Source organism: Gambusia affinis, linkage group LG10 (assembly GCF_019740435.1).
Source record: "Gambusia affinis linkage group LG10, SWU_Gaff_1.0, whole genome shotgun sequence".
NCBI lineage: Eukaryota > Metazoa > Chordata > Actinopteri > Cyprinodontiformes > Poeciliidae > Gambusia > Gambusia affinis.
This window is the reverse complement of record NC_057877.1, coordinates 5,013,984-5,086,072: the sequence shown is the minus strand read 5'-3', so window position 1 is coordinate 5,086,072 and position 72,089 is coordinate 5,013,984. Positions and strand designations below refer to the sequence as shown.

Genomic DNA, 72,089 nt, shown 5'->3' with positions numbered 1-72,089 from the left:
TGTGTGTGAGTCTCTGTGTGTGTATATGATTTTGTGTTGCATGAGTTACAATTGGTATGCAAGAAAAACACAATGTGAGGAGGTTTCCTTTAGTAAAAAATAAATACTTCCAGTAGAAAGTGGGTCTAAGTCACAAGTGTGTTTTTGTACTTCTTGGTCACATTTGATGAGTGGAACTGAGTGATATCAAACCATTTTCAGACTAAACATTTATGTATATTTGTTTTAAGGCAAGTTATCTGTTTGCACCAAATACAAATCTGAAACGAACTAAACTAAATAAACGATCTCTATAAGAAAACAAGCAAGAAAGAAACTGACGTTACAAACCTAAATACACCGAAAACCTACATCAACACCTCACAGAATGAAATATGGAGTCGACACTAGCATGGCGTCCATCCATCTGCCTTAAATTAACATGTTTAAAACCAATACGCTTTAAAAATCCTAATCATTTTAACCTTTAAGAAACAAACCAACAAACAGAGCCACTAACATGGATTATAACCGAGAGTAAAAATGGTAGAAAGTGTCATTCATCGTTGTAGTAATGTGAAAAAAAAATTTATAAAATGTCAAACTTGACATAACTGTGTAAATGGAAAAGCAACAACTATTTATACTTCTGTTGAAGCAGCATACTTATAATTACGATTATTGTTTATAGAATAAACACCCAATAAATATGTCAAGTCTAACAGTTGATGTGCTATAATTGGACCATCTGAGTTAAATTAATGGGACGCTGAGCGGATCATATGGTGTTGGGTGTTTCTCAAGTCCAGAAATATTTCTAAACGGTTGAGTTTGTCTTGTAGGCAAAAGCAAAATGGTAGCAGCCTCCATTCAACCTGCTGCATCGTGCAGTAACAGGTGGGGGAGGGGACAGGTTGCATTTTTCTATGATCCACACCGTCAGAATAAACACACATTACTCCGGAGCTTTCTCTGGCATCGAGCGCCAGTGATCCTGCCAAACATGCAGTACCGTAATTCCACCACACGTAGCGCTATCTGAAAAATTCCAACGAGGAGATATTGCGCTTTCCAGCCAATATCGGGTTATTACGGTAATTTATTTTAGTCACAGGACATTTAGAGAACTGTGTAGAATTAAAGTAAGTAAAAATATCCAGGTGGACATTTTTAAATTTGGGACACAAAGGGTTTTAAAAGGACTGTAAAACCAAATATAACTACAAAAATGTAAAACCTTGATACGGGTAACACCTCATAGCTAGTCCCATCAAATAGCTGAAAGTAACGGTGAAGATATTCCAATAATAAGTGTGTTTATTGTACCACGTGACTACTTCATAAACGTATTGATAATCAGTCAAAGCCAGGCTCTTCTGATCTACTCTATAAATGATAACTCCCTGATTATTGTTACGGATAGTATCTACCCCTCCAAAGGAAGGCACTAGGAACGGTTTGTGTGTCCTTGGATTTGATAATCAGCTGGACTCGACCGACGGCAGGCGAACAGTATTCCTACAACACAGAGCCGTCTACCTGCCTGAGCAGACTGGAGTCCCGGTGTGCAGCTTGCTGCCCGTTTGTCCTAACAGTCCTTTCTGAGTCAACACAGCACACAAAGGGAAACTCTGCTGTGTTGGATTCTCACGCCTAAGGTCCCCACAGCAGAAACAGGCCGGGTGTTGCTCTCTTATCCAGGTAGCTCCTTCCAAAGAGCTTATTTGCTGTCACAGTACCATACATCACTACTAAAGCCCATTACTTTCTGACTTTTGATTCCAGTTCTGCCGAGTGCGTTGTACTAAAGGTAGAGATATCCGACCCAGTACACAATGTTGAACAGCAAGAAGGACGTGGGGAAAAGCACACGCGAGTACGCGTCCAGTTCCAGTAGATCTATGTGGACTCTCCCTCTTCTCCAAGCGCCTCCTTTGCATTCTTCAAAGCAGCAAAAGAAGCTCTGGCAGTCTTTCCCGTCCAGACACTCGTAGACGCAGGCGTCCTCGAACTCCTGCCAGTACATGGCGTTGTTTAGAGCGATGACGGTGTGCGGAGGAGGCCTCACGTCCAGCACAGAGAAGTTCTGAAACACAAGATGTTGGAAAATTAGATTGAATGTTTTGGAGCTAAAAAAAAAATACGTTGAGTTTCTAGGAAAATGAACAGTTCTGTTATACGCCGTGCCAAGCTCCCTCCCCGCCTAGCTAACACAGGACCAACTCTACATACAGTGGGTGCTGAGGTTCGTTAAGTCTGCAGAGTTTTATCCTGATCAGGACCGTCATGTGGTTGTCATGGTCATCCAGCGGACCGGGAGGTTTCAGCTGATCCCAATCTTTAAGTTTAGTGCAACAGAATACCAAACCAGACCAACCATGACCCATGAATGACAGACTGCTGAAAGACGGCAAAGTTTCCCCTTGAAAACTTGCTAACCCTGGTGGTTGGGTGGCAGGGCAGTCTTTCATCCAGCGGCTTGCTGCGTTTCTGAGTTAAGAAATGTTTAAAGTTGACAGGAAATTCGAAGATACTACTTGATAATTAGGTGTCATTAAAAGATTGGATGATTAATACCAACTATAAAGTCTTAAAAAATGCAAACGTAAAAAAAAAAAAAAACTTAAATAAAAAAGCAAAGCTCAGACTGGTGGGGGCACAAGCAAAGCCTGGTGGCCCGCCAGGCTTATAATACACTGAGGGAAACCCTGAGACGGGTAAAACTAAAATGTGAGAAACCATTTCTGGGAAAGCACAACTGTAGAATGATGAGCAAAACAATAATATTTACATTAAACGAACAACAAACAGAACAATATATTGTTTACAAATCCGGACAGACGGAGCATATTTTAATTTAACCCCTTCAGTTACTCAAAACGTAACATCAAAAAAGTACCCAAAGTTTGAAGAACACCTGGTGTGGTGCAGTCCCAGAACTAATAAAAATTTAATGGCATTGAATTCTTAGAAATGTTTCAAGCAACCAAGACAAATGTTTTGCATTCGTTAATTTAATCTGAGATTATATTTTATGATCAATTTACTTGTAATCTTGCTTCAGTGAAAAATATCTGTAACTTGGAGTTGCATTTTATCTGGACAGAATAATAACACGATTCCGTAGCTTCAGGAATTGACATTTGTTGTAATTGATTTGTGTTGGAAAAACTACGCTGTAGTTTACGATGACTGTACGCCACAGTCTGTAGTGACCCTGACACCGACAAGATGATGAATCACTACATGCACTAATGGCATGAAGCGGTACGGCGTAGACTTTGTGTCTCCTAAGTGGGGGGAGGGTTTCATTGTTGTAAAAGTGGGGCTGTCTGGGTGGATGACGGAGTCATTTGTGTTATATGATGTTACAAGTGGAAGTTTGTGAGGTAAAAAATAAATGTCTAAATGTAATTTACGTTCTACTGGGAATATAGATTCATGTTTTTTTTGCTTTAAGATGTTCCCCGTCTTTGCAGAAATATAGAATCTGAATGAATTTGCTCCAAATTAATTGAGCTTAATGACAGTACGTGACAAAGGATTTTTTGGTTATTCCATTTCAACTTTTGATCTCTCTTTACCAAATACATAAATTTATCCAACAGATGAATATTTATTAATTCATCATAAATATATATATTTATTTTTTGCCCACCAGGGGGTCTTTTGTGGGCTCTAGTGTCCCTTATATGACAGTAGGCTGACAGGAAAGGGGGAAGGAGAGGGAGGAAGACATGTGATAAATGTCGGTCGGGTCCGGGAATCGAACCTGCAACGGCCGCGTCCATTCATCATATTTTTTGACCATATTTTGTTGAAATCAGTTTTGACTTTGACAGTTTTACGCCTTTCCCCAATGGTTTTCTCAAGATGACGTCTTAATTTCCCAATGGTTTTGTCGAGTTAATCTCGATAAGTCAAATGGCACGTAATTTGAAGGATGGAGTCAAACTCAACATCCACACCAATCATATCATGATTTCGAGAAAACAAACGTTTTTCTTTTCATCTCCAGAAAATCAACTAAACCAATGGAAAAAGTATGAGGAAAACAATTTTTTTTAGCTTCTGCATTAAAGGGGATTTTGTTTAGTCATTCTTTTTCGTCCTTAAAGCCACATTTTGTTGATTGATTTTAAAAGCAATACAAAGGCAGCACATCCAAGGGGGTTACTACTTTTTATAGACGCTGTAGATCTTTGATAGAATTAAATAAACAAATTTTTGTTTCGGCTACGTGGCTACGCTAACATTTGGGGCTTGAGGTATGCTGTAGTTCTTCTATATTATATATAAAATCCCACTGGAGGGCTGTAACACCCACAACCTCTGGTGAGTCAAATTAAAGGACGGATGCGTAAATCCCAAAGTGGTTTTAATTCTAGTGGAAAACCTTTGAATAAAAGCTTTACTTTAGAGGCCAAACTCACCAGCCTTTTAGGTTCCATGTAGCTCGGCCTCTGAATGTTGTATGAGTAGTAATTTAATGTTGCGTACTCCATCAAGGCAGCAAACACAAACAAGAAGCAAACGGTGACGAAAAGGTCCATGGCGGTGACGTAAGACACTCTGGGTAACGACGTCCTGGCCACACTACTCAGAGTGGTCATGGTGAGGACTGTGGTTATCCCTGAGAGAGCGAAAAGGGGAAAAAATGTATTCAGTTGGAGCAAAATAACTGTTTTTTTTTAATTATTTAACAAAATCACAGTCCAAAGAGCTAAGTAACTTTTAAATGTACACTTTTTCGGGTCGATCTGCGTTTCGGGCTGCGGTTTTGATTAAAAGGCTGAAAACTGAAAACTTTTTAAAACCCAATGAGCTCGTAGAGACGCACTCAATGAGAAGATCTTTCAGTTTTTTATACTCAAGTTTTTACCTTCATGAGTTTTAACGGCGGTCAGGATGGGAAAAAAACATGAATAAATAAAACATCTGTTACTGTTTCATTGATGTTCCCATAGTAACCAGCTGACATCTCACTTTTCCTTTATCCCTGGGCTGCCGCTGTGATTGCCCTCATCCTCCTGTGCCAAACATTTGGAGGTGTTGCCATAGCAGCAGGTAAACACCCAAAGAGCGTCCCTGTCGACTGATACCTTACAGGAAATGAATCGCTTTCTTCAGTAAACCTGTTGACATTTTATGCATTCATTATCTTCCCCTGCATTGTTATGTAATTGTAATTGATGAACATCCTTTAGAGAAATTAGGGGGATTTTTTTTCACCTACAAAGTTGTGATAGAAACTAAATATGACATCGATTTAACAGTTCACGCACTGAGCGGACCAGAGACCGCTCCAGAAGCAGGAAGCGGACTGTAACGCAGGGCATTCTGGGTAAATACAACCTAAACAAACGCTAAGAGTCTGGTGCCAGCAGGAAAAAGAGACAAAAGAGAAATCCTACAAACACTAAAACCTGACACCACTCAATTTATGGTTATAATTTGTGTAGAAGGAAGTTGCGCTCATGTCTTCTTCAGAGGTTTCCGTGTCATTACAATCAGGCGTCCCTGTTGCAGCGCCACCACAGGCAAGGAGGTGGAACAGGTTTCTCAATTTATTTAGGTTATTTCACACAGCGCAGTGTGAAAAAAAACGCAGCAGATGGAAATGTAGCAAATGTTGCAGCTTTGGTCCCCAATTGAAATTAATTTACCAGAATATCAGGTGTGAAAATGCCGTTAGACGCAACTTCTCACACCTGAGCTGAGATTTGAGATTTTCTCCTGGCAACTCTTCCTAGCGAACCGTGATATTTCAGTCTTTATCTGATGTAGACGTCAGGAACTTAACCGTTTATCATGCAAACTAAGTCCTATAACGTCAGAGACGGAGCTCTTCCATCTACAACCTCCAGACAGTCTGATCTGAGGGGAATTTACCAAAAAGATTGCCAGCTAGCCATCTTAAATGTTTTCCACTTAAATATTTCCTCAGCGTCCAACGATAGACATCAAACACATTGAAGAATGTCTTCTAATGCTTCCAGGATTGATGGGCAGCAACAATTTCGTCTCCAAGCCGTTTTGCTAATGTTTTTCTTGCTGGCACTTTGTCAACACACACCTGTACGCTGCAGAAACTCCTGCTGGTCTGGAGTCGGTCGCACTTGCTGATGATTATTTAATTGAGTGCATTCGATTAGCAGCACCTGGACGCTAATTTGTCTCTTGCATCCCAGAATGGCGCCCAGCTCCCCCCTTCGGTTTTTCCCAGTTTATCCAGTGTAATAATGATGGAGCGCGGTGACGGACACCACAGCGTCACAACACCGATGCTGGTACTGGCTAATGGCGCAAACGACAGAGATCAAGTTTAATCCAAATTCCAAAAAATACTTTAATGATCCCAAACGGAAACTAAATGTTGTTGGAGCTCGTAATAATTCAAATTCTTCAAAACGTTACTGCAGGTGGTGGTGGCTGCTGGCAGGACAGATCTCTTGTATTACAGCGAATCAATAAAATACGATCACACACTCGCTCATCTTTTGAAAACACACTGAAAAAAGCAAACAGACGATTCAACTGAAATATGTTGTGTTAACTAGTCACAAGTAATCAAATTGAAAAGTACATGTATTATGTTGTTTAGGTTGTTATGTCAAACAAAGGTAAATAAAGCAACTTTGACAAACTTACTTTGATTTTCTGTCAGAAATGAACATAATTTTTTTTTTAAGTTGGAGCTCCATTCTCTTTTCTCAGTGCTGTTGCAGATGAGCGTAGGAATTAATTACATGATTAATAAAGTCAATAGTTAGAAAAAGTAAAATCATTTACCTTTATAAATGCCAGTGGTCTGCACAACAACAGAAAGGGCATGCACAAACATAAAAAGCAGCAGAACAAGAGAGCAGCAGCGCTGGTGAAGATGGAAAAAACTGATTTGGAAAAGAAAACGTGATATGAGATGATGAGTAAATTGTAAATCAACAAAACGTAGAAATTTTGCAATTTTGTTCTTAATGTAAATGACCTAAAGCCGTTCTGGCCGGAGTGGCGTCCTTCTTGATCCAGAAGGAAACCCAGGAGAGAACCACGGTGAGAATGCAGGGGATGTAGGTCTGGATGGTGAAGTAGCCCATCCTTCTGCTCAGGTCAAAATACACCGTCATCACCACGTAGTCACCTGAGGTTACAGATATTACACCAGTTACCAAATACGTGTAAAAAATGAGCAAATTGCAAATGATGAAAGTCGAGCAGAAGAGTTGAGTATGTGAGTCGCACCTGGAAAACCTTCCCGGTAAAAAACCAAACACAGATTTTCTTACTGTTTGTGTTAATCTAAACCATTTATATGAATCTTGTCATTTCCATCCCACATGATGTCCAGACGTGTCGTTCTGATCGTGCAGATCGCTTGTGTTTCCTAACAGAAAACGTGAGCCGTGTCCGGTGTTGTGTCCAGAAATGTGACGCCCTAATAGGAAAGCGTGTTGCTGCCGGTGAAAATCATACAATAACTAAAAACACATCATGATTCATATCATTCAGGGTCAGAAATAAATACAGAAATAAACTTGATGCAGCGATTTAAATTCTGCTTTCTAATTTAATTAACTTTAAAGTATTTACACATTAATGTTTTTCTATTAAGAAAACAGTGTTATCTGCAACGTTAGATTTTCGTTACTGAGTTCAAACTTGTTTCATTCTCGTCTCTGCACAATCAAGAAGAGAAATACAGCGGCAGCATAAACCTTTTATAGTCTGACCATTTTTATGCAGTTCCTTAGACACCAGTTAGTTTTTTGTTACAAATGTGAATATTGTGCAAAATTTTGAAATGAATCTCTTTTTATTTTTATTAGACATGTAGTTCTGAAAGTGAACCATCCATGCTAATCTTATCTCCTTCATATTTTTGCCTGACATGGACCCATTTATGGTTCTGCTCATAAATCTTTACAACTTGAAGGAGCGTTTTGGTGTTCAGATGGAACCGTCTCAAGCGTGTCCACACTGATCAGCAAAACGTCTCCAGGTCGTAAGCGTCAGACTTTACCCGCCATTGTCTTTATGACGCCCGTTGTGTTTCTGAGGCCCATGAAGTCGAACTGGTACAGACGCCAGGACTTCTGGTCGGCCGCCTCCACCGAGTTCTTCCTCCACTTGTAAATCATCTCGTCTTGCGAGTATCCGTCTAGAATTACACAGAGCATGTGTTTGTGAGTGTTTGTAACCCCTGGCGCTACCTGGCACATCCTAATGGTTTTGCGGCTCAAACTTTGCACAACGCGAGCCGAGCCTTGAGAGGGTTTTTACAATCAGTGGTTGCAGGTTAATGTTGGGGTTTCTTTGCCAAACTCCTACTGGAGACATTATTATCTCCAGAAACACTGACTGAATTATAATATTGCCTGATAGTGATTTAACGTAATCAATTGTAAATAAACAATGTGAATTGTTGGGAAAATATTCCTCTAATCCATCAAAATTCATCAACTAATCCCCACTTAACGCTACCTATTTAATTAAATCAAGCACAACTTCATCACTACACTCACTGCATGATTGGTTTGGAGATTCAGCAGATGATAATGATCAGTTTATGAGAATACTCCTGATTTATAAGTGAAAAAAATTTCAGACGACATATAATCATCGGGACCCAACGTCACGTTCACGCGTCTCGTCTCGTTTGATTGAACCTCTCTGGAATCAGAGAGAGCTGACAAGACGCTCACAGTCCCTTCAGAAGGCGACTCGTTCTCCTCGAACTGGGTCAAACACAGAAAACACACTCTACTATACACTAGCACTCAAAGGTGTATACACACCTGTTACAAATTACAGGCGATTAAGAAAGATGAAATGTTCACGTACATATATTATTTAAAGCCTTTTTCCTCCAGTAATGCAGAATATATATATATATATATATATATATATATATATATATATATATATATATATATATATATATATATATATATATATATCTTAAACGGAACAAAAACAACAAAAAAGGACGAAATCTAAAAAAATTTAAACTGGTTGGATAAAATATGCACAAATGAACACTTTGAACATCCAGATTCATTCTTAATCAGTTTTAATCTGCCATCAATTATACTGGATCCAATTAATTTGTCACAGAGTTCAGTTGGATCCTTTAGCTGAGACCAAGGTGCGTCTCACACCAAACACGTTCTGAGCGTCCGGTTTACGTTCAGGTGCGTCGAGGGCCGTGGCAGCGCGTTTCGAACGTCTAGCGCGGCGAGATTTGAACTGTCTGCGGAAAACAACGGCTAGAGCTGACGCACCCTCAAAGCGTCTCCTCATGGACTTTGAACTTAAACCAGGCGCGCGAAATGCTAGGTGTGGAAAAAAAAAAGGTCAAGCTTCTGCAGTCAAAGTGCACGCCTGTCGAAGTTGAAGCGTCGGACGCGTTTTGGTGTGAACGCACCATTGGTGAGGTTACACTGGATCAAAAATTATCCCCTTTTCAAAAAATAAATGAAATAAAAAGATAAAAATGCATTTCATGTTTATACCGTGGCTCAACACACAGAGGGTCATCTGTAATTGGAGAAAATACGGGACAACAGCGACATTTCAAAGAACCACTGAAATACAGCCTGGCAGCACCAAGTAAACAAAAAGATCTGAACTCTTTCAACGATCTACAGAAACTCAAGAACAGATGGGAAACAAAGTCGCTGACATCTGTCGGCTTTGATAAAAATCTGTTTGCAGCTCAATTCAAGAGTTTTATCCCGTTACATATCTGTCAAAAATAGGCTACACAACTGAGACATCTGTAAACCATTTATTTTTAATAGTAAAGAATTAGTTGAGATTAAGTATCAATTTGTAAAACCTGGATTAAAGTAGCTTTTATAGTATCCCTGCTTCGAGTAGTTTTTGCTTCTGATGTGATTTTTAAACACGCCTTCGTCTCTTTTGTCTCTCCAACATTAACATGAAGTAGGCTATCTGTGTGGCGTTCTGATTGTTCCAGAGCCCAACAGGTACAGCGGCTCAGAAAATAAATAAATTCCAAATGAGAAGAGAGACATCGCCATGGAAACATGCGGACTGATCTTCGGGTAAGGAAATGCGTCTAATGGATCTCAGCGGGATGTTTCCACAGACCAGGCAGTCCAGCAAGCAGGTTTTAAGCCCTAATAGGCTACATGGGGCGCAATCACACCGAATGGCTCTCCGATGCCACAAGAGGACACATTATCCACACCTCACGCCTCATTTTCAGCCCCGAGCTCCTTTCTTCAAAGCAGCGCTGAGATCGTCGTCTGATGGACGGGGGAGCCTTTAAAAAGCTGAGCAACAAAACACAGGAAGTAACCAATCATGTCACAGAAGACGGAGAATGAGTCACAATCACAGAGTCGATGGTTTTTAAGACACATTTAAATGTGGATATTTAATTATCCACATAGTAGGTGATATAAAAAAAACAACACTAAATAGTGAAGACAATTTTTTTGAATTACATTTTGTATTCTTGTAAGAAAAAAATTAAAATCTTCAGACAAAAGAGTAAAAGATAAAAAATAATAATAATAATTCCAAGTCTGTCTGTCCAATCAAGTTCAGTCTGAAAGCAAAAAACAAGATGGCGAAAAACGTCTCCAGAAACCTGAAAATGTCCACATGGGACATTGTAGGAAGTTCTTGCTATTTGGTATTTAGAAATGATTTCTGAGTCTAACAAATATGCACAAGTTCACACATGGTAATGATGATAATAATGATATTCATATTGGTAGCAGCAGCTGATGCTGGAATCAAATCCAACTTTCTTATTCAAAGAAGGTAAGTTCACTTCAGGCTGCAGTGTGAACGCAGCCTGAAGTGAACCAACTCAGATTTGTGTGCTGCGACGTGACCATGTATCTGATCTTTAATCGACAGTCTGAAAAACACAGGTCCGGTTCTTTTCAAATGCGACCCGGGCCACTTGCATATCCGATACGTATCTGATTCAAATGCGATGTAACGTCCAGGTGTGATGAACGCGGTACTCGACAAAAATGTCACTATTCTGCGTCCTGATAGCAGGAAGAAAAACAACAACCATGACGGGCTACAATGAGGATTAAGTTGTTAATATTCTGCTCCGGTCAGACAACAACTTTAAATGTGCAAGCTATTCTCCACCGTTAGCATCCTTGTTTTCTTCCGCAAACACTGAGCACTTCTTCGTTTTATGGTGGTTGGCAGAACACTGAGAACGCTGACGCTATTGCGCCCTCTACTGCGCATGCGGGACACTTTCAGGTCGTTTGCAGTTCATACTGGAGACTGAGGATATCTCCGTATATTTAGATGTGAACACCAAAAAATAAGATTTGACAAAAAATTGGAATTGGGTAGCTTTGTGCTGCAGTATGAGCGCAGCCTGAGATACCCTCTGAGCCACAATCACCCCTAAAATGACTTTAAGTTTGTCTGATATGAAGGATCAACTTCTTGTCTGATGTGTTTTTATAAACATATAAACAAAACCTACAGATAAGAGTTTACATGAACTCCCCATGGAGCATTAATAGAATTTCTTTTACCTTTCTTTCTGGGTTGTAATGATTTGTTGACATTTTTTTCAGGGTGACAGGACTTCAATTAATTTTAAAAACAAGAATTCAACAAATAACTTTGAATACATTCTATATTGTCTGAAGTGGGTCAAGATCAAACATATGGGCTTAACAAAACCCAATATTTGAATGATTGTGCCTTACTGAGCTGCAGCTAAACTACTTTTTGTGGCATCAACAAGATCCAGGCATAATCCTGGCTGATATTTTACCGGCCTTTGGGTCCAAAATGGTTCTTTTTAAATTGGCTGGTTTCCTGCCACAGGTTTGGCTTTTCATCATGACCCATAAATTTTGAAAAAGGGATTGAAAAGGCAATTGCAGAATTTTAATGTAGTCCTGCTTTATTCACTACGAACTCAGGGAAGCAGCCAAATGAGATGAACACTACCAATTCTGATTATAGGAGTGAAAAAAAGTAAATGCCATATATATATATGGCCAAAATGATGCATACACAAAATAAAATAAACTCAAACCTCCAATTCATCCTGTTTTTAAAAGTTGCTTGTTGCATTATTGTTCTACTTCCCAAAAAATAACAGATTTTAAAAATAATTAACTCTAAAAGTGCTGCCGGAGCAATGGCATTTGTACTCCTGTAGCTTTTAACTGGGAGAGCCGTTCTAAATGTTCTTGATAAATACTGAACACACGGCAGCAGGTACTGATATAACTCAGTTATGCTGAATCTAAATCCATTTTGTGTTTAGTTAAATACATATTTCCTTTAAAGTTATAGATGAATAAATGCTATATATGTTATCCGAGCATTCATAAAGTCTCCCAGTTACGGCCTGCAGATAAAGAACCTCCTGTGCTGCTTTTGACAAATGAACAGCAGTCGCTGAGCGCAGCGTGTGGATCTCTGTGGTGGTTGGCAGCACAGTGATCCATCTTATTCTGCCAGGTGGGTGAAAGCATCTCTGGAAGATTTAAAGGGGCGGTATTATGTCTTTTCCAGCCACACAGGGCCATTTTACAGGAAAATCAAGTTGAACTGTTGATTTCAGTGGTTATAAAAACGCTACATTGAATATGACTTAAAAGAAAATTGACTTTGCAATTTAATGGCTAGAAATTGGGCCTCTGTCTCTTTAAAAACTCCTGCTCTTTCTGAAACTCCGCCTTCAGGAAGTCATCACGTCATGGCTCCTCTGTTAACCCATTATGGTAATAACCCATGTTTATTATCAAGTAGCTCCTGTAATGAGCTCAGCAGATGCTCAGTTCCACCAGGTCTTTGCTAATTTCTGCTGGCTAGTCTGAAGGAGCTGAGTGAGGGCCGCTCTGTGAGGCAAAAGCTCAATAGATGGGAAACGGCTTAAAATGGCAAAATATCAAAGTTTAGAAAGAATATTGTCACCTCACTAAAATAATGGCTGAAATATTTTTTTATTTTTTTTTTTTGCCAAAAGTGATTTTGGCAAAACAAAGAAGAAGTCACCACGTCTTTCTTGTTCAAAGATGATTTAGGCAACAAAACCAAAAAAAAAATCACTTTTGGCAAAAACGGATTTAAGCCATTATTATTTAAGCAATCTGGATATTGACGTGCAGTCCGTATAACACACAGATAGGTTTTAAAGCGCATTGAGTCCTTGCAGCTGTAAGTAAATATTAAGACAGTAAGGATTTATTGAAGCGTCACCTAACGAGGTGGTGTACTCACAGCTGGAGAAGACGAGCGGGCACGAGTGTTCATCCATTGGAAAGTTGTGTAGCTGCAGCTGGCACTCAGCATTTATAGTTAACCTGGAAAAAAACAAAAAAAAAACAAACAACAAACAACAGGGAAAACAAAACCTCAGTTCATTAGAAACTTTTCTTAATAATAGCATAAATAATGTCGGAACACAGCTGACTGTCACTTTCAATTCTCTCCAGTTATTTTTGTAACATTTTCGTGTTTCGGAGAGTTCATCCATCTCCTGCGGCTGACGTTTGGTGAAAGTGTTTGAAAACACTGAGTCCAGCAACCTGAGTGTAGCGCAGCAGGAAACATGCAGAGGTCTGTGAGGAGCCCTGCTCACTTTTTAAAGACCGATGACAAAAAAACAAATGACAGGAAAAGACAAGCAATGCAAAGTAGCTTATGGTATACATTTTGAAGTGTCAAATGTCCTTTAAAAGTGAAAAATTTCCCCAAAAAAAAAAAAAAAAAAAAAAATGGAACAAATAAAAATGGGCCCCTTCGTGGCCATTTAAGTCCATATTTATCCATATTGCATTTTATACGGAAAAACTTCCAGGACATGTAAACCTTTGGTTAGAGTAATTTGTAACCCCAATCAAATAACCTTGATTGAAAGACATATTTCTCTATCATTCATATTCCCTTAATTATGGGTGAAACAAAGATAACAAAATAAAACACTGGACAATAACAATTATGGAAAACAATTTATGAGAAAAAGATAAAAACTGAGAATGCGTGGTGGCAATGAAGTGCAAACAATCATTGGCATGATTTACTTCCAAAACAAACTGGAAATATCAGACTTTATTGTCTAAAAACACAGTTTGTGGCATAATGTAACATAAAGCTAGCATGCTACTGACCTTTGATTACACTGGTCAGCAGCCAAAACATTATCTGTCAACTGTTTTAGGGTCATTTTTAATGAGCTGAGTTCAAAAGTCTCATTGGTTTTGCTCAATCAGGTCAACTTTCTGAACTATGGAGCAACATGAGCATCAAAATGCACGACTTGTTCTCACATCTGGATCGGTTTCCTGAGGATCAACGAGTGATGAGCAGGAGGAGAGACTCCATCAGGACAGAAAAGAGACGGAGAATTTTACTCAATGAAGACGTCATGTTCAATTCACATTTTCTACTTGCCCTTATCAGGGTTTATTATTCAATTTACAGAAATCCAAGTTTGTAACATTTTAAACACACTGTTAGAAAAGTTTTTTTGTTTTACTAAAACCTTTTTTCTCTTTTTGGATGAAAAATATTAACGGAAATGAACTGACAATGTCATGAAAATGTAACAAAAATGTAACATTACAGCATGAAAGGAAGTACGTAGACTCTCAAGCACGAGGTGTGTTTCCCTGATGTGGCTTTCTACACTTTGTTAGAAAGGATGCAGGATGAAAGCAGCAAATGTAATGTCTATGGAAGGGCGCATAGGAGTGAGGAGAAGAGGTAGGAGTTGTTTAAAATAAGTTTCTTCTACTTTTGTTTCTACTTTTCCATTCGCAGGTCTCCACAGCGAATCATCCGTCTCCATTTAGTCCCGTCCTCTGTATCCTTTGCCCTCACACCATCTACCTTTATCTTGTCTTTCACTACATCTGTAAATCTCCTCTCTGGTCTTCCTCTTGGCCTTCTTCCCACCTTCACGCACCTGCTATTTTAAAGCTATTTTACAGAGATGGGGCTCACATCTCATGTTTAGATGTTACTTGTAGAGATAAGATGCAATGTTGGAAAAAACAAAACCCACGTCAACCACAAACTATCAAGCTGGTGTGTAGTGAACACAAATTCAGGCCTGGAGTAGAAACCACTTTCTCCCCCTCTTGACTTGTCTGGAGTTAGCCATGCGATTGAATCTTTCAACACCAAAGTTTTCAACAGAGAAAAAAAAAAAAACAACCCGGAGCAAATATTTCCTCGCAGAAGTCTCCCTCATTCTGACAGCGGAGGTTTTTCTTGAGGAAAACTACGAGGTAAGCAACCAAGTCAACAACATTTCCTTGCGCAGCTCATCAAAAGCCGAGTCTGAAATCCATTAAAGCGTCACCTGATGATGTCTGAGGATGGCAGCTCAGATGCTTTCAGTCCCATCTGACGATTTGACATAAAGAACGGCTGGAGCGTCAAACCAGACCTGTGTCAAGCTTTGCCCAATAAGACTCAAAGCTTTACCTGCTGCCAAAGGTGCTTCAATCACTCATCAGTCCGAATCTGTCTGTCCGTCTCCACAAAAATTGCAATCAATTATTAAATGTTCAAGAAATGCATTATAAGCACTAAAGTTCAGTTTCAGACTCAAGAGTTTGATTTCAACAATCATTTTCTTTCCGTATAACATAGCAATATATATATATATATATATATATATGTTGGGGTTTTTTCCGGCCGGATCAGCGTCATTACCTTAAGGTGTAAAGTATTTTCCCATCATTCCATATCCTGAGCAGCTGGTTCGGCATCGTGATCCAATGGGAGTCTGCGGTCTTGGAGTTTCTAAAGATGGTGTCCGGCACCCAAATGAGTCCAACCATGTTGCTGTTCAAGGTCAGTATTTTCATTGTGCTGTTATATCTGAGGCGGCTGTCTATCCACGTCTGGGCGAAGATGATGTCAATTTGGTACTCCTATCAAAAAATAAATAAATAAAAAGAGGAAGAGGAAAGGAGCACATAAAAATCTGTTTTTTCATTGAAAAATTTCTAAAATACTTTGTCTTAGCAATACAGAACGCAAGATACCTTCCAATTACAATATTGTGTGTTTGAGAAACATTTCTCTATGTCCATCCATCAATCACAGCTTTGACTGGTCGAAGTGTTCATCATTTTCCTTGTTGGTTGCTCTTTCTGTCAACTCATTAGTTTCTATACTAAATGTAGCCTCTCCAGGTCCAGAGATCTTTTCAGTCCCTGTTTTTTTGTTTGCTTGTTTTCTTTTGTTTTTTGTTTTTTTGCAGACAGAAATGATAAAAGGCTGAACAAAAAAGAAAGTAAAATGTGAGAAAACGCCACAATTAATCATTCATGCTAGATTTTCCTGTTAGCCCAGGAGATTGTCAGAAGAGTGCATCAGATGGATGATGATTGATGCGACCCAGAGCCTCGCAAATGTATCCATAACTCTTGAACTTTGTTTTCTTACAACAACAAACTTCATTGTACTTTGCTGGAATTGTATTTGACAGGCCAACACAAAATAGTGGATAAGAAAACAATCAGTAATTTGAGAAGTATGGCGTTTGTATCCAGACGCCAGAGCTGGAAGTTTCTGGAAATACGATTTCACTGTAAGGTCTTCGAGGTAAATCTTTGCTGACTTTGTTCAGCTGGAGACAGAAAATGTTGCCTGTTTTGTTTTTGTTTTTTTCAGACTCAGTCAGATTGGATGGAGCAACCCCATGAATGAGCATTTTTTGTGGCAACATATGAATACGTTTGATTCTGAACGACTCCATTGTAGCTCCGGCTGTACGCTCTTTGTTCTGCTAGATTAAAAAAAAAATAATAATTGACTTTCACCAACTTCCCCTTGCCCAAGAAGAGTGTTTGCTGTCACCAGGCTTCACTCTCACAAGGGTTTCTTTAAGGTAATCATTAATTATTTTTTCTTAAATAAAAAACAAGTTGAAGAAGAGATAAAAAAAAGACAGAAACAAGTTGTAAACATGGCTAGAATACAACAACTTGCTAGCTGTTAGCTGCTAATGATACATTCACCTGTATTTTCATAACTTTGAACACAATTTGACATCATTGGGATTCAGCAACATGGATGGGAGTCCTGTAGGTCACAGTCTATTACTGGGCTAAGTGGAGCTAAGTGGAGCAGCTGCTAGCCGCGGCAGAAAAACACCCAACGCAGCCTTAGCAACGGTCGAGTCGCTTGGGTCATTTCTGGCAACAATTCACAGAAGGATGCGTAGCGTAATTAAAATAATGATATCTTCCCCTCTCCTTCTCACCCATGCATTTGAATTCAGCTGCCACCGCCTGAAATGTTTTGACCTTATGCTCATTCTGCACAGTGGCTGGAATGGCTCACCAATTAGAATAAAGTCCACATTCACAGAGCCCGGCGTGCGGGTCATGACCTTTAAATGTTTCGCACTTAGGGGGAAAAACATGTAAGAATTTTATGGTTGTGCTTTTAAATGAGTTTACAGATAAATAATTGAGGTAAATCTGACAAGTAAATCTTATCTAAGACTTTTTTTTTCTATTTAATTTTTTTTTTATTTTTATTTTTTTTGCAAAGGCGTTTAATTTATTTCACATTAGAAGGTGTTTTCATTATAATGGAGCATTATGATCCTTCATTGCCCTTCCTTGCTGTAAATAATTTCAACTGTTCACTTTCAATTAGAAATGTTTCTGTAAAGTCTGCTGACGTAGAGGTTCTGCTATACCGAAAGATCCTGCTGGGGATTATAAAAGGACACATGTTTTAAAGAAAATGACTGATTTACGCTAACAAACACGACAGTAAATTTCAAAAAAGGAGTTATTTGACCCAAATAATAGAGACATGGATTACCTTTAATTGTCAAAAGCATGTTATTGTTAAACTTGTTCTCAGACACACTTCAAAATGGAATACATTTAAACATTAGCCTGACCTAAATTCAAGCAAGTGTGAGGATTTGTGCAGCATCTAGCTAGTGTTTGTAAGTAAATTGGTCACAATGCCAAACAACTCCAACAGTGGCTGACACACGGGAAGCAAGAAAACTACATCTGTGTATTTTAAGCACTGGGACGATGTGTAAGGCTGACATTATGCTACTAAAACCAATTTGACCCAATATGTGAAACACTGTCTTCAACAAATTATGTAATAAATGTGATTAATCAAGTTTTACTGGTGATTAAATTCCACCAGTAAAGCACCAGCCCTAATTATTTTCACACCTCTGAAGTCAGAAAAACATTTAAATAGAACCTGTGGGGCAACACGGAGTAGGCTAAAATATCTCAAAATGATTCAAAGAAATTCAAGAGGACATGACCTCTGACGTCATTTACATCTGCCAGTCTCACACAGATTATAAAACCACTTCTAAAGCTTTGGGACTCCACAGTGAGAGCCATTATCTGCAACTAGAGAAAAGATGGAGCAGCAGAGAGCGTCCCATGAGTGACTGATCTGCCAGAAATACTTCTAGAGCACATCAGGACCACAACCAGGGGGCCACAAAAAAAAAAAAAAAACCATCATCTAATGCACAGCAGGCCTCACTTAGCTCAAAGTCAGACTTCATGATTCAATAATAGGAAAGAGAGAATGGGCAGAAAATGGCATCAATGGGAGAATCGTAAGAAAAAACCCCCACTAGTAATCAAACAGGACTCAACATCTTGTCTCACGTTTGCTATTAAACATCCTGATGACTCCCAAGATCATCAAGGTGTTTTACAGCAAGAGCATAATCTGGAGCTGTTTGAACTAAAACTCTCTACTCAGGCTGGAAAGAACCAAAATATGCAAATAAGTGTACACAAAAAAGTTTGGGTGTTTAATCGCATGCATATCACCCTATAGAGGCAGTACGTTAAAACCCAAACTGTTGCTTCCTCTTCCGCTGCCCTAATTTCCTGTTGATTCTCTACTGACTTAGCTTATAAAAAATAACGTAGCTAAGGTAAAGTATCTATCATTTCCTCCTGTCACCCTGACTGCTAAGTGGAGTAACAGTCAGAAAGTTTAGGCTGATGGGGACATATATCAGCCATTACAGCTGGAATCATGCTGTAATGGGGAGCATCAATCATCAGAGAAAATCTGCTGCTCATGGCTCAATGTCGACTTTGATGTAAGAAGAATTTTTCTGCAACGGTTTTATCTGTTGCTTAAATCGAGCAGAAAATGAATTAAAAAAAAAAAAGCTAAACAACAATGGCTGGAAGATGCAGTCAAGTTGTGGAGCAGTCTGGGGGGACGACCGTCCAGAGGGAGGACGCTGCTGCTGGGGGGGGGGGGGGGGCAACTGGGAAACACAGGGTTTATGAGACAAACAAGCAGACATGGAATCTGTTGACAGACTAGTCCACTAATACAAGTAACCCCTCATTAAGGACATTTTGGATTTCAAAATAAAAAATACTTAAGCACATGGTCTCACTATACCCTGGCTCTGACCGCGTTTCACAACCTCCCACTTCATGACATAAATGGACAGTATTGTGTGTTTTCCAGCCACATAATGCCATGTTAAAGCACAACCCACTAACTTTGTTACCTTCAGTTGATATAAAAATGATTATATATATCAAATCTGACTTAAAAGAAATTTGACTTTCCAATTTAATACCTTGAAATTGGGCCTCTGTCTCTTTAAGAAGCTCCTGCTCTGACACTCAGCCTTCCATTATGCTGTTTACAAACGTTCTCAGGAGCTTTGGACCAAGAAGTAGTTCCACCAGGTGTTTTGCTAATTACTGCTGGCTATTCTGAAGGAGCTGAGTGGGGGAGTTGCAGGAGAGGCCTGCAGTAGTTCAGCTGGAGACTGAATGTCCACAGAGGAGCTTTGAGTAAATCGACGGTGTGCCATATGAGGAGACGTTTAGGCTCTCCTAAAATGGTTGCCAGCAGAGATTCAGGGATTTTCTCAAACATGGATGAAAGAAACAAAGCAACAAACAGTCCCGGTATGTTTTAACATAACATTACAACATTAAAACATGATAAAAACAAAAGGCAATTTTACATAAAGCCTCCATTCATTCCTTGACGTTCGCCACTTTTCCATGTTTTCTGTTTTTTGTGGATAATGTCTCTGGCTGTCGTTAGCTTTAATAACAAACCTTTGGAATTGGTCTTATAACCATCTAGACCGAACACAGGTTATTGACTTTATTTCTAATCTGTTCTTGAACTTTCTTTTAGAAACATTTCTTTTTTTATCTAGCCCACCTCATCTTGCCAGAAAGTGTCTATTTAATTGATTTCCTGATTCTACGTACTGAGCATCGATCAGCAATTAGTGTGGCTTGTGAAATTGTACTAAAAACTGGTTAATCGTGGCTATTTCATGATTTAACAATGGGGATGGGCAGATTTGTTCCCCAGGATAAATGAAATCACCTTTTGAAAACAATTTTTTTAGTCAAAGCTAGTTTTTAGCTTTGTGTATTAGAATTAGCTTGATGATCTTAAATGTCTAAGAAAAGAAAAACAAAACAGACACAAATGTTCAGACGTGTGTATTGAATATATAGTGGAGACATTCTAGAAAATGTCACATTTACGTTCCCTGGTAGTGCATTTTCATACAATCTCATATATTATCTAAGAAATCAAGACAAGTTGTGCACCACAGAGAATCTTCTGTTGGTTAATTTGTAGCTTTTTCAAATTGTTTTGTAGACAATAAATAGAGAAATTTCACATTCTGAAAAATAGACAGTAAAAAAATCTAACAAAGGAATTATTTTTTTTATCAAATTTAATGTAAAATCTACACTATTAAATTGTTTTGGGGGTTTTGTTGTTTGTTTTTTTCACATGGAGCTCGTTGCCCTGCACCAGGTTCTGTACTGTAAGTGGGGCAGAGTGTGCATCTCCTCTGCAGTGATGATTATGCAGGGAGATGTGGGGACACAGTGCATACTGTATTTGTGCCGTCCTTTGGGAAACCATGTCATGCTCCTTTGCTGAATCCAAATCTCTCCTTGAGCCCCAAAAGGTTAGAATGTAAGAGAGGATGAGAGGGGAAACTTTGTGATTCACATGGTGGGACCGACGGATCGGGACACTCAAGTTTTGCAAAGGGTGGCAGTGCTTAGAAACACGTTTCGGTTTTAAAATGATTGAAGGCTGAAACCGGAAGAAAAAGGTAAAATTGTGGAGGAGGAACTCACAGCGGTCAAATGTTTGGTGAGAGCTCATCTGTTTGTAGCCTAACCGTAGCTCTGTGATGTGACGACTCACATCTGAAAGGTCAGGGAAATCCAAGCAGAACAAACATCCTGTTTTAGCCGAGTTAAAACAGGAAGCAAGACAAATCCCCACCCTGTAAGAACTCTAATCCAGCTCAACTTTACTTTAGATGTAGCATTTAGGTACTTTGCACAGCAAATCTGGAACAAACTTCCAGAAAACTGCCAAAACTGCTGAAACACTGAGTTCCCTTAAGTAAAGCCAGATTAGAAATGCCTTTGATGAATATGTTGGAACATTGACCAACATATTTGATCCATGTTTGCTTAAAGATTTTGATGATGGCACTTGATTGTTTGTTTCATAATTCAGGGTTTCCCCCAGTGTATTATCAGCCTGGCAGCCCACCAGGCTTTATTTGTGTCCCCACCAGGCAAAGGAAGTCTTTCTAAATGTTGGCATTTTTAAGACTTTACAGTTGGTGTTCAGGTATTAATCTTCCAATCTTTTGATAATAAATAATTATCAAGTGATATTTTCAAATTGCCTGTCAACTTTAAAAAATTTTTAAGTCAACAACATGACTGCCCAACCACCAGGCTTAGCAAGTTTTCTGGGAAATACCTTGATAATTGATAACTGTGTGATGTTTTTATGATGTAAACCGCTTTGAACTGCCTTGTTGCTGAAAGATGCAACACAAATAAACTTGACTTTACTGAATGAATCCTTGTAAAATAATTGGCAAAGAGAAGACAACTTGGCAGGGAAAGAGCAGAGAATCAGTCAATAGAGTGGCATGAAGAAAGCTGTTGCTGACATGTCCGGATAGTTACTTATGAAAAAAAAATTAAAACCCTGAATCATTTTCCTTCATCTTCACATAAAATCCCTTTAGAATACATGTCAGATTGTGGCTGTGGTGCTATCTCTAAACACAGATACATCTTTATCACTCACTCATACAGGTTTTGATGTGAAGATGTGCAAAAATTTGCAGACACTAAATGCAACAGCCGCCTATGTGGATGTACAGAATGTCGAGTATTTACAGAAAATTCTAAGTGAGATTAGAAACCATGTTCTTGCAAAATGAAACAAGAGGCTCTCTGTGTATTTCCCCTATGTTATGAAGTTGTGGTGCTTTAATTATTGCTTACAGTTTCACAGCTAACAGTGGGGACATGCCGCTTGCTTCCCTCCGACAGGCAATTTATGAGCTATAGCTTTTGCTCCACAGAAGCAAGAAACATCCTTCTCAGCTACTTTACAAACAACTTGGAGAAAGTCCTACTTTGTAGAAGGGTGTTACGTTGTGTCTTAATTTTTTGTTCCAAATACAACGAGGAGGGCAGGACACAAGCATCAAGCAAGAAGAGCTGAACTGACAGAAATCTCTTAAAGGGAAAGTACCACTTTTGCTCTAGGCAAACAGTGCCATTTTATACCACAATAGAGTAACTGTGTTACCTTGCTGATTGCTATAAAAGTGCTATATATCAAATATGCCTTAAAAGAAATGTAATTTAACGTCTTGAAATTGGGCTTCTGTCTCTTTAAGAAACTCCTGCTCATTCTGAAACTCCGACTTCAGGAAGTCATCACAACATCGCTCCTCTTTAACAACTTTTTCACCATCTTTGCACTGAGATGCGCTGTTCTACCAGGTGTTTGCTAATTGCTGCTGGCTAGTCTGGAGGAGCTGGGTGGGAGGAGTCACCGTGGAGGGCTGCTCTGTGAGCAGGAACCTTAAAAACTGCAGCTCTGAGGAGGAGCTGCACCTCGAAGGACGTGCTAGGTCCGCTCAGGCGCCTGAATGGTTGCCATGGGAGATTAAAGGATTTCTCAAGCATGTATGAAAAAAACAAAACAAAAAAACAAAGCAAAACTCCAGGTATGTAATTGATAAGGGAATAAGATTGTAACATCAGGTAAAGCTCAAAAAAGTCAATTTGACATGATAAAATAAATTCTAAAAACATGCCAAAAATAAGGAATAAAGGAAGTGAGGAACCAGGAAGTCCAAGGAGATCTGACAAGAAATCTGGAGCAAACAAGAGAACCCGACACTGAGCTGAACATACATGAGGACTGGAGGATGGAAAGACGGACGGACGGCAGTAATTTATTCTGAAAAGTTGCTGCACTTGTCTCTTTAACTGTACCCCTCCAAAACACTTCAGACAGACCAATAACATTTTCTAATAACCATTACAATTCTCATTTCATTTGGGACTTTTCCTCATAGATGAACATAATAAGTCTCTTATTGAAAGCCCTTTGAATGTGACAATCATCTAATTCAACTTGTAGTGAATCTGTGGAGAAAGGAATGAATCACCATCTGTTGGCCCATGGAGTCGTGACACCCTGAATTACACGGCGCATTGCAATTAAAATCAGTGCAGGAATGACAACGGAGATTACTGTAAGTGAATTCATCTCCAACAAAGGAGCTCAGAATGGGGCTCAAATTAAAAGGCCGCTCTATGTAGTACTAATGAATATATTTTAGGTACGCTGGCGCTTTCAGTAATCTACAGGCTGCAAACCCTAACTGGTTATAAATCCAACCTCACCGCTCGTCATAATTTGTGGATGCAAAGCAGACCAGAGCATTAGAAATATGATAGGATTATTAGGAAATATAATGGGAAATATAAATGGATTCATAAGGTAAATTATCATATGAATCCATTTAGTTACACATATCACCAAAAATCAACCTCCACATCAACCTCCACATTTTTATCTTAACAAAGAAATTCAAAACAGTTTTGAAATATGAAAAACATGGCATGTTTCCCATTTTTTACTTTGTAAAATAAAAATAAAAAAATCCTGCACAATATGTGTGTGGATCATAAGAATCATAAAATTTCAAGACACAACAGTCAATGTCTGACTTATTCTCGCTCTCTCATTGTTGCGGCATTTAGCAAACTGAAACAATTTTGGTTTGCTCTGACCTATAACCCTGTGTGTCAATTGCTGAGTTGTATTGTATCGGGATCATAACTGCGACTCGGTATTTTGTGAATCTCTCCTGGAGATTAAGATGACCTTATATTGAATGGAAAGCTTTCTTTATTTCTATATGCAGTAAAAGTTTTGCTAAAATATATTTGAATAAATGACCACAGTTGGCCCACAGCAACCCATTCGTCCACTCAGACCTCCAGCTACTAGCGAAATCGAACTTACCATGTTGATTGAAGACACCGGTCCGATGCTGTTCACAAATATATCCACATCTATGACAGTTGGTTTCACTGCAGGAGAAGAAGAAAAATAACATATATTTTACTCATCAAATTGCTCACTGTTGCTCCACCTTCGACCTGCTTCAATAAATTAAAAGTGAAGACAAAAAAAAAAGGTCCTGAATTAAAGGCACTTTGCTGTTCAGAAGCCTCTGAAGTCAGAGGAGCTGCTGAGCGAAGAGGCCCTCAGGGCGTAATGATCACACATTAGTCTTCATCGCAAACTGCTGTGATGAAACACCTCCATCAGTGTTCGCTTGAAAGAGACAATTATGCATCGATTATTCCCCAGTGAGTCGAGCCCAGAGCTACACTTTTTTAGACCTTATCCCATTAAGACCCGACTCTCTTTCCAAGTACGTTCCTTTGGCCTTTTTTCTTTAGTTTCCGTCTCCGTGGCAATCAAAACTATGCCTTATCTGTTTTTGTTTTATTGTCTTTAAAAGGAGTATTTCATGGGAAAAAAAAAACAAAACACAAAGAATGGATGCAATTGAGGTGACATTTTTCCTTTTCTGGCTGCTGATTTTTTATTTTTTTTTCTACACACACACACAAAAAAATAAATAAAACCAAGGGCAAAGCAAGTCAAAAGGCTTTTGCGCAAAGGCGAAAAGGCCCAAGCATTTTTTAACAGATGTTATTGTGTTTCCCATAAATGTTTAGCAAAAACTTGATATACAATGAAAACAACACGACGTTAGACACAAAGCTTTTGTGATCTAGACTCGTTAAAGAGAGATGCTGTGACTTCATATGGTACTAATACACCTTGAACTTTTAAGCATTTTGTCTCTTTACATCTACAAAATGTCAACACGCCACCTAAAAGTATTATGTCACAATTAAAATAAGCAACTAATAAGTGATTTTCACATTTTCATTTTCAGATAAAAATCCGAGGCCTCCAAGGTTTAGAGAACATCAGCGAACGAGCAGCGGCAAGAAGATCAAGAAACACATCAAAACATGTCAGGGTTAAAGTTGCAGAGATGTTTAAGGTTTATGCTGAAGGTTTTAAACATCGTATAGTGCACTGATTATCTGAAAGTGGACAAAAATGTGGCCAAGGCCAGGTCATCCACCTAAAGTAAGAGTTGGTGTACACAGAGCCTTTTAAGAGAAACAGAAAAGAGATCCGTTGTTACTCTGGAGGGATCAAGCGCTCAGGTGGACTTGGATCCAGGTCTACCACAATAAAGAAATACAGCATCCTAATTTTTATGATTTACCTACAAAATAAGGTGATAAAACGTACAGAAAATACGGCTATTCTGCTGGGGTGCCTGGTGTCTATGGTGTCTGCAGTCTCTAGGAGTTGAGGCAACCTTCCCCTTGCTACTCTTGGGTGCTGAGTGCTGTGTAGTAGTAGCTACTCTTCTTATCATTGCCCTGGGAAATGTAGACAATCAACAATCGGGTATCCCTTTGTTGTGCCACAACAGTACACAAGAAGAAGAAAGGGTCATCTACTGAAATAGAAATAGATACAAATCTGGAGAAGTCATTCCACTTTTGTCACATGACTCCAAATGAACAGGAGGCACTTGCTTATTTCATTTGAACAATCTGCCTCACCATTTTGACTCCAGCGTCCCTCGTCTCTGTCCTTAGGTAAGATGGACTTCATAAGGGCCCACACACTCTTGTCAAATCTGAGACATGTATCAATCTGTAAAGGGAAAACAAATCTCCCCCATCATTTTATATGAACTTTCTTTGTAGTCTTTGTGTCTTGGACCAATCAGAGGATCAACATTTCTCTGCAACTGCGTTCACCTTCTTTCTAACAGATGGGACACCAAAGCTTAAGGTGAATCGATGCAGAGAGCCGTTTAGTTGTGTGCCGTCCACAACCGTTCAGCAGATGGAGAACAAGAGAGTAGATCAGAACGCACGTCTTTAAGCTCCAACATTAGAATCATTCTGGGGTCTTTTACCATAATTCACATGTTTCTACACAACGACTGAGTGGGCTCCTGTTTTATGCTCAACAACAGACACTTCAAACAGACTCCTGGCGGGGAACTCATTGTGTGTAAGCTGTCAGGTAATAACGTCAGCTGCAGAAACAGGATGTGTTTTGCCCTGGAGAGCAGCCACCCAGACAAGCAATTAATTGGAGACAATCAAGGCTGATAGCTGGTTCTCAACGCAGTGCATCTCCCATCCTCAGCCCTTCCCCTCCTCTACTGACCTAAGCTTCCCTCCCAGACAGAAACCATTCAAATGCTGGTGCGACCCAGTGAATGGCTGTTTTTGTTCACAGTCATGGAGAGATTTATAAAGTTTTTCTTAAAGTCGTTTCAACTTCTGAAGCTCCACAAAACATTTTAACACATATGTGTCAAACTTGAGGCCATTATTTTTCTTCTTCTCTTGTCTTGGTTCTGCCTCTCCTCTGAAACAGACTGCATGTTCCGCGTTTCACAGATGGCCGTGAGGGAAGAGAGAGTTGACTATCCGTTTAGGCGCATTTGAGAAACTTAAGCTTTTAAGCAAATTAAATTTTATCCATAAAAGGCGATCATTTCTAAACATGGCTATTTTTTCCAGCTGTAGCGTCTGTATGGTATTTAAATTGGCTTTAGTGAACATTGGTGAACAAAAAGCATCACCGGCCTTTAAACTCATGGACTTGCATACGAACATTTTCCATACAGATTATAAATATTAACCCAAATGTTCTTTTTAGCCATAGCTTTTTTATGTGGCCCTCTAGAATCTAGAGTAAACACAAAGTGTGCTTAAGTATTATGCTATCAATCAAGTCAATGCCGTTTTTATCTGTTTACTGCCAAATTATATCAATCAGTCACTCCAGTTTCTTGAGAATTATCGTGGAAGTTCACGCAAAATCAACAAACCCCCAAACGTTTTTGCACTGATAACTGGGACCTTATTGCAGATCTTTCTCAAAAACTGTCAAAAACCTTCTGACTTGCACTAAACAGCTGCCTCAGCCTTAGTTGGTGTCAGATTGTAGTCAATGTTCTATACAGCGAGTAATAAAAAGTTGCATTTCCAAATTACTACCACAAACACTCTATATTGAAAAAAATACAAAAAGACTAAAGGCCTCCAAATGTGGGTTGCGCTATCCCCAACGCCACCACAGCGCGCCCCAATACATACATTCTTTAAGAGCATTCGTGATCTCGACTTGGCCCGAAATAAAAATCACTTTTACTATCAGCAGATAGTAAAAGTGATGTCAATTTTTTACTTTTTAAATGGTCTGTCCTAAATCTGAAGATGTTGGAAGCCTTTTTGAAATCTCAAAGTTAAGGGAAGGGGTTTACATTTTTGAGAGAGTAAACATCAAGACTGTTGTCTAGTAAAAATTAGCCTCATTCGTCACCCAAGTTACTAAGATAAAATGGTCAAACGATTTAAAATAACACCTCGTAGTTATTGCATTATTGATTTAAATTGCTAAAACCTTGTTTGACTGTGACTGCTCTCTCTCGCTCACACACACACACACACACACACACAACAGGGTGTTGTCTTTGCAAAAAATAATTTTGAGCACCTAAAGCTGAAAGCCTTATAAAGAGAAATTTCAACTAGCTAAAATCGCAAATTTGAAGTTTGCATGAGTCAAATCTCCTGGAAGAACCTCGAGGCAATAAGTATTGTGTCCCGCAGTGGGAAGCCAGAAAGCATCCAGAGGTGAGAAAAAGGAGATCCTGGAACCAAACCTTCTGTAAGATTAATGTGTCATTATGTTGGAAGCTGACAGTGACGCATTAGCTGTTCTCTCTCCAGGCTGACACCAGGAGAGTCTGTTTCTCTGACGAATGGACAGCTGTAAGCCAGGAGGAAACAAACTGCGGCTGCAAGTCTCTGATTGGCACGCGGCTATTTGTGATAGAGATGGTCATGTGACCACACAGCTGGACGGGTTGCCTTTTCAGGGTGAAATATAATTAGAAACACTCTTGTCAGAACAGGTTACCAGGTTAGCTTTACTCGTTGAGACTGAGATAGACCAAGCTAACATAAAAAAAGTCAGCATGCATAGCTAAACTAATGAAGTTTTCGCTGTTATATCTCCCACCAGTTTACGTTTTCACATTTTGCAAAGACTTAAAATATCCAGCTGGACTGAAAATTTGCTAGTCTTTAAGAGTTAAACTGATTGGTTGTTTTTACCACCATGCTGCATGTCCCTCTGAGGGGCTAAGCTCAAACTCATAACCCAGAAACTGGCGCTAAGCAACAGGTTTTACTCTGAAACAGATTTGGTGGCCAAAGAAGAAGAAGCTTTCAGCTCTCATGTTTTTTTCTTTAACCACATTTTTATTTAAATTTGAACTTTTAATAGTAGCCTAATCCCACACACGTTATCTTGGGGATGATCTACCTGAACATTTATTTCAGATCTACCAGAACTGACTGCCTTTGAAAATTTTGTATTTACGTTTTAATTTTTGGTTTGTTTGTTTTGTTTTACTTCAGTCAGATATTCTGAATTGTTTCACCTCAGTTTCCCCTGAAAAAGAGTTTCATTCATCTGTATTTCCGGATACAATTCTTGAAATACCTAATCAATTTACAAACAAGAAAGAAGACATTATACTACAAGACTCAATTAACAAATAAAAAAAAAAAGAAGAAGAAGTCAGAATGCTGGGATTAAACTGATTTTTTCCCCCCCGATGGTCCTAATCGTCTCCTGCTTACTTGCTACTTTTCTCTGTTGGATGACAATAGTGTTATTATTTTATTGGCGGTGCTCTGTTCTCTTTATCCACTAAAAGAACAATCATGTCATGTGTTTTGTTTTTTCCTACCTTCCTACACGACTGCAGGAATGTGTCTCTACTGCTGCCCTTTCCAGTCCACTCATTAATCACATTAGCTCACAGGAACTCCCCGTGACACGGCTTCACGACAGAGACTCGACACCTATTCTTGGTGGCTATCGGAGCGGCGGCGCGATGACTGATGGCACCGAGACTTCGGCTTCTGCTCTGCCGGTCCGGGCTCAGCAGCAAAAGGAACGCCAAAGGGTTCTGAAATATTCACACAGCAGAACAGATCACCCACCTCAGGCGATCATCTGTTACCCGGGAAGCAGACACCAGAGCCGCTTCAAGACGGCTCCTTAATGACCCGAATCAAATAACTCCAATCCCGAATCAAGGTGGTTGTGTGTTTATCTACTTTATGTTGCGTAGTTTGACCTAAATGAGATCAAAAGACAGATCAGCTTAACGTGAGGCATGTTTTCATCAACTTTTGATGCAACCAGAATCTGAAAAATCGTCAAGATGAGCTGCTGGTTTGTTTCCAACATTTGAAGAAAAATATTTATTTTTAATTTATTTTTTTTTTGGTTTTCCTCACCCTCATGGCTCTGAGCAATTTCGCCATGTGACAGAGAAGAAAAACCAAATCAGTCAGTCATTATGATTCCACTGACAGATGCTGACAGTAACTGGCTGAGTTACTAGGTAACAGTGTGGACAAAAGAGCAGCTCATTGGTTTCCAAGCGGGCTCTCTTGTCTCTTTTATGTCATCTGATTTTGTGTGTCATCGCTTTTAGTCACAGCGGCGCATACAACGAAGACAGAGTAAAGTTGGTAAATCATAAGATGTTCATCTCTGCACATTTCGCAGTGGAAGTCGCGTATTCACGAACGTGAACCGTGATCCCGACCGACCGAGCCACTTTCGTCACTTCCGATACCAATCCCGATATCTGACGTATCGTATCGGCCAATAACCGATCCGATACAGAAAATGGTATAGAATTGACTGAAAATGTTTCAGTGCTTTTTAAACACTGACATATTCTGAACCATTACAGCACATTTAAATACACCAACCGCTACACGAGCTTCCTCAAACATGCAAAAATAACTTCAATTAGGAGTTTAACACAAAATGGAAAATAAATTGTAAAGGAAACTGATAAAAACAACATGTTGACTACTTTGGTCAAAGAGGTAAACACGAAACTGCAGCAAACTTTCTCTCAAGTGGTTCAGAAAGAGCACATAAGAACTCTAAATATAAAGTAATAATCAATCAAAAAGCATAGAATTAGAGTGAATAGATGTGTGCTTATGGATCAGGCACGTTGTCACAATAAACGAACTGTAATTTTTTTTCAATATCAGGACCGATACAGATATTAATATTGGATTGGTGAGTCTTTAGTTAAAAACCCAGATGGCGATTCATTTTCACTGCTCAGTTTATTTTAAAACAGGCCCCTGAGTTCTGTGTTCTTCAAAATGCTTTTTGAGAAATTTTTCCCATCAATGAGCTCCAAAGATGTTTCTTTTTTCCCTGTTTTTACCATCCTGCTTCATTTCAATCCTTCGCTAGCCTTCAGACTTTGTCACAAGTCATTTGAAAACTTTTATTTCTTCATTTTGACTGTAGATATTGACAAGTCAGAGCATCTAGCTGTTTTCTTATAGTTGTTGTCCTGATGCACGAAGGTCGACAGCCGTCTCCCTCACTTACATGCAAGAGTATTTAACAGCCAGATCTTGGAAATAAATCCAGGATCTCGTTATAACAAGAGAACCTTCTTGCTATAGCAAATTGCAAAACTCCATAAAATGAGAAATTCAGGGTGAGTTTTATATCTGGTAATAGTGAGATAGTTGATGATGTGAAAATATGCCCCTCTGATGGATTGCAGCATAAAGAGGCTCTCCTTCTCATAGTGCTGCTTCTATACAACATCTAAAAATCCCATGAGGTGTTGCTGCTTTACTGCTGCCACTTTTCTTATTTGAAAGGTGGCAGCACACGTACAAGGAAGCTGGAGCACAACCAACAATTACTACTTCGCTGTTCTCAGTTGACGTTGGACGTGTGTCGTGTCATCAGCATAGAAATCCATTTGTATTCGAGCAACGTGGTCGGAAAGGCCCTCGTTGTTCGCATGCCAGCTTAAAAAGTCACATTCATTAAAGCAGAAAGGACGAGCTCCGATGACTTTAGGCCGCCGTCTGTCATCAAAAGGCCCAGGTGACAACAAACAGCTCTCTGATTTACTTATCTGCGGCCTGTGGACGGGGGAATTAAAAAAACAAAGGCTAATTGCCCGTGCCGTGTTTCTCATTAGTTCTTTGAAGTCACCCACACAAGTCAATTTTGTCCATTTTGGCCAAGCAATCAGCAATGAATACAGATCTGCGATGCACTAGAGACTCGTAAATTGTGACTGTGCAAGTGTGTGTGTGTGTGTGTGTGTGCGTAACATAGTTGGTCCCTAAAGCAGCTCAGTGAAAAGGTCTTCGTTCTTTTTTATTTTTTATTGTTATTAATAGTCGCCACATGACTGGACAACAACACCTGAACAGTGCAGCTTAGAGCGTGTGCAGCAGTTCCCTCAGGGAAGCCTGAGGGAGTGTTTGGACAGATTTACACTAGAAACTAAACCAAAAACTGTACGATATTGTGTTCTTGCTGTGTTACGAATTCATCCTTTCAGTTTTGTGCTGGATCAAGTGTTTAACGTCCTATTTCATGACACGAAACTTTAAAATGATCACTTTATAGAACTGTAGCTCAGGCTTGTCTTAGGCATTCCCGTGTTTTTCTGCATCCAGACTTCTGTAGTTTGCACCACATTTTGACAGGAAAAGGTCAGGCGGGGCCGTTTTACTGACCACTACTTTAGCGGGGGTTATACGGTAATTTCACCCCCCACCCAACCCCATCTGGCCGTAGCAGGAAGTGAAATTAATCAGAGGGGCACTCTGTATTTTAACTGACTTAAACTTGCCCACTTATCCATAACTTCTTGTTATGGATAATATATTTTACTCACAGGACATTTGAAGAACTGCATACAATTAAAGTATGCAAAAATATCCAGGCGGCGATTTGAAACTCAGGTTCTAACGGGTTAAAGTAAGGATCTAAACAAGTACAAAAAGAACAGGACACAAAAATATAACTGTGAACGGAAAGCCATTGGAGTCAAAAATAATAACAAACTATCCAAAAAGGCCAACATGTGGCCACCAGGAGCCCAACATGTTTGGTGGGGTTCCTCAGGCTGATCACCGGTGTCTCTGTGTTCTGACAAGACAGCAGAAAATACGGAGCAGTGAGGCAGACGAAAGCAGCGGACGTGAGTGAACACACGGCGGTGCCCCGCCGAGTGGGAGGAGCAAGAATCGGGGTTACTTGTTGGAGTCAGAGCGACACACGAAGACAGTGACACTGAAAGAAACGACACTTAGGGAACCCGACTGTCGCTCGTCCCTCTGGGGACGGAGCTGAGAGAGATTTCCACGGCCACTCGGCGCGTGTGAGGATCGTCTGCATCGATCTGCCCACCGGTCACAACAGGTCGCCGGACTGGCTGCAGGTCACTCACTGGAGTTGGGCTTCATTGAACGTATGCAGAGCAACCGGCGCCTGCAAAACAGCAGCCAGCAAACTGAGAGCTTCCCATCAACGTGCAGAGTTCACAGGCCTCACAGTCCAGTCAGGCGTTAACGTCTGTTGATTAATACACTGCTCCACGGTTCAAAGCTTATTGTGGGACTTCATTCATATTCCCACAAAATGTTTTATGTGTTCCAACCTTTGCAAACTGAAGAGAATCTATACCAAATTGTTTCTATATAAAAAGACTCTGACAGTAACCTTTAAAGGTGAACTATTATGCTACGTTAGCAAAGATCTACAGGCTGCAAAACAACATTATTTTACACAAAATCATTTGTAAATAGTGAGATCTCAGTTTGGTTCAGTTCTGCCTATTTCAGCTCCTTTTAGGTTGTGCTTTAAGTCCAAATGAGCTTCTCCCACCGACTGCAACTCAACGTGAAAACGGCTGCAAACCAATGCGCTATTATACAACTGCACATCTTTGAAAAGCAGAAGTGGAGCCGCCTGCACAACCAGCAAAAATGCAGCAGGATGTTTCTGGACGTTAAGTCAACAACAAAACACTCGTCTTTTCCAGCAGTCATTGTACAGCACATACTGTGTGGTAAGGCCAGCTGATCAAACCTGCTGGAGCGCCGCCTTGGTTGCTACATAACGAGGGCTGAGCTTGGGTTGGGGTTGCCTCGATTGTGCCTTGACATTTGGGAGGTTTTTGAAATGGCTCATTTTCTACAGACACACAAAAAAACACATTAACTTATTGCAAAAATGCCTGGATGTTTTCTTTTTCCTTCTTTTTAAAAAAATTATCTTGTTCCTTTTTCTTTGTTTAGACATTGTTGTTTGGTTTCACCTGTTTTTTTCTAATGGTACAGACTTAGTGTGGTTAGAAAACCAGAAAGAGTTTGGCTAAGGGGGAGGATAAGACGTCAGAAAACAAAATCCACCAACTAGTATATTGCAGTATACTAGTATACTACAGCAACATAACCTCCTTTACTCTTTCCACTTTGGTAACATCCATCTGTCTGTTTTCTATTATCTGGCTGAAAAAGATACAAAATTATGTGAATGCATTTATGTCTTAGTGAATATTCTGCTGTATCCTTTTCCAAACATCTCGTCCATTTATTATTATTATTATTATTTTTTTATTTTTTATTTTTTTTGCTCAACATATTTTATTTATCGTCCTGGTTGAGAACAAAGGCAGTTTGAGCTTCCTGCTGCATTATCTCGGTTTCATTACCTCATCTACTCTGGGTTTAGGGTCCTAGTCCAAGTATAAACTTGTTGAACAGACAGCAAACAAAAACCCAAAATTCAGTTAAAAAACCCCCAACATATTAGAATATAACCTGAATCCAATGAAACTGAACACTGAAACAGACGTTCAGGCAGCACTAAGCAGATGCATCAATAGCTGCTCATGGCTCCTTTTTTGCATGAATTACGGTGTGGCATTGCATGACCTTACGGGACCTTGGTTCTGTTTCTAAACAAAATGCACACTGTGTTTTAATTAGGACGATAAAAAAACACCCAGTCCTTGTTTTCCTCAGCCCAGTTTGGAAGCTTCTGGTGTCATCACAAAGAGGGCAGCACCGGGTCCAGGTTACGTCTGTGTTTCTCTTCCCACTGCTGTGATTTTTCCCTCAAACACTTTTTTTCTTTAGAATCCTCTCACAGCTGCAGTTTTCCCTGCTGCTCGGTCTGCCACACTTTGTCCTTCCACTCATCTTTCCGTTGGTATAACTGGGCGCAGCTCTCACAATCTGTTCTGCAACGACCTTTGGTGAAGTCAAGGCCTGCCTCAGGCATGAAACTCTTTATATTAAACATCTTTTTATTATTATTATTATTATTATTATTATTATTATTATTATTATTATTATTATTATATTATTATTATTATTATTATTATTATTATTATTATTATTATTATTATTATTATTATTATTGGTCTTATGTAAAATTCTAATGTTCTAATAAGAAGACATGAAATATTTCAGTTGTAGAATACATATAATGTAAATGTTCAGTTTTGGAACTGATTTTTAGAATTATAATTATTTTTCTTCACCTCCCAGAAAAAAAAAAATATATATATATATATATATATATATATATATATATATATATATATATATATATATATATATATATATATATATATATATATATATATATATAAATATATATATTTGATGCGCCCGTTTCTGGAAAAAGAAAAAAAAAGCGAGTCTTACCTCCAATGTCCGGCCTCAGCTTCTTGTCATACTCTTTGAGTAAATTATTGAGGATTTCCGTGGTGTCTGTTTCCCGGGATTTGGGAGCCAACATTTGGTTCACAGTGACATCCTCGTAGTCCTCCTCATACTGCACTGCTAAAGAACTGGAGAGAGGGGAGGAAAGAAGCTCATGTCTAACAGGACGTGCAATGCGCAGAGAGCGTGCGTTTAGAGGAACTTAGACATAAAGTTTCAAAGAAAATCCCTGCAGCGAGGGTATGGAAATCCGTTTCTTTTTTATTTTTGGAAGAAAACGACAGAGAAGAAGAAGCAAGGTGCGCCGCTTACCAGGTGAAAAGGACCGACAGAAGTCCGACGCCAGCCAGTGAAGCGCGCGTCATGTCTCTCGGAGGGAGAACAACAAGTAGACAGAGGCGTCTCAGCGGACACCGTGCCTGTGCGCACTCCGCGGTCACCGCAGTACTGAGCGGAAACAGGAGCAGGAGGACGGGGGCTTCATAGTTTCCGATCCAGCCGATATGTCTCTCGGTGTGAATAATAATAATAATAAAAAACCATTCATATCCTTCCGTGGTGCCCCCCTCCCCTCCCCCACCACCACCAGACACAAACTCAGCAGTTTGTCACCGCTGAGGACTGCAGCGCTCCTCCATCCACAGTGGACGGCGCTGCGCCCTTTACGCAGGTGCGCACGGTGGCTGCGTTCTCTGAGAGGCGAGAATTCATCAGCTGAGAAAAAATAAATAAATAATTTTTTTTTTTTTAATCGAGAACTCCTCTGCGTCACACAGGAGTCGTTACACCTGCACGGAGATACTTTTTGTTGAGCTTTGTGCCTTCGTTCTTCCCTCCCGATTAATTACACAGTAGAATGTCCCAGATGCAGAGTGTCTGCAAATACACTTGCAGAAGAAAACAAAAGTCTTTACTGATTCCCTTCTAATGCAAAACCCTGGGGGGAAAAAACAGGCCTAAATACATCCTGGGAACACGCAGAGCGCCGTTCAAAATCCACGGCATGATGCTGCTACTACCGTGCTTCATTGTTCAACGTTTATTTGTCATATGCGCAGTAGAAACGTTTTCCTTTACACAATAAAAAGCTTACTTTTGTCTGCAGGAATGTCATTTAAAAAGGCTTTTTTTGGTACAAAATGTAAAATAACTGTGCAAATTCGAGTTGAAATATAAATTTTACACAATAAATACGGTTAGTAATATAAAATATCGGTAATGCCAATAAAATATAGAAGTGGATTACTGGCAGCGAATGTAATCATGGGCGCGCCACACTGTAAAAACAAAAATGTACATTTAACAGTAATGAATAGTAAAATGATGACAGGAAAAATCCGTAATATATGAAACAATTGAGAATTTGATGTAGGTTGTTTTCATGTTCATTTTAGAGAAAACCTTTTTTTTTCTTTTGTCCTGTAAGTTAAAACATTTTATTTTCCAGTGAATTATTGACTCCAGCAGAATTATTTTTTAACCGTAAAATTAAAAATCACACTGCCATCTAACCACAAAAGGAAAAAAACTAAATACAATTCTAGTAATTTTGCATTCTGGCAACCACAGCTGCCGCCGTTTTACCGTTGAATTACAAATGATGATGATGATGATGATGATGATGATGATGATGATGATGATGATGATGATGATGATGATGATGATGATGATGATGATGATAACGACGACGCACCTGTTTCTTTATATTTGAAACACTGAAACCATGGATTGACTGGAAAAATACATTTCTTTTGAGTATTCCTCAGTTTGGAGGAGTCTGTGTGAGATGCTACACATGTGCAGCATCAACAGCATGAGAGGTCAGAGGGCGCTTTAGCTTTAGCATCTCAGCTGCAGAGCTAACACGTGCGCCTGAGAACCTGAGCTGCTCTGGTCGTACAGGCTGTGGAGCTTCGCTGCTGCTGCTGCTGCTGCTGCTGCTTCTGCGTCTGACTTCTGTCACCCTCTAGTGGCTGAAATGAGAACTGCATACACTTGAAATCAAACACAAAACCATATCAACTCTCACTGCTGTTGTGCTGCTGACATGGAACTTTTTCCACACGTTTGCATATGCCTTACCAAATTCTGTACAGTTTGCGTTTTGTGCGACACACATACAGAGTTTCATGAGTTTTTGATGTCTGCACATGCGTTGTTGTTGCTTTTTTTCCCCTTTCTGTGGAAACGCCATGTGTAGGGCTTCAGCGTCGCGCTGAAGCACAACTTTGAAAAGCGGTCGAGCTGGGAACGAAACCAGCAATCATTTCCACTTTCCCACTTAGCCACATGATCACCTACTTACAGCCATACATTAGCATAATGCAGAAGATAAAGCCCAACCCGACGGGGCCAGAAGGAATCAGCAAATGGATTTAATGGGCCGCACTCAGAATAAATATGAGCTTAATGAACTTATATATAGATTTATATTTATATATATATATATATATATATATCTATATATATATATATATATTTATATATATATATATTTATATATATATATAATTTATTTATTTTAGTTTTATGTAAGATGAAATCTCCCATGAGTCTAATTTGTGCTGCTACCTGCCCTGCATATTTAGCATGTGCACATATACAGTCTGCATGTTAATCCCACAGTTTGCTGAATAAAAAAGCTTGAGTGTGTACGATGCATTCGCTCTCTTAAAGAAATGATATGCTAAATAGTATGTGACAGCCCCTTAAAGAGTAGAGTTGATCATCGTCGCTGCATAACTCCCACCGTCTGGACCAAACTCAAATGCCAAAGTGGTGTTTACGGTTTTCAAACTGAATCTGAAAAGTGCAAATTGCGCTGGTATTTTGCCATCTTTGATGCTCTTGAGCAAAACGGTCTGCAGTTCAGGTAAAAGTTGTGTGCTCCTCAAATTCATCGAAAAATATTTTATAAATATTATAAAAGAAGACATATTATATTATTATAATAATATTTACAATAATATTATAAATATTATAAAAGAAGACATATTATATTATTATAATATTTATAATGATATTATAAATATTATAAAAGAAGACATATTATATTATTATAATATTTATAATAATGTTATAAATATTATAAAAGACAGCGTATCTGAAAAGAAATATAATAATACGTACCTTTACTTTCTTTCAAATTTCTTTCTCTGAATCTTGCATCTGGTCCCATAGAAATGAATACTATTTTCTTTGACTCCCCCTAGTGGTGTGGAGCACTTCCGTTTTCAACACTTTTTGTTTGCTGCATTTCATTCGGGGGTGTCTTCTTTTTTGTTTGCTGCATTTTATTTGCTTTTTGTTTGCCGCATTTAATTTGTGCGCGTGTCTTTTTTTTTTTGTTTGCATGTTTTCTCTTTTGCTGCGCATCTGCACCTGTCGGCCACCGTAAAAAAGTGCTGAGAAGAGAGAAATTGTTTTTGAACAAAAAGCGATGGTCTGGTTCAAATTTCACAGCAAGCCAAACATTGGACACGTAAAGCTGTGGAAGCAGAAAGCGCACTGTTCAGAAGAAAAGCAAATCAATTTTTTGGGATATTTTACAAAACAAAACAAAACAAAAAAAGGTGTGATATGTGGCAGAAAACCATCATCGCACTTGTCCCTGAACATACCATCCCCACAGTGGAACATGATGGTGTCAGTATCATGCTCTGGGGATGTCTCTTTAACCGCGCGTGAACGTCCTTCCACTAAACTTCCCCCTGAACAGATCTCCATGATGAAACCTGCTGGTGGCAAGATCATGATATGAAAATACCTTTTTATCAGCAAGAGCTTTGAATTGTGTTAACATGTCCTTTTTAAATTTCAGATATCATTAACATATTTTCCTTTGTACATTTTCATGTTTATTTCTATTTAATTTTGTTGGATTTTTTAAAATCTTTTCATATTTTGCTGTAGCTATGTAAAAAAATATATATTTTTACACGGCTTCTGTCTTATCTTTTTTCCACAAAATTAGCATCATTTTCTTAAAAACATAGCAAATCAACTCAGTGCTCCTTTTCTAATCTTGTTTATCGACTACCAAACGTGGGCTGGCCCTTTAAAGGGGCAGCATCATGTAAAATCTACTGTTTTGAACTCACAGAGCACCCTTCCCTTTACAACTCCCTCACTCAGCTCCTTCAGACTAGTCAGCAGCAATTAGCAAACACCCGGTGGAACTGCGTGTCTGCTGAGCTCATTATAGGAGCTACTGCTCAGTGCATTGCTGTTAAAATGTTGTTAAAGGATTAAGAGAGAAGCCATGTTGTGATGACTTCCTGGACGTGGAGTTTCAGAAACAGCAGGCGCTTTTAAAGAGACAGAGGCCCAAATTCAAGGTGTTAAATTACAAAGTCAAATTTCTTTTTCTTTTATATGCAAAGCATTTTTTAACCCATTGAAGGTAACATAGTTTCTTGATTGTGCTATAAAATAACACTATGTGGCTGGAAAACAAACAATACTGCCCCTTTAAATACTCCATCACTTCTAAAACCTGCAGCATCACCTCCACTTTTTGGTACATCTCCCAAGAATTGATATTCATTCCCCTCTCTGTGTTCTTCCCTCCAACGCTCCAATCTGTGACTTATGGCACCAAATGCCATCAATTAAGCGACAGCTTAATTTGACGTCGACTCCGGTCCATTCAAAAGGAAAAAAGCAAGTTAAACGGAGCTAAATCTTTGACAAGCAGATGTGAGCCAGATGTCACTGCAGCAGAAAGACCCCTCCCCTCCCAATGAGATAGGTTTAGCAGTCCAACAACTGCAGAAGAGGCGTTGGTGTAATCAAAGGCCGAGCAGAACGGACACAAAGTTGTTTCTATCAACCAGGATTACGTTTTGGTTTTGTCACGTCGAGTTCCGCAAATCCACCAATTTGTAGGCTCAGATGCGGTTAGGCAGCATTTTTTTTTTTTTTGCAAATGTCATAGAATAAAAACATTATCTGTTTTCCTCATTATCTAAGAGTTCTTCAGATAGCGAGAAAATTCTGGACTCGATTTTGTTTGACAATCGTCTCAAAGTTGCAGTTACACCAATTTCCAGAGCCTCATTCCAATCACACTTTTTCCTTCCATTCAACTTTCCAAGAAAACACTTGAGCCAGCAAAGAGCTTTTATAGCTTTAACAATCGTCTTCAAAGTCAGTAGTCATATGGTTGGATGGCCATAATAACTCTATAACAGTTCAGTTATATATATATTCATATATATATATTTAGTTCAGTTTGATTTCATGACATACCATGAGAAAAAGAACTGATTTTTTTTATTTTTATTAAGCGCAGACAATCTGGATTCACCTGTTTACATACCACTTTTCTTTAGGTGTGGAGTAATCCAGAATGAATTAAACATCAGTTGGCAGCCTTTCATTAAAGCTTAAATGTCAGCAGCAACATTACAGCTTCATTACGACTGAGCACTAGGAGCAGGAAGACGGTGCGAGTGAAGCTTTATTGGAATCAGGTACAGAACAAAGTGCATGTTTTTCACCATAGCACAGGCCTCGACATGTGTCACATGAAAAATGGGATTAAAAAAACCCAAAAAACTAAAGCAATGTATTTATTAAAAGGTTGATTGAAGGTTAAATACAGGTAAAATGTTGACATTTAGCATGAAAAAGCAGGCATTAGGTCACATGATAAAGTTCGGACATTTAAAGCAAATTCAGCTAAACGTAACGTTTGTATTTTTTGAGATATGGGTGAAAAAACCCATTACATTCCATTATTCTGTTAAAGTGATTTCCCTTTTTTAGAAAAAAAAATATGGGTAAAATAAATATAGCTTTGTTTTTAAATAGACTGAATGAAAACATCATGGCCACTCATATGTCGAATGCGGATATGGAATGAACAGGCTCAGTTTAAAATGAAATAAAGAAAGCATGGCTGTATTTAAATGTCTGAAAACACACATATAAGAAAACAAAACTCAAAAATTAACCATTTAGGTTTTTCAATGTGTTAAAAATCTTACATTTACTACATTGCCAGAAGTACTGCCATCAACATGCCATTCACCTCCAAAGCTGTTCAAATCTAACCAATTAGCTTCTAATATGAGCTAGCTTGCTATCAAGCTAACAGTTTGTGTTTGTGGGTCACTTGAACTGAAAGTTTTTTTAGTAACTTCAATAAAAACGTGACGCATCAATGGAATAAAATGAAGCAGCAGCAGGCTAGTTGTTTTTCCCCATTCACTTGTCTTTATGCTAAATAGGGCTAAGCTAAGCTAAACAAAGCTAAAGACATCAGGTAGTAGCTGTTTTTTTTTTATTAATATTGTTAAATATTTCTATTTGAACCATGGTCATGTTAATTGGTGTGGTCATGACGCTTTTTTCCAGCCAGCACATGTCCGTCTTATTTTCATGCCAAAACAGGATATTTTTTTTTTCTCAAGGCTAATCATCAAGTATGCTAGCTTTCATAAAAGACCAAATAAACAAACTTATATCTGTGAAAAAAAAGAAAGTTTTTCTAAGCATAAAACCTTTTTAACTTGCCAGTGTTTAAACTACTTGGCTCGTTTTCTTTTTAAGCACTAAAACTAGCAACTAACAATGCTGTTCTGTATGCGATACATCGATATAAGTGCAAACTTTACCAGCCTAGTGGTGCTATTCTATAAGCAGGGCAAATATACAACTGTCTTAAGCTACTCCCATACTTATATACACATTTTAACCTCATAGTTTAGAAACACACCACTTTCGCTTTAAACGTTTCCCGCTTTCATCTCCACTTCAACAAAAACTCAGACTGACTAAACTCATTTCAGAACAAGTCACTTTAAATCGAAAAGTAAAGAAAGAAAAAGAAAACGTGAACAAGTAGAGTCCACTAAATGAACTCTCTGAACCAGGTTTCAGAGTAAGGTTGTTTCAGGAGTGCGGAGTTCAGTGCATTCATAAGGAGTTATCACACTCTGAAGGCAACACATTCAGCATGGCTATTTGGCTGCTTTTAACAAGAAAGCAAAGTTACATTTGCCTCGGTCCTGTTTCACATTCGTGGACCTCAAGGTTAATATTTACTGTACAAAGACTTTACAAAGATAAAAAGCGGTTTTGAATGATACAGTACAAATTTTTTACTTTGCATAGCATTTGGCCTTGCTTTTCCATTTCCAACTAAAAACTAAAGGACAGAATACAAATGCCAAATGCTCAAAAATTTAACAAAAAAAAGATTAAGTTTAACCAAGTTCTGAGTGAGCAATCATAAGTTAATTTTTTAGGTCGATAATCATACATGTACTAACTCAAGGCAAACATGGCAGCACTTACCCGAAGCAACACACATGCAATAACTTGTAAATATCTTAAAAGAACAACAATTATGGTACAAGGACAAAGTGCTTGGCGTTTGTTGATTAAGTTCTCATCATCACTGGCCCTCAGTCTAGAACTCACTCGGCTCCTTTAATCACCGGCTCCCTGTTGAGGTACGTGGCCCAGTACACCAGGTTGAAGGTCCCAAAAAGCACGGGGAACACAATCCTGGACATCTTGTCGATCTTGCTCACGCTGTTGTAAGTCTTTTTGGGGTCCGGGGCCTTGCTTTCAGATGGTTTGAGCTGAATAGTTGTGCTGTTTGAAATGGTAGAGATGGACGCGTCCTTGGTGAGGTTGGCTGTGTAGTTCACACCGGTGGAGCAAGTGTTGTTGGGCTTCATGGACAATGCCAATGGGTCTTTTTTCTGCGGAGAAAGAAACACGCTGTGGTTCTAATAAAACTCTGGTGGTAAATATTGGTAATACAAGTTAAGGCGATACATGGAACAAAAGTAAAACCTGAAGGTTTTGCACTTGGTTTGGACTAAGGGTCTACTAGACTAGTTTACCTGAAAGTCCAGTAGGTTCAATTGGGGACCAAATTGCAGCATCTTACATTTTCAGCTGGTGCAGACTCTTTCACACTGAACTGTTTTAAACAAACTAAACTCTTTGAAAAAAACTGTTCCCCTCCTCACCTGTGGTGGCGCTGCATCAAGAACTACTGAAGGAAACAACACAAAGACATGAATGCAACTTTCGTCCTCACAAAATGGAGCAGCATAATTCTTTAGCAGATGTAGGATTTCTATTGTGTCTTTAGTAAAAGAAAACGAGCCATTTCGCCCGCTAGCGCTAGATGCAAGTGTTTGTTTTGGTTGTATTTACCCAGCATGCCCAGCGCTATTGTTCACTTCCTGCTTTTGGACCGGCCTCCAGTCCACATATGCATTCGAACCTCACCAGAGTTCACTTCAACCGAATAGACAGCGATGTTTTTAGACGGACCAGAGTTGGGTTTTTTGGTCCGCATCCGAGTTCGATAGCACATTCACACCTCCCCAAACAAACCGGACTTACTAGTTCGATTAAAGCAGACTAAGTGGTGAACCTTAAAATTTTTTACATTTTCAAGCATTTTCCACAAATGTTTCTCCTGATGATGTTCATTTTGTAACAGCTCAGCAAGTTTCGAACGAGCTTTTCAAATGTTTAGCTCTGAAATCCCTATCTTCGTATCTTGATACCAAACCCAGCGTACGTACCTTGGGCTGTTGGGCTTCCATCGCTTTTTTCCCGTCCCAGGCCCAGCTCCTTTTGGTAAAATAATTAACTGTGGCAAATTCAATGAGGGCTGAGAAGACGAAGGCATAGCACACCGCAATGAACCAGTCCATGGCGGTGGCATAGGCCACTTTGGGTAGGGAGTTTCGAGCGCTGATGCTGAGAGTGGTCATGGTGAGGACCGTGGTCACACCTGGCAGTGAGAGAGAAAACTGGGTCAGTCTTAGATATCAGAGTTGCAGTTCTGTTTCTATCACAGCAGTTTAAGGCATGGAAAATAGCCGGCTGCGTAGGAGAGTATCATAAACACATTATGCTGTAGTAGTAAGAAAAAGAAAAAAAAAACCCTACTGAGAAATATTCAGCCTTTAATCGTGGAAAGAACAGTTAAATGTCTCTTTGAAGCTGTGGGAATCCTCCTACGGGTTCTGATGCTGCCGTTTCAGCTAAAATATTTCAACCATTGCATAGCTCGGTGCGTCTCCCAGACTCACCAAAGACGGTTCTTGCTGGCACCGACTCTCGGTTAAGCCAGAAAGAAACCTGGGACAGGATCACAGTCATGAAGCACGGCATGTAGGTCTGGATGACGAAGTAGCCTATCTTCCTCTTCAGGTAAAAGTGAGCCATCATCACTGTGTACTCGCCTAGAGACAACAAAACAGATGGATTGTTATTTCTCCATGTGCTTTTGCTGTTTATTGAAAACAGTACACTCAACTATAAGTCAGGCAGAAGAGCTGATGGGAAGAATATGAGCGCTTTCTCAGTTTAGACAGGAAGCTTGTATTTCAGACCTTTAGAAAAATATCATGGAGATGTTTTTTAAGTCGGCTCGCATTAATTTTATAGTCAGAAAATGGCAAATGCCTGAAAAGTTATATTTAAACAGTTTGGACATGTAATGTCATGTAGAGCTGCATATTATAACCTTTATTTTAAAAAATAAATAAATCAAAACATGAGTTCCAGTTTGTTTGGCTTTTCAAATGTTGGTTAAGACTTTTTGTCTCTTTTTTTTTTTTTTTTTTTTTTTAAGTACTCACTATAGATTTGAAATGATTAATCAGATTAATTCTGATGTTTCGATTACAGGAATAATCGTCAACTAATTTAGCATTTTCGATTAATCATTATCTGGAGTAGAAAGACTCAAAAAAACACATCGTTTGCTGAAAGAACATATTCAGAGCAGTAATTAATCCAAAATTGTACAAAAATTTTGTACAAATTTTGTGGAATTAAGGTTAAAAAAAATAAATAACTAAATAAAAACACACTTCTTTGTCTATAAATATGTTCTGCCTAGAAATGGTAATTTTAATTTCACCTGCTTCAAATGTCAGTAAAGTGCTAGCAGACAATAAAAACAAACAAACAAAAATAAAAACTCCCTTTTGACATGCAGACATTAATCAGTTAAAACTACTCTAACATTAATATTTGGAACTTTGATCTGATAGCTGATGAAAACCTTTGTTTGTTTTAAATTAAGAACATACTCAACCTGTGACATTTCTTTTTCCGCTCCTTGCAGTCGGCCCGCCCCCTGCAGTCGGCCCGCTCCCTGCAGTCGGCCCGCCCCCTGCAGTCGGCCCGCTCCCTGCAGTCGGCCCGCTCCCTGCAGTCGCCCCGCCCCCTGCCCGCTCCCTGCAGTCGCCCCGCCCCCTGCCCGCTCCCTGCAGTCGCCCCGCCCCCTGCCCGCTCCCTGCAGTCGGCCCGCCCCCTGCAGTCGGCCGCTCCCTGCAGTCGGCCCGCCCCCTGCAGTCGGCCCGCTCCCTGCAGTCGGCCCGCCCCCTGCAGTCGGCCCGCCCCCTGCAGTCGGCCCGCTCCTTGCAGTCGGCCCGCCCCCTGCAGTCGACCCGCCCCCTGCAGCCTAATAAACCTCCTCTTTCTGGGTCATCCCGCCGGTGAACTCTGGTGACTCAGACCGCGCTCACAGCCTCACACTGCATGCCCTCTCTGCGCAGTTGCTGCTTTTCCATTCAAATGAAGCCCAGATTAAAAAGGGATTTTGAAAAAAAAAAAAAAAAAAGTGCAGATTTCAATCCTCACACAAAACCACGCTTTCAGCAACTTCCGGTAGAAATAAACACGACTAAGACTGGTGTTTACTACTCTTCCCACACTCTCTGGCTAGGATTTTCTCTGTTTTTAATCATGATATCATATGGTAATTATTGTGATTTGAGCTGCAACTAACGATTATTGTAGTAATCGATTAATCTAATAATAATAAAAATCCACATTGTACAGATTTTTCACTTGACCACTTTTATACGTTATTAGAAATACATTAAACGACACAAATACAGAAAATAGCTCATTTTATTGAAGAAAAACATTTCATTGCCTGAAATGTAACACTATTGCGTTCCTTTAGCAAATTTGAACCAAGTGAAGTTCAAACTATGCCACTTGAGGAGTGGTTTTGGTTATGAAGGTATTTTTTATTTTAAATGCAATATATGTTTATATTTTTATACAGTTTTGGCCTAATTACTGCCCTGAATAGGCTTTCTTTTTCAGAAAATCACCCGTTTTTTTGAGTCTGTATACTCGAGTTAGCAATTAATCACATACTAAATTAGCTGACGATTATTTCAATAATCGATTAATCACGATTAATCCGATTAATTATTCCAGCCCTCATTGCAATGAAGATGAAGGTGCATTTCACTATCAAAAGTGTGATTTGTTTTTCTTTTTTGTTGGATAGTAACTGAATCTCATCACATTTTCAAATGAAGAGATATTTAAAGAAACACACTTGGTGGATAAATACCAATACTAATAATAATAATAATAATATGTTTCGGTATTTAAACATCATCAGCTACAATTTATTGTTTTATCAATGATTGTTTTCTTTCTTTTTTTTCCTGGTTTTTTTTTTTTTTTTTTTTTACCAAGGTGAACAATAAACAGAATTTGGCTGAATTGTTTGACAACCAGGAAGAAACTGGACCGTCTGAAGCCGATTCACACAAATCGGATTGAATTTACTACTTTCACTACTTTAAGGCACTAATTTCAAGTGCCTTAAGACAGCATTTGTTGTGAGCTGGAGTTTTATTAGTAAACTGAATTTCACTAAAATGTTGCCCTTGTTTCATTTTGTTTAGGTTATATGCAAAAGAATATTATCAACACATATTTCTTAGTACCATCACTTACAGTGACAGTGGTGATCCCATTTATGACACCGTTTGTGATGTTTTCCGAGTGCGACAAGGACAAAACTGCTTTGTCCTTTTTTATTAATATTATTAAATTGTATTGCTGAATGCACTTGCTGCCATTAAATATCAGCTTTTCTGTCATATTATCTGCCATTGACCAGAGTTCTCTCCTTTAAATGAATGATGTATTTGTTTTTACAGGGAAAGTAAAAGTAGGTTGTTGGGAGGGGAGGGTGGAGGGGATATTATTGTATCCTGTTAATCAAGTGAAGATTGCATTTGAATGATTTCCTTGTTTTGTGAAATCCTGTCGAGCTGCCGAGTCTGATAAACTATAGAAAATCCACAGATGACTGCTGCTTTCTCCTGGCAAAGTCGGATTTTTCTGTCTCGCTAATCCCTTGTCACAATCTGCACTCTCTCTCTCTCTTTCTATGTGCAAGCACCACGTACGTGTGTGTAGGGGTGTGTGTGTATAACACAGTCCATCCCATTCTGTCAAGCCAGGCCACTCTTGATTGGGGACGTTCATCCTCGCCTCGCCTGAGCGAGAAGGCCGAATTGGACCTGGCTGGGCGGCGCTGATTGCATGCAGGTGCGAAGTGAGGGTGAAGGAGAGGGGGACGTGACAGGACGGGAGCAAAGTTGGGACGGTGCGAGCGATGCAACAAGCGACGTCATGTCTTCGGTGAAAGGAGTTCCCGGGTTGCCTTTAGCCTGCAGACCTGCTCTGGGGGGGCTCGGCGTGGGGGTCTCTGCTGTGATCTGACCTGATCTGACTGACCTTCTGGGACTGAAAGTGGATGGAAACCTCCCAGGTGTAAACAACCAACCAACCAAACAAACAAACAAACAAAAAATGCGGTTGTGGTGGATTTTACTGTTTGGGTTCTGGAGCGTCTGTGGGGAGCTACCATTTATAGCGGAGAACAACGCAGCCATGCTGGTCAACTGGTGAGTACAGATCCACGCCGTCTGTTGAGCTGTGATCTGGGAGCAATATCATTCATTTAAAAAAAAACAAAACGCTCTTCTATCACAACTTATGCTCCTGCAGCCGTATTTGCATCCAGTGTGGTTAAACCGGTGAGACCAGGGGGTCACTGCCACCACGTGTGTGTCCAGCACACTGCTGAGCTATTCTGGGCCCGCTAAGGAGGGTTTGAACTCCAGATTAGCTCGGCTAAGTAAGAGCGTGCTGGCTCTGGGTGACTCGCCTTCCCTTTTTAGACAGCGTTTTGCTACGTGTGCAAACGGAGCGCACTCTTCAGGACTTGCTCTGATCCAGGGTTTCCCAACCCAGTGAGCACGCAACAGATTTGTCTCCGAGTTTGTGCGTGTCATCATGAAAATGCGTTTCTTTCATACATCATCCGGCGTACACGGGGTATTGCTTCCCTGTTTACATCGTTGGGAAGCCCCTCTTCCTCTCCCCTCCTCCTTTGTGACAGAGTAACAACCAAAAACCAAAAAGTATTATTCTTTACATAAGGGAATTAAGCAGATGCTGTCCAACCCCTCCGTCGCTTCCACAGCAGCCAATCCCTGCGCTGTGATGTCACTCGGTAAAAGCACAACTGATGGGCCTGCGTACGGATTAACCCTACAGACCCAGTGGCTAAGACCACGGATAAGTGATTTTTTTTTTTGTCCCCTCCCCCCCTCCATGCGTCTGCCACCTCTCCTCCTGACAGCCCCAGAGACAGCTGGCTGTGTGTGGGAGGCGCGCTCAAATCCTGGAGATTCATTCATTGTCCCCTTTCTCTTCCCCCCCCTCCCTCCTCCTGCCCCATATCCAACTTGATTTGAAAACATTTCCTTTCCACAGCAACTTTAACGGAGCAGGCTGTAATAACGCCAAGCATAATGATGATAATAAAAAGCGACTGAGAAAACGGGGGAAAGCTGGCCGCTTTACTGCCTCAAGGTTCTCGCCCATTATCCCACATTTTTGAATCAAGGCGGTGTCCCTAAAATACTTCGATTTTATCACATCCAACATGTGGAACAATTGAATCCATTTTTCCAAAAATATGTGCATCCTTACATTTGGTTTAAACTTTTGCTTTACGGTAGGAGTGTCAAGATCCTGAACAGATCATTCCTGCTTGTGTCCAACAGACTGAAAAACTCTGAATGTCTTTAAGTTTACTCCAGACTCATTTATAGTCGCATTTTTCCAATTACATTCTTGCTCTTCTTTCATTTTGTTTATTTTATATTTGGGTCATTTTCAAATCATTTCTAATTTCACACTTGGGCTATACACTTTAGATTACAAATTGCTATGTTTGTATTTGCTAATATTTCACACTTTGCAATGTGAATAGCTTGTCAACAAATAAGCAATTTCCTCTTGAGGATCAATACGGTATATTCTGACTGTACTGAAGTGGTAATACAGTCAGACTGTCATAGTAAAGGGGCCCAATTTGGCCCATGTGCCTTGAGTTTGACACATGCTTAGGACTGGACAATTAATCAACAACAGTAGATATCTACAACAATGCACCAATAGACAATGCATCTCATATAATGTTCAATAATTTCACTGAACTCCGATCCAGAACCGCACAGCATTCTGGGAGACATACACAGAGGAAAGGCTTCAGCTCCCAAGCACCCAAGCCTTAAAATTAATTGAATTCATACATTGTGCCATGATTCCACTCTTGAACTGGACCGCCCCAGTGAACCAGTTACCAGACGTGGGCAGCTCTGAATGATTTTAGCTCACTATCCCAAAGCAAACGATGAGATGTTTACGGGTCTTTGGGTGTAAAATTGCTCCTTTGTAGCTCCTTAAGGGAACTTTCTATTAGATTGAGGTCAAAGCTTTGATTTGCCCACATAAGAATATAAACTGTATTCTTTAATCATTCTTTGGCAGATTAAACTGTGCTTAGGCTCACTGTCTTACTGCTTGGCCTATTTTCTCCAAAGACTTGTTTCAATGTCTCAACATTTTGCTTTAGAGTGCAGTGATATAAACCCAGATGTACTGTTCTAGCAATGGCAGCAGGTTATTGGGGCCAAGAAGCAGCAAAGCAAAGTGCAAAATCAAGGCTAGAGCTGCTCCTGGAGATTTTCCTCTTTCTAAACATGACGCATCCTCTTTGGTTTGTTGTGTGCTGGATCTATAATTACGTACTTTATCTGTATTTCACCAAACATAAATATTGATCCCTCCCTTCCCCACATTTTGACATATTACAGCATGGAGTTGTAACAGATTGACCAGCACAAAGAGCCTCACGATTGTCAACTGAAAGGAAAATATATCATTTTAAAATGTTTCACCAATGTAAACCAGAAAAGTGTGGGGTGCATCCAACAGACTTCAGAAATCCCCTGATAAGTGGAGTTCACCTGTGGGCCATTTTATCTCCATGCATGTTCTGTATAGCGACACTGAGATCGAGGAACGCAGCTGACACACCAGGGAGAGTTGTGGAGAAGTTTAAAACAAAAGTATGCTACGAAGCAACGTCCCGCGCTTTGAGCATCTCACAGAACGCCAACCAGTCCATCAGCAGACAGCGACCAACCTACCAAATCATAGCCGTCTACCTAAACTGAGAACCATAAATGCTCCCACGTACTTCATCCAACGTGCTGTTCTCGTTTACATAGACACGTGACGAAAATTTTGTTTGCAGAGCAGTATGCGCCCACTGAACTGGACACCAGGCCTGGGTCTATGCTCTACAGCTGGAGTGAGTTTACGGTCTGTCCGCTGTACCCCGACTGGTGTATATCTCCTCCGTTCCCGCCGTCTGGCCAATCAGGTGATACTGGTTGAGCCTTGAACCTTCCTCTGCCACCACCACAGATTTGGCTGCGTCCTCAGTCCACTTGTAGATCACTTCTGAAACAGGGTAGGCATCTAGGAGAGAAGAGACATTCTTACAGGTTTATGATCGAATATGTGAGTTGCTCAATGTCAAATCCATACAGCAGCATGGAGTCAGTGAAGATTGTGTATAGACTAAGGCGATCGACGTTAACGCATACGATTGATCTAAAGAGTTTAATGCGTTAATGTTACATAATGAAGATTAATCGCGTTACCTATTTTGACCAAAAACCTTCTCTACCGCGCAGGGTTACCTGGTTTACAGCTGCGCTGTCTTGTACTGCGGTCAGCAATGCAGAGTCACAAACACAAGTGAAAAAAGGAGCAAAGAGAGTCAGACTGGTGAGCACAGCGGCAAAGTTTTTTTTTTTAAAAACACCTTAATGTATGTTTGGATAAAACCACTAACGTAGTGTAATATTTTCCCATGCTGCGATATTATTGCAATAGTTCATCAGTATTGCAATAATGAATTATCCTTCCACCAAAGCACAATAGGTTTATAGTAAGTCTGTCACAATTAATTGCATGATCAATTAAAATGAGCTTGATTGCTTACATTCGGATAATTTATATTTTTTGAAAGACAATTTTGTTCACAGAAGCTTCATAATCCATTTTATTTATGTTTGTGATTGTAATGTTTCTTGTTAACTTAAATAAAACACTGAAAACAGGTTAGCATTAGAGATGCACCAATCCGATATTAATATCTGTATTGGTATAGATATTGAAAACAATTCTAGATCTGGTGTGGCAATGTTTTATAATTCACTTTGCACTATATTTAAAATTCCTAGTTGCACTTTCTGAACCACTTGAAAGAAGGTTTGTTACAGTTTATTTTTTTACATGTTTGACCCAAGTAGTCAATCTATTGTTTTTGTCAGTTTGTTTACTATTTATTTTACATTTTTTGTTATCCTCCTAATTGCACTGGCTGAACAAATGAAAGTTGTTTTTACATGCTTACCCAAACTTGTGAAGCTGTTGGTGCATTTATGTGTGCTTCATTGGTGCAGACTTAGCAAATAAATGTGTAATTCAGTACATTCATGTCTCTTTTAGAAAATTAAACGTCTCAAGTCAATTCAGCGCTGTTTTTCTGTATCGGATCGGTATCGGCCGATACTAAACCTCGGGTATCTGTATCGGTATCCGAAGTGGAAAAAAGAGAATGGGTGCAGCCCTGGTTGACTTCATATCTTTCAGTAGAATATTAACCCAATAATATTAACAAATCGACCTTCTTCCACCCTCAATAATGCAAAACAAACAAACAAACAAAAAACTGTGGGTTTATCTTATGAGAGGATGGTCTTGTTATGTTGTGGTGGACCGTTGGATAAATCTTACTTTAAGCCAAAAACTTACAGCATCTAAGATTTAATTCTGGGCCCTTTTTTGTGTCAATATTAGCTTCACCTCCTCCACTAATAGACGTTACATAAAGACTGAGCTGCACATCATCTCTCCAAATGTCAGTATGTGTGCACTATATATTTACATGCTCCCTAGAAGCATCCTTTGAGGGAAAATAAAGTTTGATGAATGATGTGTTACGTGAGTGTCATTATGTAACGGATATGTTTCTCGCAATTTTCAAATACTACAGGTGCGCTGTAATATTTAATCCCGTGTTCAGCAGATGAATTAATGCCGATCCATCCTCCTGCCATGACGTGGATGGAGCTTAAAACGCACAAATGTCACAGATATTGACTCTTAGCTTCACAGATATACTCATAACTACCATTAAAAAAATCCAGATTTTGTGCAAATAATATTCTTATTTGACTGTAGGAACATTCAGATGAAATGCTCTGTTAAAGTACTGAATTAAGAAAAACTGTTTTTAAAAAACTAAAATAAATGTTTTATAAAAATCAGTAATGTTGTCCAGCTGCAGTACTCGCAGAAAACTTTCAAAAACCAAGGAAAGAAAGCAAGAGGCTGTGAGCTTTCAGGTGGGAAGGCATCGAATTGAAATAAAACAGTACAAAAGTAAAACAGTCAAGTTTTATTTGAAACAATAGTCTCTTGTTTATCTTTCCTCTGATTCCCAAGTTGCACAAATTGGAGTTACACCAGAATCCTCAAGGATCTTAAGGCGTAGTAAGTTCTTTTTTGCAAAGTAATTTAAAAATACTTAATTTCATGCCAGTCTTATGGTTAAGAACCTCTTTAATAAAATATCAGAGGACGTTTCATTTGCCACAGCTCAGTGCTTCATAAGAAAATGCTTTTTTAGTGAGACAATTGAGAGGCTAAAAGAGTGGATGTGTTCCCTATCCAAGCCCGTAGCTCCTCTAATTCATCAGCTATGTTAGCAGCAGCAATGTAATAACTGTTGTATTTTTTCTTGTATTAAGTAAAAGAAAATAGCTCATGTTATACTTTGCAAATATATAAATGTATAACATATGACATTTGTAAAGTATAGCTTTGCAAACGCTAACTGAACTAAAAGGTTCAGTTAACCTTTTAGTTGTAAGAACATAGAGGTGGCCGGAAACAGAAAGTTGTGAGAGGGAAAGCAGACCTGGCCATTATGAACTAATAGAAAAATAAATAGCAAAAGAAATAATAATAATAATAATAATAATAATAATAATAATAATAATAATAATAATAATAATAATAATAATAATAATAATAATAATAATAATAATAATCAGACCCTTTCACAAAGTCACTTAAGTTCTTCTAATAGTAACAAACGTTTAGGATAATCCGTGACATTTGTTTCACCACAAGTTCTGGACAAGTACAGCAAAGAACGCCTCAGAGCTGCTGGGACAGAAAGAGGTCAACGTTCCGAGATTTGGAGCATGGTCATGAGGAAGCGAGTCTCGTTTCGCAGCTTGCAACGCTTGCAACTTTTGCCATGAACTGGAGAACAAAAGAGTCGAAGCGCGGCGTCAGCATGGCGAGGCAGGTGCAGCGGCTCCTTCACAATCAGCCGCGCTCCAGAATGACAGAGTCTTTCGCAGCCTGCGTTCTACGAGACATTGTGCTGCTCATAAGAGTATTGCAAAACGTGCTAATTAATGGGCAAACTCCTTCACGTCTTGTTTTTTCTTTGTAGGGGTCAGTTGCATCACTTTTAACCCTTTTATTTCAGGTTTAACAATTATTTTGTTTACATAACCATAAGTATGGTTATGTAAAAAATGTAAGTAAAAAGTTACAACATGGTATCTTGCTTGGCAGCATGGTTAGAGGCTGGACAAACAGAACAGTATCCCTGTTTTGGCTCTAATTCACCATTTAGAATCATAAAGGTAAGAGTGTTAGATTCCAAGCAGCAGTTCTCAAAGGCTTATAATAATAAAAAATAAAAAACCGTGCTGTCATGCATAATCTGTCTGGTATTGACAGACGTTTTAAAACAGAAGTGCAATAACTTTGTTAAAAGACAAACAAAAACAACAGCAGCATAATTGTTCTTATCCATTCACACTGACAATAAAATTATGCAGTTAATTAAGCAATCCATCACTACTCAAAAATGGACATTTCCAGATTTTAAATTGGAAAAATAAATCAGAGGTTCGTTAGGGATAAATTCCCATCTCAACTCTCCAATCTGAAAATCCAATATGGTTCCCTTGCATACAACACCTCTTTTAACCTCAGTTTTGAAGATTTACCTTGCAAAGTATTTCATTCTGTGAGGTGTTGCCGCAGTGTTTGAAGGCAAAGTTACAGAGATAAATTGGTTTTAGCTTGCCTAGCTAATAGCACGTAGCATGCTCAATAATCATATCATTTAGCAAATGACAACATAAAACATATATTATGGGAGGTTAAATTAGATTAAGGTAGGTTTGATGTGACAACCTTAAAGGTAATTAGTTGCCACCAATACATGCCCCTGGTTAGATTTTGTTCTCAAAATGGACCAAATTTAAGTTCTAAGTAAGGTTCAGGTACTAATGTCTTCAGGAACGTAGTAGCTCCTGAAAGATTTCTGAAGCGATGATGACGCTTAAACAACTCATCTTTTTTTTTCATCATGTTTAAACTACTTTAAACATGCCAGGTTTAAAGTAGTTCAGCGTGTTTGACTTCTGTGACACCTAGCATGTTTAAAGAGATGTTATGTCTCCAACAACTTTGTAATGGTAGGAACATAGCATAGAGCTAATACTGATATTTATTTGGGGGGAAATCACTTTTTGGATGCTATAATAAAATAATACAAGTTTTGGTTTGTTTCCTGAGTGATGCATCCATAATATTTCCATCCTATCCACTACTTTGGCACCCTTCTTGTGTTTAATCCTCTGCCTTAAAATTTCAAAGTACATGTTATAGTACATTGGACACCAATAGAAAACTGGTCTATCATGATTGTTGTCATGTCTTGTAACAAATTCTATATTGGATTTAGGTCAAGACCCTGACCTTAAACATTCAGGCTGATAACATACAGTTAAGGTCAACCCATCTGCTCTTCAACTCTGACCAGCTTCCCTGCTTCTGTTTAAGAAAAGCTTCCCCCACTCATGATGCTTTCCCCACCACACTTTGCTGTGAGAATGACATGCTGTAGCACTTTGTTGTCTGCCTTTGCTCTCATCTTCTACATGCTTTCTTCGTTGTAAATTAACTTCACATTGTTTCCTTTAAACAATTTCTTTCTTCTTGCCATTGTGCTGTAAAGGGCAGATGCAAAAAGTTAAGCCAACAGATACACTCACCACCTTTTGTGGATCACTGATGCAAGCTTGTTTCAATAAGTAATTGATCAATTAATCGCATAATATATTAAAATGAACTGGATATTATCGAAGGTCAATTTTGCTTACTGAGATTTCAGAATGCATTTTATATCTGGTTTTGTTTGTTAGTGGTTTTAGTTTCCACTTGTTGTGTTTTATATGATATATTTAAAATATCTTCCAGTTTAACTCTTAAGTATTCTTTACAAAATTTGTGAAGTTTTTTGGGGGTTTTTTTTGGTCAAAAGTCTTTTGGTCTTCGAGAGAAACAACTTGCATCATTGCACCAGATTACTTAAAAATTGTCCCAATACAACAATATTATTGTTAATGCAATAATTACTGGGACAATTTATCGTCCAAGAGACTCGGGTAACCATGAGTCTCTTTCCTCTTTCTGTGAAGAATGTTCTCCCTGCTCGGTGCATCAGTTTTTCTAGGTTTTGAAGTTTAGCTATGCTCCTTTCATTACCCTATATTTTAGTTAGACTTTTCACTTTTTTGTGTGTAAAAAAAACCCCCAATTCTTCTACTGGTACTTTACCATTATGTGTTACTTTGTGTTCATCTGTACATAAACTTTAAATAAAACATTAAGTCTGTGGTTGTAAACCGACTCAATGGTAAAGGACTCCAGGGTTTGAACACTGTTGCGAGGGACTGCAGATAGAGGCAGATCGGTATACGTGTCGCGTTTCATGTGTGTTAGATTTATTTTATTCCCTCAGCCACCTGCTTATGTGCAGACTAAGAGGGAACAATTAGCGTCAACTAAAATAAACCACGACACTAAAATTTGACGTAAATGGAAGAATTCCTCACAATCCGTGTGGGGCCAAGCACTTCTATGCCTCTCAAACTCTGCCTTATAAATCACTAAGGAGTTTGAGAGACACAAGTTACAGCAGGAAGAGAATGAGGCTGATAGAGGCAGAGTTCAGTCCATGAAAGGTGATTAACTCAGCGCCAAAGGACAGGTCTACTTTTGCTTTGAAAGCCTTGAGCTCCTGGGTGAGTGCTGTCCATTAGGTCAAAGGATTAGCTGAGGTTAATGGAGTTTGAGGAAACAGGATATACGGCCAAGCAAATTTTACAGCTACACAACCGCAGATTGCCGAGGTGTCTGTGCTCAAAGTTTAGCTTACACGTCCTCTTATGGCCAATACAGGACGTCTTGTGACAAGACATGTTGGTCCCCACCTTTAGTGTGTCAGAGTGTACACTTATCTCAAAGCTGCAAGGTACAAATGTAGTGAATATTGCTGTGAATGCAGCTTATAGGGTCTTGCAAGTCTTTCTACCCGTCTATCTGTCTCGCTCATGAATATGCCTCAATCCAAGCCACTACATTGTGGGTCTGTGTGTAATGTTCAGGGTCTTTTGCAACAATAAACTACTTTCTTCCAGGATTGCTCTCAGTTCCACCAATCGACGCGTTATCTCTGACCTGCTTCATGATGCTGCCACCACCATGCCACTCTGTGTAGCCTTTAGGACGATGGACAGTGTTTGATTTCAAGCACACACAAATGCCTTCTTTGAAATGTCTGCAAAATCTTACAACATGCTTAAGACGACGACTTTTGTCCTTTCAGTTGATTTTCTCACCTGATCTGTGGATTTCTATAAGTCCTCCTGGTCATTATCATGGTCCTCTTTGCTGCTTTTCTGACTAATGCTCCACCTGCCAGTTTAGGTCGACTGCCATGTCTTGTTGGGCTTGTACTTGTGTCAAACTCTTCCAGTTTTTGGTTGACTGCTTGAACATCATTCTGTAACATTTTCGCTCTGATTTCTTCCTTCAAGTGCCAAAGTCTTTTAGATGCTGTTGGTGAACTTTTGAAGCTTTCGCAGAACAGCTGAATTTAGCTTGAAGGAAAATTGTTGAAATGGATATTATTTAGGGGCATCAGGGGGACTAAATACATATGTACTCCAAACTTTTTAAGGGTTTACAGTTAGGCACAAGTTCTTGTTGGTCTATCATACAGAATCAAAGTTAGATACCTTGATGTTTTTGTTTTGTGATGGGACAAAATGCGATGCAGGTCAATTTTTCAAGTGGCTGTGCTCTGAATTAACTTTGGCTCCGTGTTTATCCACTGTTCTGATGAAAATGACTAAGACCTACATAAATCAATGAAAATGATGTCAGCTTCTGATCGTTAATTGGCATCAATCAAAACGGAATCTAATTTCTTTCAAGGGCGTCATGCGCAGACTTGAGATGTTGTTTAAAAACCCGCTGGATGGAAATGCATTCGGTGAGTTCAGATCGGCTGACGCGGCACCAAATTACGGTATAAGTCACCTCAGGGCGACGTTCGAAAGAGGGAAACGGGTTTAATTCAAATCCAATTATATACAGTGCAGTTCAGTCTATTTACAATCCAATCCACGACACACAGATTGAGCAAATGCAATTTTCTAACCGAGAAGTCTCTTTTACTGTTATCCCGTCTTTCCCTGTAAGGACCATAAACCTCCTGGATGAGCTGGAAACAACTGGGATAAAGTGAACTGAATTGACAGTAATCCATCAAAAATGACAGCCAGACAGACTCTAAAGTCCACGAGGCAAAGCCCTGTGTGCTTAAAGTGAAGATGAAGAGCAAAGGCGGCGTGAAGAGGGGTCTCGCCGGCGGCGTTACAGACAGAGAGAAAAGGAGCCTCGGTTGGCTGACCCGATTATCCCCGCCGCCGCGTGGCGTCAGCTGTGCGTGGAGGTGACCAAAGTGGGCGTGGAAAGGGATAAATGTGGTGTGATGCTATTCCTGTGAGGCCCGGGATCACCCTCCACACGTCAGAGGCAGGGAACACCTTAAATGATCGTCTTAAGCCTCCCAGGCAGGAACTTCCCAGATTGTTTGTGGATCGAACCGAGGAGATGAGGCAAAGTGTTCGACTGGAAGTTTAAAAGGTTGAGCGGAAGGCTCTTCCATTTTGTGAATGTGTGTGTATATGTTAGTTTACAGATAGCGTCTTGGAAATTATTATTATTATTATTATTATTATTATTATTATTATTATTATTATTATTATTATTATTATTATTATTATTTTTTGGAACATGGCAAATAGGCCAGTGAGAAAGACAGAAGTTTAAACTAGTGGTGGAACTCAATTTTAATCAAAAATAATTATTTCATTTAATTTACTTTATTTGGTAGGGACATCACACATTAACTGCCTTTTCTGTAAATGTGCCAGAATTTGCCAAAAGGACATTTTGGACAATTTCTTCAATTTATCTTGTTAAAAACAAGATAAAATGACGTCACTGCGCTAATATTGTCGATTTAAAAAAAAAGAAAGGGCAATCACTACAAATAATTCATTCAGTTCATTTTAATCAAAAACCATACTATGACAAAATAAGAAATATTTTCAATTACAATCAAATTTTTTGCTGCTAAATTGATTGAGTACACAAACATGTGCGCTCAGCAGCAAAACTATTTGTTTCAAATTTGTCATTTAGGTTTTTCAACCATCAGAGTGGTGCACAGTGCACTAGAAACCCAATCAGCCTTCAGGAACTCCTGGTCATTCATGGATCTTCTGTAGAAACTCGGAGTGTAGACGCTGACATTAGCTCAGTCAAAGTCCATCTCTAAATTCAACTGAGAGAACCCATGAAAAATTTTCAGAGTCTCTAATCTGACTGGTTTTGACCTTTTTGAAAAGAAAAATGTGCATGAATTTAAATTTTTTAGATGTGGAAGGCTGGTGGAGTCACACCCTAAAGGACCTGCTGCTGTAATTACAATTCTGAATGGCATTCCTTCAGGTTTTATTTGTAAAAAGAAAAGAAAAAGTATAATTTTTCTTCCACTTGAAATTTCTTAACCATCACTCAAAGTTTGCAGTTCTGATGCAGCAACGTGTGAGAAAAGCATGACGAGTTTTCTGCAGTAGACTGAGGCGAGGTGGGATAACGAAGGAGGCCAGGCCGCAGCGCTGACATGTTGATTAATTAATTAATCAGGAGGAGTGTGTCAGAGTCTAAATGGTTGTCTCCTGCACCACCACAGCAGCTCTGCACCTGAGGGATGAAACACTCTCTGAGCTGCGTCACGTGCAGCGCAGCGCCCTCTGCGCTGATAAAGACCCCAAAACCGAAGCAATGTCAAATCAGTTCCTGTTTGGCTGCCCTCATGCATCCAGCCACGGCTTATGTTTCTTTTCCCTTCCTTCATCCTGTAAAGAAGCAGTTGCTCACCGTGTGTGTGTAGGTGTGTGTGTGTGTGTGTCAGGAGGTGTGTTAACTTACAGCTTCCGAACTTAAGGGGACAGGCGTGGGCATCCATGGGGAAATCTTCCAGCTGCATGGGGCATTCTGCTGAGATGGTGAGCCTGAAAGAGGAAGCCCAAAACCCAGATTCAGAAACTGTGCAGAGATGTGACATGACTTTTTTTTTTTTTTTTTTTTTTTTTTAAATAATAATGACCTTGTCTTTCTCTGAAATATATATAAACACACTGTGGAAAACTATAGAGAAATAATCCTTATTTTTCTACTCGGTAGCAATAAATAACCACCAGAAGAACTTTTGTACAGCTAGAAATAATAGGCTGACGCAGCTTTGGGTGTGTGGAGTTTCATATGGTGGAAAAAAGACGCCACCTATCTGTGGAAGGAAAATAAATGAACTCCAAGCCTTGTGCAATGCCGCCCTCTGCCGGCTGCGTCGTGAACAGCTGCGGTTTCTGGCGTGCTGGAGACCTCCGGGCCCCGAATGCGGGTCAAAAATACAGCGGCTTGCAAAAGTATTCATACCCCTCAAACTTTTCCAGATTTTTGCCACATTACAACCCCAAACATGAATATATTTTAATGTAATTTTATGAGAAAGACCAACACAAAGTGGTATACAATCGTGAAGCAGTAAGAACATTATACATGGTACGCATGAAAAAAGAGGGGTGGATACTTTTTCATATACCACTGATGGATGGATGGATGGATGGCTGGATGGATGGATGGCTGGATGGATGGATGGATGGATGGATGGATGGATGGATGGATGGATGGATGGATGGATGGATGGATGGATGGATGGATGGATGGATGGATGGATGGATGGATGGATGTGACTGACTTTAACAACAGAGAGAGTAAGAAATTAGATGTTTTGTTAAGGGATTTTTGTAGACATTCTGATACCAGAACGGTTATTAATATATAAATGAGGTCTGGTCATTTAAAATTATTTCAGAACTCCACTGGAAGCATAACATTTTTTAAATACATAAAGTTGAAATCAGATACTGTTTGATACCAAACCAGAAGAAATGTTTGATCTTACACTTTTACCTCAGTTAGAATTACAAAAAGTATTTCAAATTCCTAAATGCCAGAATGTCGACAAAAAATTTCAGAAGCTTTTTTGCATTACATACATTCTCTCAGTAATTGGCAGCATTTTCCTTTAATCTGTATGACTTGGCTTCAACGTTCAGGTTTCCTACCACCAGCTTCTCACCACAGTTTGCTTGAGTTCTGGCCCATTCCTCCTGACAAAACTTTTTAAATCTTTGCTCATGAAGTTTTAATGCGACTGAGATCATGGATTTTTGATGCCCTGTCAAAAACATTGACTTTTGTGTCATTAAGCCACTTTGCAGCCATGTAGCAGGATGCTTAGAATCATCAATCATGTCGCCATTGTACGCGAGTCGCTCTTGCGTCTCTGGAACCCATTGTGTTCATATGACTGTTGGAAGAGATGGACTTTTAGAAATCTGAAAAATTATACTTAAAGATGAACCAAACTTCCTTATTCCTTTGGATTTTTCTCTGAGTTGGCATGGGAAAGCTAGGTGTGTGTTTGCCATGACAGAAACAGGGCCATGGATTTTACGTCAGAGAGGTTGTAGTAAAAAAAAAATATGCTCAGGTTTTGAACACCGTGGATGCATAGGAAGCGACAATAGCTCAGCTGATGTTGGATTAATTATCAGGTAGAACTATACCCATTAATCCTGTTTTGCTGAAATTTAGATAATAGGGATGATTGCACACTGAGTTTTTGAATTAAGTGGATTAAGATGAACTTATTGAACAGTTGCGGTTTAAAAGACATATAAGACTGGATCGGCATTACGATGTAACACGAGACTGAAGTGATAGCTGCTATGGGAAACATATGAACTAAAAATAACTGTAGATCAAGTATTGAGCCTTGAGGGAACATCACAGGTGAAACAGAAAAGTATAAGCTTTTAAAGTCAAACTTCTAATTTGAAGGATTTTTACAGACTTTATCAATATAGGCACCAACCAGCCAGCAGCATCTTCAGAACCAGTTTGATGTTTTTAAAGGGAAGACAACTGAATGCTCTTAACTACCTCATGGTTTGATATTTGTAAGATAGGGAACGTGGCTGAAATGTGCCAAATTCACTATTTTGTGACCTTAGGACATAAAGACTTTTAATTATTCGAAGCACAAACACGGTGCTCTCGTCACCTCCAAGGCTGATTGTAAAGTCGAAGAATGCAGTGAAGATAGAAAGCTGCTGTTTAAGTCCATCTTCACAAAGTTAGCAGTGCAGAAATATTATCATGTCACTTTAAATGTGCAAAATTAATATTTCAACTCTGAGTGTTGGTATTGATTAAAATGACTCAGATTCAATAGTCATACGTCCAAAACCGGCCTAAAAAAAAAACCTATAACCAATCAAAACAAAACACACTACTATGGGAGACAGAATTACAAAACAAAAAAGGAAAAAAAAAGTTCAATTTCTGTTGATATACACATGGCGTGTAGAGGAAGGTGTTGCACAGCATCAACTGGAACTGTGTTTCCTTAGAGAGAGATTTTCACGCCAGAGCAGTAACGGCTCTGCAGACGACAGTATTTGCTCTCTGAAGCAGGAAAGAGGAGCGTAATGCATGCGTACGATGTTTCTGTAATAACCTCATTCCCAGAACACAAACCCTATAATGGCCCCATCGTGAGCTCATTTGTTCTCAGTTGCCTCACTGGCAAAAATGTAGTGAAAATATGGAGGGAGGAGAAAGGGGGAAGTCAGTCGTCATTTTTGACACGCAGCCCCATTTCATCTGCTCGTGCTTCCAGAAGTTAATGTTTGACGCAGTCGATTTCCGGTTCTGAAAGGATGATGACCCAACACTGAAACACAACTGGATCTGAGTGACACTTGTATTACTTATGCCTCTCCTTCTATTATTATTGATGCTTATTAAAGCTGGGGGAGGTTGGAGCGTAGCGCTATGTATGTGTTGTTGTTGTGTTTAGGCCTGTCACAATAACAAATTCTGGAGGACGCCAAGTCGTCCCAGTAGTTATCACGATAAACGGCGATATTGTTGCTTTGAGACCATTTTCAAGTGATATAATGGTAATGCTGTAATTACGCAAGCACACATTCTCAAAAATCGATAAACATTAAATTCTAATAAACAGTCAATACCTGGAAGGTATTTTGAATATCTAAAATAAATTAAGAGAAACAACAAATAGCAGAAGACTTTATACAATGAGCAAGTATCCGTAAACAAAACTGTCCTTCAAAAAAAACCAAAAAAAAAACGAGCAAGTTGAGATGAAACCACCAAAATGGACACTTTCTTTATCCAGTTTTAGGTAGAAAGAAAGAAAAGAGAAAGAGAAAAAAACACGAATCATGCAGATGTAAATTTTTCAGCTCGTTTTATGATGCAATGCGATTCACTGATGTATTACTTGTTGCGACAGGCTTTGTTGTGTTTGTATAAAGCTTTCATAAATCCAACAACACGTTCACAGCGTCCACACCCATTAAAACGTTTTACCATTTGTCACATTACAACCACAAATCGATGCGTTTTATTCAGATTTTATGTGCTGGACCAACAAAGAATGGAGTGTAACCGTGAAGTGGAAAGAATATGTGGTTTTCTGGGTTTTTTGACAAATAAAATCTGGAAAGTGTGGTGTGGACTTGCCTGACAAGCTTTGTACGTGTAAAAACGGACCCTTCTTGTTCACAAATGTTCTCTAACAAACTTCAGAGTCCTTCAGAGTAAAGTCTTTTTTATCGAGACAATAAATTGACTTCTGAATTAGGGGTTTATGATACCGTTTATCACTTCTAGTGATAAATTCCTTAACCTGATAGGTTAAGATGTATGGAGATGTATGATGTTTAAAAAAACAACTATTATTGAAATTGTAAGTTTTACTATTTCCTGTTCCTTGAGAGAATAAATAGATATTAATAAATTTGAAAATATGATTAAATGCAGTTATTATGTGTCGTTTGGGGATACAAATCACACTTCTATATGTGTGGTGTCCTAAAGAAGCATTGTTGTCTTTTTCAAGAGCAATATTTGTATTTATGAGGCTGTAATTGCTATGAGTAACTTAAAAAAAAGTAATAAATAGTTCTTGTCATTTTTATGGTTATCACACTTGCTCATATTCTGAAGAAAAATTAGTTGCGTTAGACTTTAGTTTAAAGTATCGGAGTAAGGCGGAACAAAGATAAATGAAGATCTTAAGTGGAAGAGTTTTTAAAACCATGCTTTTGTTTTCCTCTCTAATTCATGGCTAAGTGCTAGTTTGTGTTGATCTGTTAAATAAATATCAGAATTATTTTCCAAAGGACTGTATTCCTGACTGCTTCTGAGTTTGAAGAGCAACATGAAGAAAAAAAATATGTATATATGTCTGTGTGTTAAAAAGGTAACTATAGTGGAGCTACAGAGAGTGATGAGGGTCAAAGCAAACATTTAAAATTCACCTGACCGCCCCAGTTCAGAGTACGGGAACAAACACAATGATGATGCGTCAGTGCCGGGTCAGCGAAAACAAGTGTGTGGGCTGTTTTCAGTGCAGCGGTGCTCAAAAAAAAACCAAAAAAACAAAACAAAAAAAAAACACTCAATGCAAATAAGCAGCAGGTAGAGGTTTTAGTCATACCTCTGATGCTAATTGGATTACACAACATGTTTCACTCAGCTCTAACGAATCAATAGCTGCGTTTCCATCACAAATGTGAGAAACAAACGTTGTCGATTTTCTGCTAATGTCAAAAAAAACAACACAATTTCACGTTTGTGGTGTTGCCGTTAAATAAGAATCACTATTAAAGTCACACTTTAACAGTGTGACTTTTAATGTGGACTAACATATCAGGTTAGTCTACATGATATGTCATTAAAAATCATGCCGTGCCATCAACCTCCATCTGCTTTCTCTCTTCTTCTTCGTCTTCTTCAGCGGCAGCATCCGGTTGCTGATCGTGTGTCTTGTTGGATGTGAAAAAACAGTCTCCATTGCAGTTTTGCAAAATAAACCAATTTCAATACACCCACAAAACCTCTTCATACTAGAGGCAGAACTGTTTATCGAAAAACAATTTTCTTCCGAAATTGAAGCGTGTCCATTGAGTAAATTTTATTTCAAAATGCGAAATTGTGCGACTTCATGTTGAATGAAAGCGCAGCTGGTGTTGTGAAGTGCAGAGCCTGATTGAAAAGTAAACAGTAGCTGCCTTTCCATTGACCACGTAGTTGCGCAATTTGAAATTTAAAGAATAAACCTGCTTGATGGAAACAAATCAATTTAGAAAAAGAAACTCGTTTTTCAGTAAGTTTTGGCGCTGGGATGAGGTTTACCTTGAGAAACTGCAATGCAAACACTTTCTTCGCATCACACAAATCACATAATCAAAAAACAGATGCTCCACCGGCGTAAACCACGAAGAAGACAACAGGAAGTGGTAGGAGGATGATGGCACATTGTGGTTTTTATTGACTTATCGACTGAACAAACTAGTTCACGTGGGATTTTAGTTGCGGGTCTTATTCAGTGGAATCACCGCATTTGCAAAATTGCGGGGGGTTTTCGTGTTATCGGGATATTGACAAAACTTCTGAGCACATTTGCAGTCGAAACGCAGCCACTGGCGCGGTGGCGGGACGGCGGCCTGAGAGCCCACCTCATGGTGTAGAGGAGCGTCCCGTCGTCTTTCAGTCGCAGCAGCTTGTTGGGCGTGGTCATGTTGTGCGCAATGGACTTTTTCCCGTTGAGGAAGAACGTGTCAGGGGTCCAGATGTTGCTGGCCAGCAGGTTATTCAGGGCCAGCATCTCCATCGGGCCTTTGAAGCAAAGCCTTTCGTCTTTCCAGCTTTGACGGAAGAATACGTCAATGGTGTATTCCTGCAGAGAGAAGCTTCGGTTGCATCGAAATGGGACTTTATGTGGACGTAAATGACGCAGTCTCGCCTCTGGTTGAGCAGATTTGTACGGAAGCCGAGAGCAGACGTTTTCCCCGCACACATTGTTTCTGATGTTTTTCTGGAGAAAACAAATTACTCTGGAGAAAACAGAGATTCTTTTCTCAAGATCACGAGACGATTGGTGTGTGCGTGTGCGTGCGTGCGTGTGTGTGTGTGTGTGTGTTAAACCTGTCTCTATGTCAGGTTCTCCTCGATCTGACATTGTTACTTGAGTTTGTTCTTGGCAAGGTTTTAAGGACACTGAGAAATTGATCATGAGCTTTCAGGAACACATTATCTTTTCCTTATCTTGCGAAAATGGTCATTGTTACTGTGTGATAAAGACACAAATATCTCATTAACTCAAAAACGAATGCGTCTGTGCTCAGCTTTCGTACATTTGTGACATAATTTACACATAGTAAAACTTTTAATAGGAATTACTGTGTAAAAGATTCATGAAAGGAGCTAATCTGGGGGGGGGGGAATTGCGTACCATTTCCGTATCAGAGACCGGACCGAAGCTTGTGACAAAGATGTTGGTTTTGATCTCTGTCACCTTCTCTGTTGGAAACAGAAAATTATTACATTAAAATCTTAAGAATACAAATAATAATTATTATATATATATATATGAATCCAATTATGAAAGCGATGGTATGTAGATTAATCCTACTGAGGTAAATCTGGATATTTTACCTGCTGCACGGGTGTTGTAAGTTGTGGTGTTCCTCAAGGATCTATCTCGGGGACATTTGTGTTGTGTGTGTGCATGTGTGTGTGTGTGTGTAGTACTATGTATTCCTCAAACACTCCATATCCAGAGAGAATTACTTTGAAACCTTTTAAAATTCATTTTCTTAAGTAATTCCAGAAAAATATATTTAAAATTTGGAGTGCTAATTTCCACAACAACAAAAAAACAAAAGCAGGTGATGTGCAGTCCTTAAGTCAAGTAAGACAAATTCTGAACAACATCGAAGAAGAGAAAACGTGGTCAGTTTTTAATCTGTTACTGTTGCCAGCTGTTCAAACAGATCAACTCTACGTCAAAAATGTGTTTCTTACGACTCTGAAGCATGGCAACCCTAAAATCAAGACTGAGGAATGAAGCCAGCTGAGTTTTTCTCCATCATTTAACATCAATAAGTGTTTGTATTGTTTTTTGTTTTTTTTCTGCAGCTGGTTAGGAATTCAGCAGCCAGAAATCCTACTGGGACCGGAAAGAAGCAACAGAATCACTGATGTTAGCCTCTTGTTAAGCACAGAATCAATTAAGAAAAACCCCAGTAAAAATATATATTAATGAATTTAAAATACATTTAAAAGTCATTTGGTGATATTTTTTTTCAATTCACCAGATTTGGTGACAATATTGTCATAAATAATAAATCAATAAGTAATTCCAAAATAGAAGCTAGAGCAAGAGCACTAATCTTAAATACACTTATAGTACATTCATAATTAGCCAGACTGCAAGTATACAAACGCATTATGTTTAGTACATGTGTCAAACTCAAGATCCGGGGGCCAAATTTGACCCACCGTAACTTTTTATGTGGCCCTCCAGACTCTAGGGCCACATGAAAAGAACTTTAAAGATAAGTTGTGCTCTTAAATATTATTTTATCAACCAAATCCAAGCATTTTTATCTTCATTCACTCATTTTGCTTTCATTTGTTGAGGTTTAGTATGAACTGTCATTTGGAAATATTCCCAAAGTCCTTTCAGCTTTCTTATGTACTTTGGTCACCAGAGCAGCTCCTTTTAAGATGCTTTCAGTGATGTCAAAACTCTAAATATGTCACTGACTTTTGATTGCCTGAGATTATCCTGGCAATTTAAGTTGTTATTATGTTTTGAGTCACATTTTTAACATTTCTTATTTAGATTTTACTGATTTTATGTATTTTAGTGTTTCTTTCCTTAAAGATTTTTTTGTCTTGTTTTGGGGTTGGGAATAAGAAAAATATTCAGCATTTAAATCAACTACATTAAAAAGGAAACCAACCTATGGGATTTTAATGTGTATCAGTATATGGCGTCCCATATACTGATACATCAGCCCTTGTTCCAGCTGTCTGGGGCTCAGTTCCCAACCCTGGGGGCTTTGCTGCATGTCTCTCCCCTTTTCCTGTCTTATTTACTGCTAATAAAAGTCACTAGTGGCAGAAAAACCTCCACAAATCAAATTTAGTTCGACTGAAGCATGCGGACTTTGCTGACACCTAGTGGTCGCAATAAAAAAGACACTTAAAACTGATTATCATTTTACCAAAAGGTGATTTTGGTAAAAATCAAATAATATATAAGAAAAAAAAAAACATATATATATATATATATATATATATATATATATATATATATATATATATATATATATATATATATATATATATATATATATATATATATATATATATATATATATATAATATGATGATGAAACAGATTTTTATTTAAGGCCTGAAAATGCCAGTTCTTTTTTTTCCCCTAAAGGCTACAACACGTAATACAAAAATGTTTCATTTTCAGCAGATTTTTTTTTTATAAACTTTTAGTTTAAAACTAACAGAAATTGAAGAATTGTACCTATTAAGTTGAGTTTTACTAAACTAAAACTGAGAAGTGCATCACAGATAAGTATAGAGGGAAAGAAAGCTGACCTTTCATTCTTTGTACCGGTGATGAAGCAGTAGAATAGTTACAGATCAGATTTGGATCTGCTCTGATTGGTGTCTAGTGTGGTCAATTAAAACCAAAGTAGCTTCTTGTTTTTTGTTGTTTTTTGCTAAATCAGATCTGCTTTGCAGTCACACTGACGTCTCATTGAGAGAAGGTCGGATCAGATCAGCTTAATCTCATGTCACATTTCTTCTTCTGTAGAGATCAGACTGTGGTTTCATAAACACCTCCTCTCCCATCAGAGCGCTCCTATTGACAGTCGTGCACAAAGAGTTGTAATGGCTTATTGATCCAGCGGACTCACCTCCCAGACCGGGCCGGAGTCTGTTGTCGTAACCGTCCAGCAGTCCGTCCAGGATGCGGGTGAAGATGGTGATGTTGTCATTTATCTCCGCCTGTTTGGGGGTTCCGGCTAAATCCTGGGAGAGGCTGGATGAAAGACAACTTTTTGTTGTTGTTGTTTTATGTTTATTTTTTTATGGTAACTCACTGCGCCTCTGCAGTATGCAAACACGCCAGAGCTCGATTCCTCACCTCAGACGGCAGGTGATGCTCACAAGCAAGACACAGAAGCATAGACGTCTCATTGCAACGCTGAAGCACATCCCATCGCCCATTCCTGAAAACACACACACACACACACATAGTGGCGGCTCCAGCATGAATGGTGCAACATTAAGAATTCCCAAAGTTAAGTTAAACATCAAACTTATAATTCATAATTCAGTGAAGAATAATTTAGGTGAAATTAGAGCTGCCCATTGAAGAAGAAACATGTGGATGAAGTTTAGATTTTCTCAAAAAACAAAACACACACAGAACCAGCCCTTTAATTTGGCACCGATTTACAAAATCCAATACCAGTGTTCACACTGAACACTCAGCAAAAGGATTGCCAACTGCAAAACACGTCAGTGCCAATGTTCATCTTCCTAAAATAATGACCCAAGTCTTTTTTTTTTTTCTAAAATGATTTAGCAAATTTTAATTAATATATATATATATATATATATATATATATATATATATATATATATATATATATATATATATATATATATATATATTTTTTTTTTTTTTATTGCCACTTCTTTTTTGACACAATGTGATTTAGGTTAAAAAAGAATGACAAAGGCCATTATTTTATAATGTCATAGTTGACAGATTTATTATGTTTGTTGTATACCGTGGCCGCCACACAGTCCATGCCACTCTGGGCAAAGAGCCTTACAGACATTGCCCCAACATGCTTTAAGGTACAGTAACTGGGAATTTCACCAGCAGCACAGTTCAGTAAGTGCGTCATCTCTAAATAAACTAGATTAGATGTGATATCTTTGCAAAATAGAAAAACAAAATTCTGTTTTTGTTTTGCCCAATTTCAATAAGGTAAATTGATTCACACATAGGATTATGCTAATTTCAAATATTATTATTTTTTGTCTGTTAATATATATAAATGTAATCGGGTAAATCATGAAAAAAAAGAGCCAACATGCACTGAAATCTCCAGATCAGGTGTGTGCAGGTAGCCAAACACGGTCGGTCTCCTCTCTGCGCAAGAAGATAACATTCCAAAAAAAAAAAAAAAAAAAAAAGCACACAATCAAAAATGCTAAATTTCTCCTTACATCAGAGCACCCCTTCTGTTGTGGACATCCCCCTCATCCCCCCCGCCACCCGCTTCTTGTCTTCCACACGCTCATTAAGTTCCTCTACTAAGGCTTTCACGCAGGAAAATACCCTCAACCCCTGACTGTCTACACGTCCTGCACCACAGCTGGAGATCGGTGAACCCCGAATCATCATTATCATCATCACCACCCCCCACCCCCCGCACATCCACCACACTAACCGACGATGAAAATCCGTCACGATCTCGGCAGAAAGCTCCCCTCTCATCAAGTCTAACCGACGCAGCAGCGTCTCCTCCTCCGATGCCCACACACACACACACACACACACACACACGCACACACACGCTTCCCGCTACATCTCCCTCTCTGCTGGCGGACGACGCCGCGCCGCTCCCGCCGCATGTGCCGCAGTTCACCGAATCTCACCACGGCAGAGGATGAAACTTATGCTGCCCTCTGAGAGGCAGACTCACTGGCTCATCTACACCCCCTCCTGTGAAACAAAGGCTGCTGCTTTCAATGTCAGCTACAGCTCTCTCCGGAACGATTATTTAAAAAAAAAAAAAAAAAAAAAAAAGAGACTAAAAAGAAAGTAGGCGGCAGAAACGAATAAGGGACCCCTTCCCCTTCCTCCTCTTCCTCCTCCTCCTCCTCTACAGCTGTGCGGACTGACCATCCTTTAGTTGGTCTCCGAGGTGCCGCACGGCGAGCTTTGCACTAAATCCAACAGTGTGTTCAGCGGGAGAGGACGTAGTAAGATCCGGAATCCACTGCGCACTGAGCAGAACTGGGCGAGAGAGCAGGAACAGCAGGACGATGTGTGAGGAGAGGGAGAGGAGGAGGAGGAGGAGGAGGAGGAAGAGGAGGGGAGGGATGGAGGGACGGATGGATGGATGGAGAGAGGGTGAGAGGAAGAGAGAGGAGTCAAGAGAGACATGAAGAAAAGATTCAAACCATCTTTCTACGCAGCTGCTGGAAATGAACGCGCTCATCTGACTCACCTTTACGTTCTTTGACTATATTACACACTTTTATTAAACGTGTTCTCTATTAGTTTTACAAACGTCGACGGCGCATTAGGGACATTGTTGATAGAAAAATAAGGAGGAGTAAATTTCTGCCCCCCAAAAAAAGAAAGAAATTTCAGAAAATTTCTAGAAAAAAAAAAAAAAATTTACGAGTTTGCAAAGTCAAAATTGTGCCAGAGAAAACTGAAAAAAACAAAAAAAAACAAACTCGAAATTCTTAAATTTCCGACTTTCGAACCTCAGAAAATTTCCATAAAAAATGTAACATTTTTCGACTTTTATTTACTCCTTTTTTTTTATCTACAAAGGCCCTAGTGTGCGATCATAGTATTCAAAGCCTTAAACTCCATGACATTAGCCAGGGGCGCAAAAAAGTGGGTGTGCACTAAGGGCGGGTGAGGGGGGGGGGGTTATTTCTGGTCAGCATTTTCTGTATTTAACAGCTTTGTATTTGTGTGTGTAGATTGTGTGTTCAAACTTTAGTGACTTGATATTGGCCCAGTGTTATTTGTGCTATCATCAGGCTATTTAATGATCAAGGGTCCAATGAGTCAGCAATGAGTGTGAGGGCCTCCCTTTGTCAAACTGAATCAACTCGATGTGATACCAATGCACTCTTTATTCTGAAGCACAAGTTTGAGTCTGTTGTTTATTGGTTCTGATGTATCTAGTGTTGGTGCAAATGTCATGAGAATTTATCCTGTAGGATCCAACTAAGCAAAACTATTCCTTATATAAACGGGACGGGGGGGGGGGGTTTCCCCCTCAAATCAGCAATTTCGCTGCCAAGTAAGTTCTTAAAAAATAAGATAGATATTGTGGACATTTTCATAGCAATTAAACAAAACTCTTGCTATAAAGTAGCTTAATAAGCTCCACTAAAAACAAGCTGGCAAAATAAGCTCAAACAATGTCGGCCCTGATTTCTAGAAGGGCTACTGTCTGTTTTTTCATGGCCTAAGTAGGACACGCAGCCGAAAACTGCTGCTTTTGTTGTCGGTGGTCCAGATTGCAGGAGGCAAAAAATATGTCACACAGAACCTCTGCGCATCTATTTCAGCACTCTCTGCTCTTCTCCCAAAAAATGTGGATCGAATCCCTTCCTTGCGGGTCG

General features: G+C 39.2%; 2 protein-coding genes across 3 annotated transcripts in view; both read right to left on the bottom strand.

Moving 5' to 3' along the window:
* LOC122838307 (gamma-aminobutyric acid receptor subunit gamma-3) overlaps positions 1-35,514 on the bottom strand; it is a 35,912-nt gene extending 398 nt beyond the window's left edge. Inside the window, exons 1-9 of the mRNA XM_044128859.1 lie at positions 35,358-35,514; positions 35,028-35,173; positions 24,346-24,413; positions 15,670-15,890; positions 13,228-13,310; positions 8,000-8,137; positions 6,968-7,120; positions 4,413-4,612; positions 1-2,065 (exon numbers count right to left, since the gene is read on the bottom strand). The exon at positions 1-2,065 is cut by the window's left edge and continues 398 nt beyond it. Of these exons, the coding sequence (XP_043984794.1) occupies positions 1,784-2,065; positions 4,413-4,612; positions 6,968-7,120; positions 8,000-8,137; positions 13,228-13,310; positions 15,670-15,890; positions 24,346-24,413; positions 35,028-35,173; positions 35,358-35,410 (1,344 nt within the window). The 5' untranslated portion in view covers positions 35,411-35,514 and the 3' untranslated portion in view covers positions 1-1,783. The remainder of the gene's footprint in view (positions 2,066-4,412; positions 4,613-6,967; positions 7,121-7,999; positions 8,138-13,227; positions 13,311-15,669; positions 15,891-24,345; positions 24,414-35,027; positions 35,174-35,357) is intronic.
* A 4,801-nt stretch (positions 35,515-40,315) lies between these two features.
* Positions 40,316-70,768, bottom strand: gabra5 (gamma-aminobutyric acid type A receptor subunit alpha5). 2 transcript variants are annotated; one of them, XM_044128857.1, is made up of 10 exons: positions 70,621-70,768; positions 68,845-68,929; positions 68,615-68,739; positions 66,121-66,188; positions 65,345-65,565; positions 59,658-59,740; positions 50,544-50,687; positions 44,114-44,266; positions 43,601-43,812; positions 40,316-42,760 (listed from the first exon to the last, which is right to left on the bottom strand). In XM_044128857.1, exons 2-10 carry the CDS (start codon positions 68,925-68,927, stop codon positions 42,470-42,472), a joined length of 1,380 nt encoding a protein of 459 aa, XP_043984792.1. In that variant the 5' UTR covers positions 68,928-68,929; positions 70,621-70,768; the 3' UTR covers positions 40,316-42,469. The 2 variants fall into 2 exon arrangements, with proteins under 2 accessions (XP_043984792.1, XP_043984793.1); XM_044128858.1 differs by lacking the exon at positions 70,621-70,768 and adding an exon at positions 70,166-70,524.
* Positions 70,769-72,089: the final 1,321 nt, after the last annotated feature.

Bases quoted from the DNA above. Each gene is read 5' to 3' on its own strand.
- gabra5 (XM_044128857.1), bottom strand. From the start codon at position 68,927: ATGGGCGATGGGATGTGCTTCAGCGTTGCAATGAGACGTCTATGCTTC. The intron at 59,741-65,344 runs GTGGGCTCTCAG...TTCCTCTTTCAG, and splicing joins ACGCTCCTCTACACCATGAG to GCTCACCATCTCAGCAGAAT. The intron at 42,761-43,600 runs GTACGTACGCTG...CTTTCTCCGCAG, and splicing joins TGGAAGCCCAACAGCCCAAG to AAAAAAGACCCATTGGCATT.